This window comes from Cricetulus griseus, chromosome 6, assembly GCF_003668045.3.
Source record: "Cricetulus griseus strain 17A/GY chromosome 6, alternate assembly CriGri-PICRH-1.0, whole genome shotgun sequence".
Lineage (NCBI taxonomy): Eukaryota > Metazoa > Chordata > Mammalia > Rodentia > Cricetidae > Cricetulus > Cricetulus griseus.
The window spans coordinates 87,169,500-87,241,588 of NC_048599.1; the positions used below are offsets into that span (position 1 = coordinate 87,169,500).

At 35.9% G+C, this 72,089-nt stretch overlaps 6 protein-coding genes across 6 annotated transcripts; all 6 read left to right on the forward strand.

The window, feature by feature from the left end:
* Positions 1-194: 194 nt before the first annotated feature.
* LOC100768638 (olfactory receptor 4A5-like) lies at positions 195-1,115 on the forward strand. The gene has a single exon (XM_027421074.1). It carries the CDS (start codon positions 195-197, stop codon positions 1,113-1,115), a length of 921 nt encoding a protein of 306 aa, XP_027276875.1.
* Positions 1,116-13,291: 12,176 nt separating this feature from the next.
* On the forward strand, positions 13,292-14,237 carry LOC100758770 (olfactory receptor 4A16-like). The gene is given in 2 exon segments (XM_027421075.1): positions 13,292-13,588; positions 13,590-14,237. Coding segments are annotated over 2 exon segments (945 nt in total).
* Positions 14,238-28,255: 14,018 nt separating this feature from the next.
* On the forward strand, positions 28,256-29,236 carry LOC100768931 (olfactory receptor 4A5-like). Its single transcript, XM_027420913.1, has one exon. The coding sequence runs from the start codon at positions 28,256-28,258 to the stop codon at positions 29,234-29,236; it is 981 nt and encodes a 326-aa protein (XP_027276714.1).
* Positions 29,237-40,918: 11,682 nt separating this feature from the next.
* On the forward strand, positions 40,919-41,836 carry LOC100759058 (olfactory receptor 4A15-like). The gene has a single exon (XM_027421076.1). It carries the CDS (start codon positions 40,919-40,921, stop codon positions 41,834-41,836), a length of 918 nt encoding a protein of 305 aa, XP_027276877.1.
* A 13,695-nt stretch (positions 41,837-55,531) lies between these two features.
* On the forward strand, positions 55,532-56,479 carry LOC100769209 (olfactory receptor 4A16-like). Its single transcript, XM_027421077.1, has one exon. It carries the CDS (start codon positions 55,532-55,534, stop codon positions 56,477-56,479), a length of 948 nt encoding a protein of 315 aa, XP_027276878.1.
* Positions 56,480-67,671: 11,192 nt separating this feature from the next.
* Positions 67,672-68,619, forward strand: LOC100759341 (olfactory receptor 4A16). Its single transcript, XM_027421078.1, has one exon. The coding sequence runs from the start codon at positions 67,672-67,674 to the stop codon at positions 68,617-68,619; it is 948 nt and encodes a 315-aa protein (XP_027276879.1).
* Positions 68,620-72,089: the final 3,470 nt, after the last annotated feature.

A 72,089-nucleotide genomic window follows, 5' to 3' on the forward strand; every position in this document is an offset into this window, starting at 1 on the left:
TCAACAGGAGGATGACTGTGATTTTTGGAAGAGGAACTCAGAACTACTCACTCACTAAATTTCTACTCAAGTTCCCCATTGTAAAACATAAGGAGATAGTGTTTTCATGTTGAAAAGATTCATGGGCACACTTGTACTTCAGGGCAGATGTTGTTTGGCTTCTCCTCTCTGAAACAAACCTCCTAAAAAGGTCAATGGGACAGAACAACAATGTCACAGAGTTTATTTTCCTGGGCCTCACTCAAGATCCTGCTGGGCAAAAAGCATTGTTTGTATTGTTTTCACTCATCTACATTGTGACAATGCTGGGAAACCTGGTCATTGCAGTGACAGTGATTGCCAGTCCTTCTTTAAACTCCCCAATGTACTTCTTTCTTTCCTGTCTGTCACTCCTGGATGCTTTTTATTGCAATACCATCTCACCAAATTTGATTATAGATTTATTATATAATAAGAAGTCTATTTCCTTCAATGCTTGCATGGTCCAGCTCTTTGTAGAGCACTTATTTGGTGGTGTTGAGGTCTTCCTTCTGGTATTTATGGCCTATGATCGCTATGTGGCTATCTGTAAGCCTCTACACTATTTGACTATTATGAATCAACAAGTTTGCATTCGCTTGTTGCTGGTAGCTGGGGTTGGGGGCATGGTACACTCTCTTATTCAAGTTCTGTCTGTGTATAAACTTCCTTTTTGTGGTCCTAATGTCATTGATCACTTTATGTGTGACATGAATCCATTATTGGGACTTGCATGCACAGACACCTACTTCCTGGGATTCACTGTCATTGCCAATGGTGGAGTAATCTGTGTGGGAATTTTCACCTTTCTCTTGGTCTCCTATGGAATCATTCTAAACTCCCTTAAGACCCATAGCCAGGAAGGGAGGCGCAAGGCCCTGTCCACCTGCAGCTCCCACATCATGGTGGTTGTCTGCTTCTTTGCTCCTTGTATTTTCATGTATGCCAGGCCTGTTTCTAACTTTCCTATTGATAAATACATTGCTGTGTTTTATACAGTTGTAAGTCCCATGCTGAATCCATTGATATACACCTTGAGAAATTCAGAGATGAAAAATTCTATAAAAAAGCTCTGTTGTAAAACACAAAAAACATAAAACAAGGCTGCTTCCTTGCTGAATGTGTTATTAGCTGTCAATTGAAAACCAGGGATGCATTCTAACAAGTGATGCTGTCCTCTACTCACGTAGGCAAGTTTTGAATTATACAAAACCATTGAAATGAAGAACAAATTTTCAACTGAAAGTGTGATCAAGGTCAGAGTGACCTTTAGCCCTTAATGGTCAAGCCAAGAGAATGTTTAGAAGGTGAAAATGGTTACGGCACTCTTCCATATTGTAAGTAGCAATATAACAAAGTCCACTTGAAATTTATTTTTGTCAGATAGTTTTGAAGTAAGGCTAGATAAAAGTCAATATGGGGAAGTTTGAATCACCTCCACTCATCAGAAAATAACAAGAATGATACTCAAATTACAGGGACTAAAAGAAAGTTTTTAAGATAGCAATTTTTCACTAGTCTACCAGTATAGTGGACTTTCTGGCCATATTATATGCATTGCTTTAAGATTGTCCCCCTTCCTTATTTCCTTAAAGAAATATTATTATTATGTTCAAATTCTAAAAAAATGTGATGTTATGAAAAACATTTCCATAATAAAGAGATCACTCCAGTTAAGATATCACTTTCTTTAACATCTCACTTACAGGTTTTCTCACTGTTTACTTCTTTAGAGCCTAGCCAAAATCCACTTAGTATCACTCCAAGCACACATTCTTATTGCCTACAGTTTTATCTGCATCTGCTAGAGGATACATATAGTACACTCAAGTATGTAAAAAGAACAAGTATGAATCTACTAATGAAAGTATGCTTGCAACTTTCATCACTTAAAAATACTTTATTAATTACAATATACTAAAGTATATGTAGCTTAGTTTTAAATTTCATAAAATCTTACCTATTATGAGAATTACTGAAAGTAGTTTTCTATACCTTCCTGATGTCATTCCCAGGCCCCCCAAATTAGTCAGTATAATATACATTTGTGTATCCTTAAAGTATATTTTGGATTTTTTATTAATTCTTTATAATAAATGACATTCATGACACACAAATCATTTTGTAGTAAATGATATAGCTCCAGAGTCCATGTATTTATCATTGCCTTAGGCTTTCTCAAAGTATGTGCTGAGTCCTCTCTAGGCATTTATTATTTAATAGAAAAACTGATGCCACTATTTGGCCATCATAATTACTATACTTTATTTACACTAGTTAGTACTTACATGAAATAGTAAAAGCCTGATGATGTTTGTATGGATCAGAAAATACAAAAAGGGAAAGAAATTTTTGATAAACAGAAAGAAGTAGGGCTGCTAAGATGGTTGTGTACATAGTTTCCATAGACTACATTCTGGAAACACATTGTTTAATCTCAGGGATTTTTGATGTATTTATGAAGCATATTTATAATTTTATTTAGAAACTGATCCAGACCCATGCAGTTTTTTGTGAATATGGACTATTCCCTTTAGTATCCTGATATTGGGTACCAGGGCAAAAAATTCATAGTTTAGCCTACTGAGAAAGAACTGTATTACCCAGTGAGATCAATGGATCTCTACTGTCATTTTCAGTGCCTATTTTCTTATATTTCTCAACCTATCTCCTTCTCAGAGATAACATACCTTTGGATAAATATTTGTTTAAATGAGTATGTTAGAATGAGCTTAATGTTTGCTAAATATAGGACTTTGGAGGAGGCCTCATCAGTTAAGCATGTGTTAACATCTTTTTTTCAGAAGAATCAGATTTATTTCCTGGCACCCACAGCAGGTGCCTTTCAACTGTCTAAATGTAGTTCTAGGGGATCTGATGCCCTCTTATTTCTGTCAGCACCTGAATGCACATGGCACACATAAACTTAGGCAGGCCTACACACATACACATAAATTAAAAAATAAACCTTAGAAAGACACAATGCCAATTTATAATAAATTTAGTAATAGACAGATTTTCAGCTGTTTGACAATCCTCAAAGTGAGAGTCTGGTAACTGAGATATATATAAAGATGTTAACTACCTTTATAGTAACTCAATACAGTTTAAATTCAGTAGTTTTCAGAGTCATTAAGAGTCGCTTTTTTATTATTTTATTTTATTAGTTCTAGTTAGGGAACAAGCTTATTTCAAGTCTCTTCTCCCTCTCCCTCCCCTCACCCCCATTCCTTCTCCCCCACCCCCAGCCCACCCCCACCCCATCCACCCACCACTCCCCAGGCAGGGTAGGGCCCTCAACGGGGGCTCTGCAAAGTCCACCAAGTCTTCCTATGCTGGTCCTGGGCCCTTCCCCATGTGTCCAGGGCCAGAGTGTAACCCTTTACGTGCGATGGGCTCTCAAAGTCACTTCTTGCACCAGGGAAAAATACTAATCCACCACCAGAGGCTCCCTGGAGTGCAGAGGCCTCCTTATTGACATCCATGTTCAGGGGTCTGGATCAGTCTTGTACTGACCTCCCTGACAGCATATGGGGTCGATGTGCTCTCCCTTGTTCAGGTCAACTGTTCCTGTGGGTTTCTCCAACCTGTACAGACCCCTTCATTCTTCATTCCTCCCTCTCTTCAACTAAATTCCCGATTTCGGATCAGTGTATATCTGTGGATGTCTGTCTCTACTTCCTTCAGCCACTGGGTGAGGGCTCTAGGATGGCATAAAGAGAAGTCATCAATCTCATTTTAGGGGAAGGGCTTTTGGGTTATCCTCTCCATCATTGCCTGGATTGTCAGATTGTGTCATCCTCGTAGGTCTCTAGAGATCTCCCTGGTTCCAGATCTCTTCTCGGACCTATAGTGGCTCCCTCTGACATGGTATCTCTCATCCTGCTCTCTTTCCTCTATTCTTCCCCCAACTCAATGTTTCTGCCCCTCCATTTCCTCTCCTCTTCTCCTCTTCTCTTGCTCTTATTGTAGCAGCTCCTTCCCCTCCCCACCCTCATGCCCCCAATTAGTTCGGGAGTTCATGCCACTTCCATTCCTGGGGACCATTTATCCCTTAGAGTCCTTCATGTTTCCTAGTTTCTTTGGTGAAGAGCATTATAGACTGGTAGTCTTTTGTTCTATGTATAAAATTCATATATCAGTGAGTACATACCTTGTTTGTCTTTTTGTGACTGGGTTACCTCACTCAGGATGGTTTCCTCTAGTTCCATCCATTTGCCTGCGAATTTCAAGATTCCATTGCTTTTTTCTGCTGAGTAGTACTCCATTGTATAGATGTACCACATTTTCTCAATCCATTCTTCAGTTGAGGGGCATCTAGGTTGCTTCCAGGTTCTGGCTATTACAAACAATGCTGCTATGAACATGGTTGAACATATGTCCTTGTTGTAAGTACATGCCCTATTTGGGTATATACCCAAGAGAGGAATGGCTGGATCTTGAGGTAGACTGATTCCCATTTTTCTGAGCAACCGCCATACTGATTTCCAGAGTGGTCTTACAAGTTCGCACTCCCACCAGCAATGGAGGAGTGTTCCTTTTTCTCCACATCCTCTCCAGCATAGATTGTCATTGGTATTTTTATTTTAGCCATTCTGACAGGCATGAGGTGGTATCTCAGAGTTGTTTTGAGTTGCATTTCTCTGATGGCCAATGATTTTGAGCACTTTCTTAAGTGTCTTTCAGCCATTTCAGATTCCTCTGTTGAGAATTCCCTATTTAGTTCTGCACCCCACTTTTTAATTTCGTTGTTTGGTGTTTTGGTGGCTAGCTTCTTGAGCTCCTTATATATTTTGGAAATCAGTCCTCTGTCAGATGTGGGATCGGTGAAGATCTTTTCCCATTCTGTGGGTGGTCGTTTTATCCTACTGACTGTTTCCTTTGCCTTGCAGAAGCTTCTCAGTTTCAGGAGGTCCCATTTATTAATTGCAGACCTCAATGTCTGTGCTTCTGGCGTAATGTTCAGGAAGTGGTCTCCTGTGCCAATTTGTTCAAGGGTAATTCCCACTTTCTCTTCTAGAAGATTCAGTGTGGCTGGATTTATGCTGAGATCTTTGATCCATTTGCACTTAAGTTTTGTGCATGGTGACAGGTATGGATTTATCTGCAATTTTCTGCATGTCCGAATCCAATTGTACCAGCACCATTTGTTGAAGATGCTATCTTTTTTCCATTGTATAGATTTAGCTCCTTTTTCAAAAATAAGGTATATTGTACTTGAAGTTCTGGCTATAGCAATAAGACAAGAAAAGGGGATCAAAGGGATCCAAATTGGAAAGCATGAAGTCAAACTTTCACTATTTGCAGACGACATGATAGTCTACATTAGTGACCCGAAAAACTCTACCAGGGAACTCCTATGGCTGATAAACACCTTTAGCAAGGTAGCAGGATACAAAATTAACTCAAAAAAATCAGTAGCCCTACTATATACAGATGATAAATCCAATGAGAAAGAAATCAGGGAAACATCACTTTCACAATATCCACAAGCAACATAAAATATCTTGGGGTAACACTAACCAAAAAAGTGAAAGATCTGTACAATAAGAACTTTGAGACTTTAAAGAAAGAAATTAAAGAAGATACCAGAAAATGGAAAGGTCTCCCATGCTCTTGGATAGGTAGAATTAACATAGTAAAAATGGCAATCCTGCCAAAAGCAGTCTACAGATTCAATGCAATCCCCATCAAAATCCCAACACAGTTTTTCACAGACATTGAAAGAACAATACTCAACACTATATGGAAAAATAAAAAGCCCAGGATATCCAAAACAACTCTTTACAATAAAGGATCTTCTGGAGGCATCACCATCTCAGACTTCAAGCTCTACTATAGAGCCATAGTTCTGAAAACAGCTTGGTATTGGCACAAAAATAGATTGATAGAACAATGGAATTGAATTGAAAACCCTGATATTGACCCACGCACCCATGGATACCTTATTTTTGACAAAGTTGCTAAATCTATACAATGGAAAAAAGAGTCTCTCATGAAGACTGAAGTCATATGAAACACACAATTTCACATTGAATACTACAAATTAGAACAATGAGTGGGCTGCTCCTAAAGATTAAGGTTATATTTCAAAAAAAAAATCATTCTAAGTACAATCACTTCAAGCACAAGATTGATGCTGTATTAACTGACATGTGGAGGGTTTCTTGACTTTCCAGAGAATAGATTTCTGGAAAGGAATACTCTTCACTGAATTTCATTCTCAAAAAATCTAATAAAATGTAACACATTTTAAAAAGAAGTTTAAGTGTATTAGTGACTGTAATACATTTAGAGTTTGCTTTAAAGTTATATAATTAAGGTTTAGGATGCCATCAACTGTAAAGGGTTTCATCATGCATCCCTATATACATGTGCCTTTATGTTTTGTTTCTATTGTTCCTTCCTCAAACTTGTGTCCTATACTGCTCCAAATGGTTCCCTTTTTCCCTCCATTATTCATCTCTTCTTTGCTTTTCTTAAACACAGTCCACTGCACTCTCTGTTTACCACCTCCCTTAAGAATTATTCTAATGAAACATCTCAAGCTCTTCATAAAATAAGTACTATCCAAACCCTAAATCAGCATATGGTAATATACAAGGAAGAACTGGTCAGAAATTAACAAAACTGAAACTGAAGGAAAATACATTAAGCTTATCACCCAGTGATACAATTCCTTGTGTGTATGCATTTGTGGTTGTTTATTTTGTTTTTGAGATTATAATCATAACATCTCTCCCTTCCCCTTCCTTCCTTCAAATAGCCCAATAAACCCCTCCCCACTCTCCTTCAAATTTATGTCATCTTAATTCATTAATTGTTACTGAATTAATATTTATATGTATATACATGTATATTCCTAAGAATAGCCTGTTCATTCTATATAATGTAACTTGTATTTATATGTTTTTAGGGCTGACCATATGGTAAAAGACAACCAATGGGTGTGCTCTTTTTTGTGGAAGAAAACCTCTCTAGTTACCAGCTTTCCTCTGTTGCCTGTAATTCTTTGTGTAGAGGTGAGGCCTCAGAGACTTTTTTCCTCTCCACTTTTGCATAACCACGGATGTTTTCCTTGTTTGGCTCAAATTTGGACAGTCACATTGGTGAGCTTCACAGTGAACTCCTCTGAATCTTAGAGTATTTCCAATCCATCTTCAGCAGTGTGCCATGAACTTTAAGTGTAGAGGTGTTTTTTGTAGATGAATCTACTGGAACCGGTTTCCACACCTCTGTATTATGATTGGTTGTGGTTTTCTGTAGTGGTCTATGGCAGAGATACAAGTTTTTTTTTAATAATGCCCAAACATAGAATTAAGAATGTCTTCTCCAATGTAACCATAAGCTCTCCAATCAACAATGGTGTCTGCCTGCAAGATATGCTAGTTCAATGATGGCACATATCAATATCTGATTTGATTTAAAGCCCACTCCACATGATAGAGCCCATAACTAATGCTGTTTGGGTAACTAAGATCCTGAGACTAGTTAGCCCAGGATTACTGGGTAAAACTAAATACTACTATTATCCTTAAAGAACACAGCAATAAAATGACATTATGCACTATATTTATAAATTAGTACTACATTTCTCATCTGTCATCACAGAAGTTTCCTCCTACCCAGTTGGGAACAAAAGCAGAAACCTGCAACCAGGCAATGTGCAGAAATTGAGAGACCTTGGAACGCTTAGCCCTAAAGGAGGTATCTCTATCAAATCTATACTTCCAACAGGGCTCAGGGAATGTTGGGCTACACAGTTCTGCACCAGAAGGTGTCTTAAAGCTGAAAGGAGAAGTGGACACATGCTCCCATCTCTAACCCAAAGTAATCTCCTATTGGTAGCCATTTGCAAACGTGAAATTAATTTTTTCCCAGGTAGTATTACTGGGGAAATAAACTACTCTTAAGGGTAGTTCCCATGCCTTGCAATATATAGTAAACAGACTCAATGGCATCTTTGGAGGCTCCTCGTCTCATATTGTCATATAAGGGATTTCCTCTTTTAATTATAAGTTTTACTTTTACATGTAGAATGTATCTGCATGGATGGTTTTCTTGATACAAATCTATCAAAAAATAAATGTAGCATAAATCACTGAGATTAGAATAAATTTAACAGAGAATTTTGGGGAGATCAATAAACAACATAGTTTTGTTCTATTACAAGTAAAGATAAATAATACCAAAGCAGAAATGTGAAGCCTCAAATAAGACTGACTGTTTGCAATGAACTCTTGCAAGTTAAGGTGTATGAACTGAAGGGTAGACTGTGTGAATCACTGTATCACACTGTAGGTTCCACTATGAGATTTTTTGTTTTCTTTTAATCCTCCTTTTCTTTTATCTTAAATTTTATTTTGCTTTATTTTGGGGTTTGCAAGAGCAGAGGGTGTATAGGAAGGGCTGGGGAGATCAATGTGATTGGGATACATGATGTGAAACTCACACACAAAAAAATGAGAGAATATTTTAAAAAGTGAAGAAAAATTTAGTCCTTAAATTTAACTTATAGAATTGAGTTTGAAATATACCTTAAAGTAACATAATTCATTCTTTTTTCATTCTTTTTCCTTATCTTTTCATGATTTTATTTTTTAAGATTATAATAGAATTACATAATTCCTTTCCTTTTTTAATTGCATATATATATATATTCCTAAATACTCTTAAGTACAACATTTTCAGTCTGTGTACTGTTACTTGTATGTATTTTCAGGCTTGATCATTTGTTATAACCAGTTGGTGTTCTCTTTCCTGGATAAGACTATTTATCCTCTCACAACATTAACAACTACTTTTTGTTTTAGCAAATTTTCATTGGAGACTCAAAGCTTCTTGGGATGTGTCTCTCTCAGTGTCAGAGAGTGATATACATTGTGCTGTGTGGTTTCAGGAGCAGACTAGGAGCATTTACTTCTTTGGGATGTGTTACATACTATCATGACATATAATGTTAAAATTTTAATTATTTGGTTTTTGAAATTTCTCTTTTCATTATAGAGTTTTCACATTAGTTGTCAGTTATCTATTATTTTATAATGTCCAAGTATATCTTTTTCATATGGATTATTTAGGGAAAAAATCTATCCTGGAAATATTTAACTTGAATGTGTTCATGCAGTCTAATAATATCACCTATAATGATGCAACAGTCTAGTCCATTGGAAATAGAGATGATGTGAAGAGTTGATTATTCCTGTAAAATTATGTACACAAATAAATGGAGAATTATTTTACTGTTCTGACAGGAAATGACCCAGGGGATTTATGAAAACTGTTATAGCCATGATGGAGGCTGCCTTAGTATTTAGTCTTTGCTATGTCCTGTTGTCTTGTATCCTTTACTGCTTATAGAGTCCTGGATGATACCTGCAACTTATGTGAGGATGAGGAGAGATAGGGAACATCCTTTTAAGTCAGAAAGAAAGACTTTAGGAACATTGTAAATGGACAAAAAGCTGTAAAATTCTGACCTGAAATTTTACAGCTGAAAAATGCTATTACTGACTTCTATGACCACACTTTTCTCTTGCTATATGAAAACTTTAGTACATAGGCAAACAGATGCTGTCTTTGTCAGTCTTTAAAACAAAGCACTTTTGTTTTTGCTTCACTATAATTGCCCAAAAGGAAATGCTATGCCTATCTAATTTTGTCATTTAGACTTACTTTATTTGTACCATCAAAACTGGGCTTGGACAAGATAATGTTCATGGATTAGGTAATTTTATACTAATATGGTTTCCTTATTTTCCATTGTAAGTATTTTCAGTAGACAAGGATGGTCAATTACCTTTGTATTGTAAATAATGATATAATATAAAACTTTCTTCAAAAGTTATTTATATCTCATATCCAGCACTCACCCTCAGTAAAAGAGGAGATGGATTCCCTACTAAAGGCAAATGCAAATGTAAATTACTGAAGCTAACTATCTGTGGATAGCAGGTAAATATTATTGTGATGTGCTAAAATGTAACCAGTGTCTTAAAGACAATATTGTGGTGGTGTCTGGATTGGGAAAATTACAGTTGAAAGACACAAAAGTTAGTTGGAATATGCACAGCTTACAGTTATAAGTCTGATTGATATTTATTTTTTACTGTACTCAATGTGTATTTCAATTTACAAGTGTAATACTGATAATCTAATTTATTCAGGACTTTGTTTTAGTAAAATTTTACTTGTCATTAACAAAGAAACGTGATTGTCTCAAATATTTGTATTAGATCATTTGAAATTGTGTAATCAAATGTGATAGAACACAAAGAAAATGTGCATAATATATAGGCTTTTATTAGTAGCTGTTAAAGTGATTGAAAACATATGTTAGTGGTTCTAGACAGAAAAAAAAAACATGATCAGAGAACATATTACCTACTGTCATAGAAAATTTTAAAAATCTTAATGTAATACTGTGTTTGTAAAAATTGTAGTAAGTTTTTTCTAGAAATGTATTTAATTGACAGTTTAAATTAAAAACATAGTCTTACTTTGGAATAGTCTTTTCAAATCTTTGAAAATGTGTCCTATGTAGTATAGAGACTCCATTTTTCAGTCTTCTCTTGTAATGATTAGACTAGTCAATAGAGACTTTTCCTGGTAAATTACTGTAATAATAGTCAATTATTTAAGAATGATGAGAAATAAATTGTTGCATATAGAGTACTTTCATGTGTATGCCATTCAACAGGCACATAGATTGAACATTGTTTATATCCCGAGTCAGATGTTGGCCATAATTATTAGGAAGCACAAACAGGATGCATTAGAGAAAACTTTGAAATAAACTTCAGACTTTCTTCACATGTTTTTTTATACTATTAAATGCACATGAACAGAATCCCTCTGCTTCTTGATGAAATATGTTACTCCAGAGGTAAATATATTACTCCTGTACTTACCTATGATAAGATATATAATTCTTAATACAACTTAATCCCATGTCTCAAAACGTGTTCAATAAATTTATGGTTTTTCTATTACTTATATTTTGACAATAATGTATTAACAGAAACAGTGATGGATTTTATTCTTCCTCATATTGACAAGCCAGCAGCATCAATAACAGCTATCATTTATTTAGATTTTTGAAGGTGCTAAACAGGGCTTTAGGAACTTTATAAGACACAGCAGCACCAGCAAAATCAATGATGCTACCACAGGGAGTAGATATTAACTGTATTTCTGCAGAGTATATGATGAGTTAGAGGTATAGGGATGCTTGCTATAGAGCTCAAAGTTGTTCTTACAAGTGAATGAACCCTGAATTTGCAAAACTTGTCATATGGCTACAATGTTTGCTTAATTATCAATTGCCCTATTCTCTGACTTATATCTCTGTCTGAGTTTTCTAGACTCCATTCTGAAGAGTCTAGAAAATTACAAGTCACTATTTAGTCACATTAATTAGCAAAACCCACTTTCTACTGGTTGACACCCCCCTAAACAGTAGTAAACATGGGAAATTTTCATGACAGTAAACATGAATAAATGAAAGACATTTTCAGCAGAATAGAGTTAGATCTGCACTACCGCTCTTTAAAATAAAAAATAGATTTACTTATTTTATGTGTATAAATGTTTATTCTGCATGAATGTATGTGTGCCATGTGTATGACTGGTGCCCATGGACAAAGCATCAGATAATCTGGAACTGGAGTCACAAATTTTATAAGCCACTATATGGGTACTTGAACAGAACATGTACCTTCTGTATAGTAACAAGTACTATTATTCACTGGCTATCTTTCAGCATCTGCACTAATAGTCTTAAGTCACTGACTGGAAAGGATTCTGAAATCCTTGTATTTAATTCCTCTTAATTTCTGCATGAAATTTGAGACACATTTGTAATTACATTTAGAAAAAGACTGAGACAATGGCCTTCCCATATCTACTATAGGATATTCTCTTTAACATGCTCATCTTGGAAATATTTACCCACAAGTTTCACTTGAGCATTCCCTACTCAGGATCAACAAGGTCCATTGCCTTTTTATCTGATTTCAGTTTCTATTATCTTGTGTTTCATTACACAGCTCATTCCAAGTGGTCTGAAAACATAAAAATCTAATGGATGTGGTACTTGCTTGCATTTACTAGTTTAAACTGCTCAGTTAAACCATACATGATCAAAACTGGGACAGTGACTATAGAGTTATGAATTCCCAGTGAAGGCAATGGTGCACTGAACAGAATTTTGACTACTTGGAACACCCAAGGAGTCATATGAAGTAACTGATAGAGATATAAATGGGCTAAATAATTTATTAATTATAGATGATGTTTAAATTCATTCCTCTTAAAATTCAATGAAAGAACTTTGAAGATTGGAAGTCCTTTAAGATGTGGCGGTCAATATTTAGTACCAAAATCTGATAGCAATGATCTGGATGGCTTTTGAGATCATGATTATATTTTAAAGATAAACTCAGAAAATATATCCATCCATACAAAGACTATATTAATCAATACATTGATAGCCTATTCACATTCTAGAGAGAAGATTCCCCAAAAGCAAGAGCCTTATCACTGCTTTTTATTGCTGGTAATTTCCTAAAAGGTGATGTTTTAAACAAGAAGAATGTGGTATAAAATGTCCCTGATATCTTTTTTAATGTTTTCCTTATAATTAAATATTATATTACATTTTTTAAATAGAAGAAGTGACAGATTTCATTATGGCATCTTCACACATATGAACCTTTATAATTTTTTTTGCATGGTTATTATTTTTGGCCTTTCCCACTCCATCTGCTTCTTTTGCTTTCTCCCATTTGTTCCTACTTGTTCTGTTTCCTTACCATACACATTAATCTTTCTATTTGTCACTTTAAATAAGATTTCCTTTAGTAATGTACCTTATGGTTTAATAAAATAAGAACAATCCAACCCCAAAGCAGTAGATGACAAAAAGATAATTAATGGTAAGAATGAATGAAATGGAGAGAACAATACATAGAATTGATCAAGTGGGGGGGTTCTTGGAAAATAAGAATGATGAGACAGATGAAACCCAAACTAAACTGCCCGCTGCACCTTGACATATGACATTATATTTCTAGGCTCAACAAAATCCTCTTAATGGAAGGAGTTAACATTGGAAAAGAACCAGAAACGATTATTAAATTTATACTGCAGGGCCACCTGTGGAACAGAAAATGATGTGGTATATGCCATAGTGAACTGATGGTCATGCTCATAACACCATGGCAGGATCTACTCAATGCCTTTAATCAACAGAACAGCACTTCTAAAAGGGTTAATGGGACAGAGAACCAATATCACAGAGTTTGTTCTTCTGGGCCTCACTCAGGACCCTGCTGGGCAAAAAGCATTATTTGTTATGTTTTTACTCATCTACATTGTGACAATAGTAGGTAACCTGGTCATTGTGGGGACAATCATTGCTAGCCCTTCCTTGGGAACCCCAATGTATTTCTTCCTTGCCTATCTGTCACTTCTGGATGCTGTTTATTCCACCACTATTACACCCAAGTTGATGGCAGACTTGCTGTGCGATAGAAAGACTATTTCCTTTCCAACTTGCATGACTCAACTCTTTTTTAGAACACCTACTTGGTGGTGCTGAGGTCTTTCTTCTGGTGGTGATGGCCTATGATCGTTATGTGGCCATCTGCAAACCACTGCATTATTTGATCATCATGAGTCGGAGGGCTTGCTTCCTCCTGTTGATGGTGTCCTGGGCTGGAGGCCTTGCACATTCTGTGGCTCAACTTCTCTTTGTATACAACCTGCCCTTTTGTGGTCCCAATGTCATTGACCATTTTATCTGTGACATGTACCCATTATTAGGACTTGCATGCACTGATACATACTTCATTGGCCTCACTGTAGTTGCCAATGGTGGAGCAATATGTATTTTAGTCTTTATCATTCTCATAATCTCCTATGGAATCATCCTACGGTCTCTTAAGACTCACAGTCAGGAAGGGAGACGCAAAGCCCTATCCACCTGCAGCTCCCACATCATGGTGGTGGTCCTCTTTTTTGTTCCCTGTATTTTCATGTATGTTAGACCTGTTTACAATTTTTCTATTGATAAATCCATTACTGTTTTTTATACAATCATTACTCCTATTTTGAACCCTTTAATATATGCCTTAAGAAATTCAGAGATGAAAAAGTCTATGGAAAACCTATTCTGCAAAGTTTTATATACAGATAGAATAAGAATATCTTCTCACTGAATGTGCTAGTAATTGTAAGGTAACTAACAGGTGATTTTCTTTAAAGAAATCAAAAAGAAAGAAAATATCACAAATAATCACTTGAGATTAGAATCAATTCTATGGCTATACCACCATGAATATGATTGATATCATCTCAGATTAAAAATAATTTAATGGATAATTCCTGGAATAAAAAAGGATATAAGGCTTAGTCTATTAAAGAAAAAATAGGCTCAGTAAATTTTATTTTAGTTAAGATAAAAGTATTTGTTAGAATAAAATGATTCTTTTCTTTTGTGAAGTGAAGAAAAGACATTTTTGTCTACATATCACCATTCATACTGTTGGTAATAGATACATTTCTGGAATCAATGAGATACTTAGGAATTGAATGGCAGATTACTCTGTCCGTAAAGTTGATTACATAGCTACATGTTTGTTGTTTTAGGCTTACTATTGCTGCTTACTTCAGTGTCTTTTTATTTCTAATTCATGGCACTTGGTCATTAGATGTAATTTGTTTAATGCCACAAATAATGGACAGTTTTGTTAGCTGGTCTATTGATCTTGATAATAACATATGCTAGTTGGTAACCACAGAAAAACTCACGAAGACAAATTGTAAATATATTTATAATTATACTTAATAGTTGATAATGCATTTAATCTTTCCCTTTAAAGAATATTTTATTGTTTTAGTCATGATACTGAAGAAATATTAAAGAGATGTTTTCTGTAAACATAATATTTCCTAAAAGATGTAATAAATTTCTACATCTTTCTGACAAATATTTAAAGTTTTTATTTTGGTATAGCCAATATTTTTCTTATCAATTTATAAAAAACAAGTGTCTCAGTCTGAAGTTATCTTGGAGAGTCAGAAGAAAAATTACAAACAAATCCCCTTTTTGTTGTGCTATGGAAATTTATGTTTTGCATGAGTTTTACTTGTACTGGTATCTTATTTTGACATAAATGTTGATGCTATAAATAAACACAGATAATTAAAAGAATCATTGAGTGAATTAATTCTCATCATCTCATATAACTACCCATATCTTCTGCTTTTGTATAACAGCATCTGAAACTGCAGCATCAGTCTGACAGACAGGTAATATATAAATATATTATATACATATTATATTTTATATGTATAATAAATATTATACTTAAATGTATTACATACATATATGCATATCTATCATCTATGTATCTATGTGTATATCTATGTTGATATCCCTTATATGACAAAAATAGCAGGTACAGATTTATAAGATGAAGAAGAGAACAGATGTAATATATAATGTTATACATGCTTCCTTAATCATAATGTATCTTAGAACTGTGACTATTTTAAAAAGTTATAATTTTTTAATTTATTCTTCCCTCATACAATACCTCCCAGCTGCATTTTCGCCCCCACCCCAGTTACTCCCCTCACCCCCCTCTCCATCAGGTTTACTTCTCCTTCATTTCCCTTCAGAAAACAGCTATCCCAGGGATATCAACTGTAGACTGAATAACAAGTTATAATAAATTAGGCACAAACCCTCACATCAAGGCTGAGAAAGGCAACCCAGTTAGAAGAAAAGGGTCCTAAGAGCAATTAAAAGAGTAAGAGATACCTCTACTCTTATTGTTAAGATTCTCACAAGAACACCAAGCTACACAACTGTAATATGCATGTAGAGAAACCAACTGAGACCCATACAGGCTACATGATTGTTGCTTTAGTCTCTGTGAGTCCCAATGAGCCCTGCTTAGTTGATCCTGTTGATTGTGTTTTCTGGTTGCTTTCTCTCCTCTAGGTTCCTCCCACTCTTCTACAGGGTTCCTGAACTCTGACTAATGTTTGGCTGTGGTTTTGTGGAATAAATTCCCATTAGTTGCTGGATAAAGCTTCTCTGGTGATAACTGGTTTATGTACCTATCTATGAGGATAGCACAATGTCATTAGGAATCATTTCATTTATTTTTTTTTGCCAGTTCTGTTTAGTTCTATCCTAGGTCCCTGGGCTATTCAGCCTCTGGTTCCTGGCCATCCGGACAGTGTTGGACATGGGCTCTCTCTCAATAAGTGGGTCTCAATTACACCAGTCATTGGTTGGCCACTTCCACTATTCTGTGCCATGTTTACCACAGCACATCTTTCAGACAGGACAAATTGTAGGATGCACTGGAAGTCTCGATGGTTATAGAAGATAATCAATTCAGTATCCATTTACCCAATTATTAGGAGATTTTTGTAGATTCCAAAGAGTTTCAACTGTACTATATTCTACATCATCCCACAAATGCCCCCAATTACAGTCTTCCTCCTAATGTTCACTGCCTTTATTTACACTCCCATCACCTGATACTTTCTGTTGTCATACTCAAGTGCCCAGTCTTGTTTACATAATATCAGTTAATTTTTTAGACTCTTAACTGGACTGTTACTAAAATCATTGAAAGTGCTTTCTTTTACTTTCTTAATCTAACTTTTGCATTTTTACTCAAGCTTAATCCTGATACCAAACTTTCTGTAAAATATACTTTAAAATAATTTAAAATATACTTAAAATAATTAACATGTATTCTTAAAACACACCCTTACCCTTATAGTGGTTTTACTGAAAATAGGTTTTTCTTTCTTTTTTTTTTTGGTTTTTTTCGAGACAGGGTTTCTCTGTGTAGCTTTGGAGCCTATCCTGGCACTCACTCTGGAGACCAGGATGGCCTCGAACTCACAGAGATCCACCTGCCTCTGCCTTCCGAGTGCTGGGATTAAAGGCGTATGCCACTAACATCCGGCGAAAATAGATTTTTCATATAATATATTCTGATTATCATTGCTCCTCTCCCAATTTCTCCAATATCCTTCTCAGCTTCTCATGCATCCAAATTCTCATTTTCTCCACTCCCCATTAGAAAACAAACGGGCGTTTAAGAACAAATACGAGAAAAATGTAATAAAATAAGATGAAATGAAATTACACAAACTTGAATAGGAAAATAAAAAACAAACAAATGAGCAAATAGAAAAACACAGAGCCAAAGATAAAGCACAAGAAATACATACAGACACAGATACACACACAATGACAGGCACAGAATTTCCCTAAAAGCATAAAATAGAAGAGCATAATATGTAAATAAAAACCTGTATGGTAAGATAAAAAGTAAGAAAGGAAGAAAGAAAACAGAAAAAGAACTAAAGAATGAAAGTTATGCCTGGACAAAAAAATTATGAGACAAAGCAAAAACAAAACAAAAACTCACTCAGGATGTTTTTTCCTGGTTCCATCCATTTGTCTAAAATTACAAGATTCCAGACTTTGATGATTCTCCTGGAAGGCTTTACCTTTACTAAGGAGTGGATGGGGGGGTTGTATGGGGGACCAGGATGAGGGGAGGGAGGGGAACTGTGGTTGGTATGTAAAACAAAACAAAACAAAACAAAACAAAAAAACCTTTTAAATAAAGAACTAAAAAAACAAAATAAAAACAAATACTATTGAGTTAGTTTTGTGGAGACCTTCTAACTGCTAGGTATGAGGCTTGACCTTAATAGTGGTATGTATACCAGTGAGACTTCCTTGGAGAATATTATTTTTTATTTACAAATGGTTATCAATTGGAGATAGTTTCTGGTCAGTGATGTGTCCCCTTCCATTTTCAGTGCTGGAACCCCATCTGGCACAGAACTGTGCAGGCCCTTTTGTATGCTGCCATATTCTCTGTCAGTTCATATGCATACATCAGTCCTGCTGTGTTTAGAAGGCCTTGTTTGCTTGAAGTTCTCTAACCCCTCAGGTTTTTACAATGTTTGCCACTCCTCTTCAGCAGGATACCCTCAATTCTCAGGGAAAGGATTTGATGGAGACATCTGTTTTAGAACTGAGTGTTCCACTGTCTCTCACATAAACTGAACCTTGTCCACCTGTGTATCTCTGATTTATTCCCAGCTATTAACAGAAGCTTCTCTGACAATGGAAGAATAAGACACTGATCTATGAGTATAGTAGAATGTCCTTAAAAGTCGATTTGTTGCTATATTCCTTTTGGAACAGTAGAATTTGGTTTTGCCCTAGGTCCCTAGTCCACCTAGTATAAGGCTCTTTGCTACTTTAGTAGTGTTGGTGATGGGCTCCATCTCATGGAGTAGGCCACAAACCCAATCAAATATTGGTTGTTAAGTTCTATAAGCTTTCTGTCACTATTGTACTAGCTCATTTTGTGTGCAGGTCACCGTTGTAGATGGAAAGTTTTGAAGCTCGATTGGGGTTTACCTTACTCCTTTGGTAACATGGAGAGTGCTTTGAGTACCATGAACACTGGTTCACAAGAGTATGACTCTAGGAAGGCACCAGATCCACATCAAAGTGTTCAATGAGTTGTGTAAGTGTTGTCTTAAGAAACAGAGCCTTACATCAGTCTGCAGAGAGCTACAAATAGTCTTGGCAATAGCCTGTTTTGGGGGGGGGGTTCTATAGGACACCTTTGGCCAACAACTCAAATAGATGTCATTCATGCCTAGTACTGGGATCTTTGTTTGGTGAAAGGAGTGGAGCATCTGGGGCTCTGTCTTCTCCATTATTTGGTGATTTCATGTATTTCACCTTCCTGAATGTATATATTACTGGGTGTTTTTACTGTATTAGGTTTTCATACAACCCTTTCACATGGACCTTAGTTTTAGCTGTCCCTCCCCAAATTCCTTTTCCAAATTCCTTATTCCCTCCCTCTCCTTATTTGACTCCTCTGTTTCCACTCACTGCCTTCCTCATCAATCCATAACTATCTACTCTGTATTGTCTTCCTAGGAAAATCCTATTCTACTCCTAGTCCCTTAATCTATACCTAACATATGTGGTCATATGGATTATAGCCAGTTTATAGAAGATTTAACAGTTAACCTATCTATATAAGTGAACACATACCATATTTATCTTTTATTGCTGAGATGACTCACTCAGGATGATTTTTTTTTCTAACTCCATCCATTTACCTGCAAATTTCGTTTTGTAAAGTAGCAGAATAACATTCCATTGTATGAATTTACCACATTTTTATTGATAGACGTCTAGTTTGTTTCAAATTTCTGGGTATTTTGAATAGAGCCATCATGAATAAGATTGAGCAAGTATCTCTGTAGTAAGATGTAGAGCTCTTTGGGTACATGTCCAAGAGTGATACAGCTGGATCTGGATGTAGATTGATTACCAGCTTTCCAAGGAACCACCACACTGATTTCCATAGCGGATGTACAGTTTTGTACTCCAACCAGGATTGGATGTTTTCCCGTTACTCTACATTTTCAATAGTATCAGCTGTCATTTGTTTTATTGATCTTGACAATTCTGCTTAGTGTAAAATGAAATCTTACAGTGATTTTTGACTTGTATTTCCCTGATGACTAAGGATTTTGAATAATTCTTTAAGGGTTTCTTTGTCATTTGTATTTCCTCTTTTGAGAATGCACTGTTCAGACCTATAACCCACTTTTTTCATTTTTATTTTTAAAACAATCTTATTTTACATGCCAATCCCAGTTCCCTCTCCCTCCAATCCTCTTGCTCCCCCCAACTTTTCCCCACACCATCCCCATTTTTTTAATTGGGCAGTTTGCTCTTGATGTTCAGTTCTTTTGAGTATGTTATATATTTTAGATATTACTTCTCTATCAGATGTGTAGTTGGTAAAAATCTTTCCCATTTTGCACCTGCTGCTTTGCCCAAATGATAGTGTCCTTTTGGGTTTCATGAGGTCCCATTTATTAGCTGTTGTTCTTCCTGACTATGCTATCAGAGTTCTGTTAAGAAAGTCTTTTCCTGTGCCAATGAGCCCTGACTTTCTTTTCTATCAGCTTTAAGGTATCTGATTTTATGTTGGAGTTTTTTTATCTATTCCAAGTTCAGCTGTTTAGAGGGGGGTAAGTATGTATCTATTTTGACAAGCACCATTATTGAAAATGATGTGCTGTTTCCAGTATGTATTTCTAGCTTCTTTAAAAAAAATTCTGGTGTTCACATGTGTATGGATTTATGTCTGAATCTCCAGTTCAATTCAATGTGTATACTTTCTGCCAATTCCACATTGTTTCTATCACTATAGCTTTGTAGCACAATTTGAGGTTGGCAATGGTGATAATTTCAGCAATTTTTTATTATTTAGAATTCTGTGTTTTTGTTTGTTTGTTTGGGGCATGTGTGTGTATGAGGTGTGTGTGTTTCCATATGAAGCTGAATTTTTTCCTTTGAAGTTCTATGAAAATTGTGATGGAAATTTGATGGTGATTGCATTGAATCTGTACATTGCTTATGATAGGATGGCCTTTTTACCAAATTAATTCAACTGATCTATGAGAATGGCATATTTTTCCATTTCTGGTATCATACTCAGTTTCTTTCTTCAATGTCTTGAAATTTTAACACACAGGTGTTTCACTTGCTTGGTTAGAGTTACCTCAAGAATTCTTAATGTTTTATGAGGTAACTGTGAAAGGTAACGTTTCCATGATTTCCTTCTCAGTCTGTTTCTTATATGTATACAGACGGGCTACTGATTCTTGTGTATTAATTTTGTATAGAGTAGGTTGAAAGTATTTATCAGGTTTAGGAGTTCCCTGGTAAAATTTTTAGGGTTACATATGTACACGATAATTTGACTGTTTCCCTTCCTATTGGTATCTCTTTGATCTCCTTCAGTTGTCTTATTACTCTAGATAACACTTCAAGTATTATACTGAATAAGTGTGAAAAGATTAGACATCTTGTCTTGTTTTAAATTTTAGTGTAAATACTTTTTTTTTCTGTCCATGTAGGTTGATATTTGCTCTGGGCTTTCGGTTGATCACCTTTATTGTGCTGAAGTGTGTTCCTTGTATCTTTTTTCTTAGAGAACATTTGATTGGGAATGTTCTTCTGTGTATATGTTTGTTTAATTGGTTGATAATAAAGTACTGTTGGCCAAAAGGAAAGCAAGATAAGTGGCATTGGGAGTCAAGAAGGATTCTGGGAAATGTAGTAGAGATCTAGGCAGGAAGTGACATAGACTCAGGTAGACTCATATATAAGCAGGGAAGGAAATTATCGCCTTTCTCTTGTTCTTCCTGCTCCTCTCTGTGGAGTTGCCATGTAATCCTCCAGCAAGAGAGGGTGTTTACTCCTAGCATCCTCCAAAAGATAAGTCTTATGATTATGGTTAATAATTAAGACTTAGCTAGCATATAAGAAATCCTAGTCAACTGGCCAAGCAGCATTGTAAACTAATATAAGACTCTGTGTGTTATTTTGGGTGCCCACATGGCGGTGTGACTCAGGCAGCTGTGGAAAGACTTATCATTACAATCATTTTTTTATTACTTAAAACCATTTTTAAATTTAGTCTTTCTAGATCCTCCCTCCCTACCCACTCAACTTTTAAGTTATTTCTGGTAAACAAACAAAAATCCAATATAACTACAAAAGCCCCCAAAACCAAAAAAACAAAATAAAATCATACCCTCAAACAAATAAACAAAAACACCAAAGTATAACTAAATAAAAACACATAAACTAAAACCTGTGGGGTGCATTATGTTGAACATGCATCTCTTGAACATGAGGTCTTTCCAAGAGTGATTGATGTACCCAGTGTCACTTTACTGGAAAACACTGATTTTCCTCTCCTGGCAAGTACAAATGAGAGCTCAATTGTTATTAAATTATGAAGTATTCATGTCCCTCTCCATTCAGGAGTCTAGACTAGGGTTTAGAGAACATTCACACACAAACTTTCACTGTGTGAAAGGATAACACTAATTATGGCCTCTAGATTTTTCCGGAACCTCTGGCCAGGAACAAACTGCCTTTAGAGTAAAAGACAATTACGGCTTCTGGCCAAGGATGAGATTGTTAAGGACAATAGGAAAAAGGGCTAAATATTAAAGTTCTCTCTAAAAATCGTGTGGCTGCTTTCTCCTGTTTTCATCACTATGGTGTTGCACACTTTAGACCTCCTCCTCCTCCTCCTCCTCCTCCTCCTCCTCCTCCTCCTCTTCCTCTTCTTCTTCCTCTTATCCTCCTCCTCCTGCTCCTCCTCTTCCTTCTGTTTCAAGACAAGATTTCTTTGTCCTTAAACTTGTTCTATAGACCAGGATTCTATAGACCTTGAGCTCTGAGATCTCCCTGCCTCTGCCTCCATAGTGCTGGGAGTAAAGGTGTGCACCACAATGTCCAGCAGTTTATGTGATCTTGGTTTAAGTTTGGTTGGTAGTGTATACAAAACAATGAAACAAAACAAAACTCCATTCTTTTAGTTGTTCCATTTTGTTGTAATATTCTTAAAGCATATGAATATGATTTTCTGTTTATCCTTGGTTTCTGGTATTATGTTCCTCTTTCATCTCTAATGCTGTTAATTTGAATCATATCCTTCAACTTTTTGGTTAATTTAGTTAAGGGATTGTCAATCTTATTTATTTCCTTAAATATCAATTATTTGTTTCATTTATTATCTGTATCTCTTTTATCTTTTATTGATTTTAATCCAGGATTTATTTCTTGCTGTCTACTAAATAAGTCATTATTTCTTCTTTTTCTTCTTTTGTTCTATAGCTTTCAAGTGTGCTGTTAAGTTACTAATATGAGATTTTTCCTGGTTTTTAATGTAGGCACATAGTGCTATGAACTTGCCTCCTGGAACAACCTTCAGTTGCCCAGAACTTTCGGGATGTTGTGTTTAAATTTTCATTTGATTCTAAAAGAATTTTAATTTCTTAATTACTCTCCTGATGCATTTTATTCAGTAGTGAATTGTTCAGTTTCCATGGGTTTGTAAGCTTTCTCTTATTTATGTTGTTGATATCCATATTTAATCTGTGGTGGACAGATAAGATACAGAGTGTTATTTCAATTTTCTTGTATTTTTTAAGACTTGCTTCCCACTCCAGTATATGGTCAGTTATATAGAAAGTTCCAGGAGGTGATTAGAAGAAGGTATATACATTTTGGAGGAGCTATGTTATGTAAGTATTTGTTTATGACTTCATTGAGCTCCAACATATTTCTGTTTATGTTTCATCTGGCAAGAGTGTGTGTGGTATTTAAGTCACCCACTATCACTGTGTGATTGCTAGTATGTGAATTTAGTGGCTGCAGTGTTTCTTTCTTTTATGAGCTTGCATTATCTTACTTTTGGTGCACAGAGATTTAGATTTTCAATATTCTCTTGGTAGGCAAAATTTTAAAACATAAATTTTTGCTTCTAATACAGTTATTTGTATTTCATGAGAATGTAGTATTATCAAAATTATTATTATATATTTGATGGTCTTAGTTTTTATTAATATTATAGACAAAGTATGAAATTATAGATGTCATTGTGGTATTTTCAAACAATATATCATTGTATTTGTTTATAGCCACACACATATTACTCATCATTTCTCTTCTTTTGCCCTTTCTGATTCTCTCCTTCATCCCTCCAATGAAAGTTTCCATATAACAGCTGTGTTCAAGCACAAATTCATCTCATATCCCATAGATCTAGGAGATACTATGACCTTTCTAAGGAAATCCATGAGAGTTTTAATCTGGTCTTCCAGAGAAAGTTTTTAATTGATTGTGGAGTGTAAGGAAGAAAAGTAAAAGCAGGAAGCAATATAACCTGATTTTATGGCCTTGATATCATTGGTGCTGCAGATCTGAAATTGGGGGACAAGAAGATAGAAAATAAAGATGGGAAAATAAAAGTAAAAAGAAGTAGAATATTGGTCATTGCACTCGTCTCTATTTCATAGGCAATACACTGCAGTGATGTAGGGGAAAACGGGGGTGGGGGTAGGGGGTTGACTCCTTTAGAGTAATGGAAGTTTCCCACCTCTGGGGAGTATGACTTGGAGGTTTGTGGTCCCAACAGTCAAAGGCCACCAAAGCTACTCCAGGCCAAAGGCTTCTTTGGTATCAAAGACAAGGGGAAAATATTTTAAAAAGGGGGTTATTGTAGGTTCTAAATGAGTGCTTCAGAGAAAGGAAGCAAGTAAGCCACTGTAAAGCAGCAGTAAGTTCTATTAAAAGGATGTTACTCTAGGTGGTTGTTGAGAGGTGGGGATGATCTGGTAAGTCCTGATGTCCCACCTATCAGGTGTTCATGTGTCTCTCCATTCAGGAGTCTGGAATGGGAATTGTATAATATTCACACACATAATTTTAGGGGCACCAATATACATTGCTGTGTAAAAGGATAGCATTAGTTAGTGCCTCCAGACTTTTCTGGCACTTTTGGCCAAGAGCAAACTGCCTCTAAGAGAAAGGGCATTTATGGCTTCTGGCCAAGAACAGAATTGATTAGGGACAAAAGAAACAATCAATAAAATTTAAAGTTCTATCTAAAAACTGCTCTACTGCTTTCTGTCTCCTATTCTCATCATTATTATGTTACACACTACATATTTCATTCATTCATTCATTCATTCATTCATTCATTCTTTTCCTCCTCCTCTTCTTCCTCTACTTCTCTACTTCTTCTTTTATCCTCCTCCTCATCTTTCATCTTCTTCATTTAATTTTGATACAGGTTTGCAAAGTTTCTCTGTGTAGCCCTGGCTGTCCTAGAACTTGCTCCATAGACCTTGCAGGCCTCAAACTTAGAGATACTCCTTCTGAATCCAAAGTGCTGATATTAAAGGAATATGCAACAACCACCAGGCTTCATCATTCTTTATAGAATGTTGTGACATCATTTGAGATGATGTGGACTAGGAGAACATTATGCTAGGTCACAACTTCTTAAATTGACACCTCCTGAGCAATATCTTTAACATTCACAATTTTCTAATTCAAGAGTGAAAGTCATTGGATGGCTCATAAGCTATCACCAATTTTGTTTTCAACATTGTATATCTCAAAATATTTTTTCCATTTTTATATATTTTCTATATATTGTTGAAAATATATGGTTTCTTTTGAGTGTGTTTCTTTTTTATTCATATTTTATACAATATATTATGATCACTGTTTCTTTTCCCCTAACTTTTTCCAGATCCTTTCTTCCTCCCTATATACCTACTTCCATGCCATTTTTTTCTCTCTATAAGGCAAAGACACAAGCTAGATTTTGAGAAAAAGAAAGGAAAAACTACAAGAAATACACACCATAAAAACATAAGATCAGAAAACATACAGACAGAAGACCAGTAGAACAAAAAAATGCAAACAAATCCATGAGACAAAAGTTCACAATGACACCACCATTTTGTGTTGGCCACCTACTTCTGGCACAGTGCCTACCCTGAAATATGGTTACTATATACAGTAATACTCCACTGGAGAAAACTAATTTCCCTTTGCAAGTGGATGTCAGTTTGCAGATAACTTCTTGATGATAGGAATGGGAGTTTGCGTTGGGACCCTCCTCTTAGTGCATAGACCCCATTTGGCTTGAACATGTGCAGGCTGTGTGTATTGCCACAGACTCTTTTGAGTTCATATATGCAGCAGTCCTGTTGTTTTAGAGAAAATAAAAAAATACTGTTGTACTAAAGGAACTGATTCCTAAAGACATTCTGTTATACTCATAGATCAGTACCTTGCTCAGCCATCATCAGAGAAATTTCTTCCTGCAGCAGATGGGAACTAATGAGTTAGAGATTTTTGGAACACGCAGTCCTTATAGAGTATTCTCATCAAACCCTGCCTCTCAGGGCTCAGATAGCTATGTGGAAGAGGAGGCAGGAAGATAGTAAGAGGCAAAGGGGATGAATGATTCCAAGAAAATATATTATTTCATTCTTAGGTATGTAGAAATTTTTTCAACATTATATATGTTAATATTTAATGTAATTCTATTTTTAAAAAATACTTTTGTTAAATCTTTGAGAATTCTGTTTTTAGTACTATGATCATAGTTACCCTCTTCTCTTATTCCCCTCCCAAATCCAACCTCATTACATATCCGCACAAAAGTGTGTCCTCATTCATTTATTTCTAACCCACTGAGTGCAATTAAAGCTGCCTATATACTCTTGGGTGTGTGGTCATCCACTGGAGCTGGTTAGACCTACTGGGGACATATCTTTATAAAACAACTAACTCTCACTGTCCCAGCAGATACCAATCATATAGATTTGTTCCTCAGTTTGATGAAATATTTTGTTCCTATTAAAGTTTAGAATTATTTGGAGTATGTTACAAGAATTAGAACACAGACTAGAACACACTGAAGTTGAAAGCTCTTAGCCTTCATACCTTGGAGATTCATGGGGAGAGAACACCTGGCCATCACAGTAAGACTAAACTTTGCAAGGGTGATGTTGGGTAAAGTATTTGTGACATCTTCCTTATTTGGACTATTTTAATTGCAGTTAGAACACATGGATGAAATTCAAATTAGGAAATCACCCCTCAGCAGCTTTCTTCCTTTGAAAAATGTCTAGAGTAGCTAACTATTTCACAGAATATAAAAATTATGAAGTGAACAGATAAATTTCCAATATAATATTTACAAATCTGTGAGTTATACATGATGAGATAGAGATGTATGATAGGGATTTAAATTTAAATCAGTTAACTGTTTAATTTGGTTGATTTTTTACACATTTATACAAACATACCATCATTGTTTCTTTATGAAAATATTTTTACATAGGGTAAGAATATTTAGCTAATTTATAGAGTATTTGAATTTTAGTCAAAAGTATTTGAATTTTAGTCAGTTCTTGATATCCACAAGTATATGAATTTTAGTCAAATTGCAGTCACCCTTTCTATAGATAAGAATGATTTTTTGGATCAAAGAAAAACTCAGTATATCAATTTCTGAGACAAAGGCCTAGGGATACTAAAGTATTCTTATAATATATTGAACAGAACCAATAGCTAGTTAGTCACTTTGGTGATTTCTAAATAAAAATATTAGGGTGTCACAAAAAGTTAACTGGAATGTGAATCTTATATAGTACCCAGTGCTAGAATATTATTATTGTCTAATTTCTACAAGATCAAATAGTAATTATTATATGTTTGTTATTTCATATGTTACAACAGATAATACCTCATCATCTCATTTATGGGTGTTATATATTATATGATTTTAAGAAAGAAACATAATTATTTTGGGTTCATTAGTAAATGTATTTTATTATGAAATGTGCCAAATGGAAGGAAATAAATATATATTGTGTTCCAGAAACTTGATATGGACTTATATTTGTGAACCTTAAAATAATCTAAGCAAAGTTGTTGGAATATACATGTAGCGTTATTACCTGCTATGCCCCAGATTCATAAAATGACTATTTTAAATTACAAGTATATTTTACAAACTATATGAAATTATTTTTTAAATAAGTTTTCAGGAGGAATGTTAATCCTTTAAGTAAAAAACAGAGTAAGACAGTTTTATAGCAGTCACATCTTTAATGAATCAGATGATATGGTCTCTAATATAAGTATTCTATCATAACTTTCTGATACAGTTTAAAGTCAAGATCCTTGAAATTTCATATGAAATCTCAAAAGAATAAAGTCATTTGAGATAATTAGGACAGAATGTGAAGATACAGTATCATGGCTTTGAGATGGCGGTGCCTGGAGCAGAGCTGTCTTGGGGTTACAAAGATAGTGTTATAAAGATATTCTCCTTACAATAACACCCAACTCAAATGATAGATTTATTTTCAACGAAGTGTATGGATTTCTTAAAATTAACACCCTTCCCTTGTCATTGCTGACATTTGTGAACAAAATACTATTTTAAATAAGAAGTCTGGGTGTGTTAATGACCGTGCAACTTTCATTTGGTCTTAGATACAAAGATCCACTTAAGTCTTGACCACAAACCTGTTTGTTGGAGGCTCAACAAAATGGTGGAAAGAGAAATAGTGTTATCAGCACATCAATGGTACACCCTGTAAAAGGCATCTGTTAGATGCTTATTAAAAAATCAGTTGGGATTTACATCTAAATACTGAGGATGCTGTCTCTGGATGATAAAATAATTCTTGGCCATATTTACAATTTCCTGGCAAATGTTATCCTGAGTTACTATCTCTGAATCTACTCTTGTGAGACTAAATGGGGCAGAGCAACAATGTGACAGAATTTATCCTGCTGGGACTCACTCTGGATCCTGTTGGGAGAAAAGCATTGTTTGTCATGTTTTTACTCATCTACATTGTGACAATGTTGGGAAACCTGCTCATTGTGGGGACAGTGGTTGCCAGCCCCTCCTTAGATTCCCCAATGTACTTCTTTCTTGCCTGTTTGTCACTCATGGATGCTGTTTACTCCACTGCCTTCTCACCCAAGTTGATTTTGGACTTAATCTACAACAGAAGAACAATTTCAGTTTCAGCTTGCATGTTCCAGCTCTTTGTAGAGCATTTATTTGGTGGTGCTGAGGTCTTCCTTCTGGTCTTCATGGCCTTTGATCGCTATGTGGCCATCTGTAAACCCCTGCATTATATGACCATCATGAATCGTCGGATTTGCATTCTCCTATTAGTGACAGCCTGTGTTGGAGGTTTTGCCCACTCTTTTGTTCAAGTTATCTTTGTTTACAACCTCCCTTTTTGTGGCCCCAATGTCATCGATCACTTTATCTGTGACATGTACCCATTACTGGGATTAGCGTGTACTGATACTTACTTAATTGGCCTCACTGTAGTCGCCAATGGTGGGGCAATTTGTATGACTGTCTTTATCCTTCTCCTAGTTTCCTATGGGATTATTCTAAACTCGCTTAAGACCCATAGTGAGGAAGGGAGGCGCAAAGCCCTGTCCACCTGCAGCTCCCATATCATGGTGGTTGTCCTCTTTTTTGTTCCCTGTATTTTCATGTATGTTAGACCTGTTTCCAACTTTCCTATTGATAAATCCTTGACTGTAGTTTATACAATTATCACCCCCATGTTGAATCCTTTAATATACACTCTGAGAAATTCAGAGATTAAAAACCGTATGGAAAAACTTTGGATTGAAAGATTAACTATGGAAAGATTAAGATTGTTTCCTTGCTGGATGCATACTAATTCTAAAGCTAAAAATAGGCAATAAATTCTAATAAAGGATGATGCACTTTGTTCAGGGAATTCTTTAGGTATGCTTTTCTTCATACAAAGCCGTTGAGGAGCAAAATCAGTTTTCTATTGAGATTAAAGGTAATCTAACAGTTTTTTGCATATTACATATAATGAGAGAACTGATCTTATAATTACTGTTTAATTAATTTTAACTAGGGCTTAGAAAACAGGGATTTATTATTTTCTAAGCAGTCAACTAATCAATATTTTGAAATTATGATCATCAACTTTCATGAGAAATCAATGAGAACAATCCCGGGATAAATTTTGAAAAAAAAAAAAAAAACAAAAAAAAAACCACAGAGGTTTTCTAACGTAATTATTTGTTATACCACCTCCCTGACAGATTTTAATACCTGTGCACTGTTTCAGGATTTCTTCTTTTTCCTGAGTTAATGTTAACACATTTTCCATTTCATGTACTTTAATGTTTGAAGATGTTGTGATTAGCTACAGATATGAGTAGTTTCATTATATGAGATTCAGGTAAAGATATTCAGAATAGCTAATATTTGAAAGCCACGTTAAGCCAAGCTATGAATCTATTTTTGTTTTTCTACCAGTTACCTATATTTATTTTTTCAATATTTCAAAACATAGTATCAATAAAACAAAAATGTTGTTTATTATAAATTGTTTTTACTAAATGTTGTATTTCACTTAGGTGTTCTAATTATAGGTTTAAACTTATTTATTTTTTCTATTTCAGCTTTTTTTCAGTATACAGTGTGTTGGATTATCCATACTATCAACACAATATAGTTTTATTATTTGTAGTCTTAATGTTTGTTATTGTGAGGATATTTAGTAGTAGATGTAGCTGTGTAGAATGAATTAGGCTAGACATTCAGGTATAATAATTTAAAAATTGAAAATATATCTTAAAACATTCATCCTTTAAAAACATAAGCTTATCCATATTTGTAATATAGGCAGATTACTTATAAATTTTGTATCTTATATATGTATTATTATTGAAACCACTGAAAGTAGTTTGTGTAAGTGACTGGTGTGATTCCTTTCTTATTTCCAGATGTAATCTCATTGCTAAGTTTTGTATATATTTGCATATATATGTATATATTTTGTACAATATTACTTTATTTGATGAATGTAGTTTTTACATTGTTATTTATCATTTCACATAATTATTAAAATAAATTATAATTATTTTAATTAAACGTTTTTATAATGTGTTGCTTTACCTGGCACTTTTTGTTTTTTCTCATAAATTCAAATCTAATTTTAAAATTTCAAAAATTCTAATGCAAGTTCTTAACTAGTATCCCTATGTTGTACAATAGAAATCTTAAATTGAGTCCTCTAGTCTAACTGGAAAATTTGCATCATTATGTAATTGAGTTCTTAATTGGACTAAGTAATAAAAACTTGGAGCCAAATATGGAGGAAAATGCTGAGAGATCAGAGAGAAGAAAGAGCAAGCCACTACCATACCTTATTATCCTTAGAGTCTCCACAGATAAAAGTGTGAGTTTTTGTTTTTCCCTTCTTAATCCCATTTCTGCTCAGGTAGCTAGCTCACTTCCTGTGTGTCTGTGCAGGCCTTCAGACCTCTATGTTTAGCTAGTTGCAAGCTCCATTCTCTAACCTACATATAGGCTTTATTTGTACAAAGAAGATTTCACCACATATCCCTCTTTTTTGTCTAAAATTTAAAAGGTTATAACTAATATAAGAAAACTATCACCACATCATTAGATCAACAATTTTTTTCATGTCCTCATTCTAGACACTGGTTCCTATCATTTAGCCCTTGATATCTTTTAGATTTTATAAATACTTATTTCAGTGCCTAGCTTATTTAACTTAATATTCTCCAGTTTCATTCATTTTTGCTATAATTAACATTGTTCCTATTTTAAAAGGCTCAGTCATAGTCTCAAAATGTGTTTTACTAAATGTTCCTTTGTTCTTTATTTACAAACTTATTTATTAACACTTAGGTTTATTCCATACTAAGTTCAATACAGCTGCCATGAACATAGGAAGGAAATAGCAATTAGTCATACAGGTATTCATATATTCCTATTCCTGGAAGTGGCATGGATTGCATAGTAGTGTTTTCTAAAATAGCTGTGCAATTCTGTGGTCTCACAAACAGAATCTAAGGGGTGAATTTAATGAAAAACCCTTTTGACATATTAATTCTTTTTTTTTTTTAAACAGGGTTTCTCTGTGTAGCTTTGTAGACCAGACTGGCCTCAAATTCACAAAGATCCACTTGTCTCTGCCTCCCAATTGCTGGAATAAAGGCATGTAATACCACTAGCCAGTGAAATATTAATTTCTTAATTTTGCTTATTTCATTTTCTACTCTATTTTGAAAATGGTATTGTATTTACTCAGACTGAAGAAATTGCTCAGTGGTTATTGAAAGGTTCGGGCTTTAATGCTGATCAGCTCTACCTCTTTAAGAGACAGACCCTACCTCCTGACAACAGTCAGGGCACACACAGGGACATGCCATCACAACATCACCCACCATGAGTTACAGCCTGCTTGAGGACTCTGGGCATGTGCGGAACCTCAGTACTCATGCGTAGTCTTCCCTTTAAAAGTTCCAACTTCCCGGCCTTGCTCTCTCTCTGCTTCTTCTTTGCTCTGTTCTACTCTTCTCCTCTTCTCTGTTTGCTTCTGCTCCTCTTCTCTCTCTCTCTATGGCTACCGGCCATGGTGGTCAGCCATTAACTCTGTTTCTCTTCTCTCTTAGTCTCCCTACTCTGTTGGGCTTATAAGAAACTGGTTAACATCTCTCATTTTGAGCCTCCTCTTTTTCTTTATATCTAATTTAAACAAAAACATAACAGTTAATAGCACTTGCTAATTTTTATTTATTCATTTATTTACTTATTTATTTTATAGAGAATATTTTTATTTCTTTAACTTTATTTTAACTGCATTGGTATGAAGGTATCAGATCCCATGGAATGGTAGTTATAGATAGTTTTGAGCTACCATGTGGGTCCTGGAAGTTGAACCCAGGTCCTCTGGAAAAACAGTCAGTCCTCTTAACTGCTGAGCCATTGCTTCAGCACTATTTTTATTTCTTAATACATACAGATTATCCTCCTTCTCCTCCAACTTTCCTCCCCAACTCCCTCTGCCACCCTGTCCAACAATCCCCAGCCTCTCTCCAGAAGAAAGAAGGCTTCCCATGGATATCAACCAAACATGGCACAGTAAGGGTCAGAAAGACTAGTTAACCTCCCATCTTACCAAGGTTGAGTGAGGCTACCCAGTACAAGGAAAGGAATTCCCAAAGCAGGTAACTTTATTTAATTGCTTATTTATTTATTTATTGTTTTCACTACATTCTGACCACAACTTCTCCTTCCTAGATTCCTCCTAGTCTTCCATACCACCACCTCTCTTTTTATTCAGATTCATGAACCTTCATATCAAGGCTGAGTGAGGCAACTGACCTCCAAGGGGTGAGATCAAATAGAGATCTCCAATTTGGGGTCTCTCTCCACCTTTTGAGTTAACCTTGGGTGAGTGAGAATGGAACAGGAGGGATCAGAGACAATGAATGGAGAAAGAAACTTCTGAAATTAGAAGGTATTTGTGGGGTATTATGAGAGCAAAGACGATCTGTAGTTCATAAGGTTTAGATATCTTTATTCAGACAAACACCAGCCAAATGCAAGCCAGAGTGTGCCAGGAGCAGCAAAGCAGGGAAGCCAGAGAGAAGGGGTCTCCCATGTGCTTATAGCCCCTTAAAAACCAATTCCGAGTCAACCTGACCTTACATTGACCACGCTCTGACAGGCATGGTCAGGCACACCTGCAGCCAGCCTCTAACAGGCATGGTTTACTGTCCCCTACAGTGGGGAGTGATGTAGAAATTTAGTGCAATAGATACTCCCAAGGATTCTACGAAGGTGATCCCTATGAAGACTCCCAGAAATGGAAGGTAAAGAGCCTGAACTGGTCATCCTCTGTAACCAGGTAAGGTATCCAGGTATGGGACTGGGACACTTACTACTTGTGCAGAAGACCTTGGTTCAGTTCCCAACACACACATAGTGGCTTGGAAGTATTTGCAACTCTACTTTCAGGGATTCAGACACCTTCTTTTGACATTAGGAATACTATTAATGTTTATATACATGCAGGGAAAACACTCATACATATAACATGATAGGAAACAGGGTATAAGTCTCACTCCACATGATGGAAACCATAACTTGTACCATTAATGGACCAAGAACCTATGACTAGAAGAAGTCATAGACACTAGGGGAGAACCAACTAGTTTAATTCTGCTAAATGGACATAATAGTTTATTTCAAGAATTCCATACATGAGCACTGCATATATACATCTCCCACTCCTCCTTTTCTGTTCTAGCTCCTCCTGTTTCTGCCCACTCCAAAATTTCTATGACATACATATTAGCATACATTATACATAATATATATGATCTTATACAGGTGTTTTATTTGACTTTCTGTGAGTCCTAGAAATGTTTATGTTTTAAAAATACATCTTATGTAAATATGATAATTTGAATGTTATTTGCCCCCATAAACTCATAACAAGTGGCACTATAGGAGGTGTGGCTTTGTTGGAGGAAGTGTGTCATTGAATGGTTGGGATATGAGTTCTCCTATACTCAAGCTACACCCAGTGTGACAATTCACTTCCTATATCCTAGGGATCAAGATGTATTTTCTTTTCCATTCTCAGATACTTCTCTAAATGTCTGCCTAAATGCTGCCTTGTCCTGCTATGATTATAATGGACTAAGCCTCTGAAACTGTAAGCCAACCAATTGAATGTTATTCTTTATAAGAGCTGCAGTGGTCATGGTGGTATCTCTTCATAGCAATAGAAAGCCTTATAATGTCTCATATATATATATATATATATATATATATATATATAATTTAGAAATGGAAAATCTCAATTAATAATTCTGAGTGGCCCTGCACTCTTATTTGAATGCATGGGAATATATTTGGCGTTTTCCTATAAAATATGTTCATTAAAAATGTTGGGTCAGGGGAAGAATAGATGATAACAAAAATGGAGACACCATAATAGAGGGAGACATTCTAGGTTTACAGAGAAATCAGGCACTAGGGAAATGTTTGAAGATGTACAAAGATGACAGCAGCTAACAATCTAAGCAACAGAGGAGAGACTATGTTAAATGCCCTCCCCTGATAATGAGATTGATGACTAATTCATATGACATCCTATAGCCTTCATCCAATAGCCACATGATAGCCCTCATCCAGGAGCTGGTGGAAGTAGAAGCAGATACCCACAACTAATCACTGAACTGAACTGGAATCCAGATGCATAGAAGGACCAGTGAAGAGCAAAGGGGTCCAGACCAGGCTGGTGAAACCCACAGAAACAACTGGTCTGAACATCGGGGAACTCTTGCTCCCCAGACTGATAGCTGGGATACCAGCATGTGACTGATTCAGACCCCAGGAACATGGGTTTCAGTGAGGAAACTTCGGAAATCTATGGGACCTCCTGTTGTAGTTCAGTAAGTATCCCTAGCATAAATGTGGACTTTGGGAGCCCATTCCACATAGAGGAATACTCCCTGAGCCAAGACACACGGGGTTGGGCCTAGGCCCTATCCCAAAGGATATGATAGACTCGGTTGACACCTTATGGAAGGTCTCACCATCCAGGGGGAGCAGAAGGGATATGTGATAGGTAGGGTTTTAGTTGGGGGAGGTGGTCATAGGGGAAGATGGGAGGGAGAGGGAACTAGGATTGTCATGTAAAACAATCTTGTTTCTAATTCAAAGAAAAATCTGAAAAAAAATGGACATTCCAACTAGTTGTGGTAGTACATGCTAGTAGGATTTGCTGAAGGAGGCTGAAGTAGGAGGATCAAGAGTTTGAGGCCAGCTTGGGCTAAAAATGGCCCATTCCTGTCTGTACATTGATGTCATGTACATGTAATATTTCAGAATAGGCCTCAGTTCAATCCCAGAAACTCGAATCTCCTATTGTCTTTTAGATGTCAGCTGGTTACCTCCAGATGGCCTCCAGAAGAGCTCCTAGTTTGAGTAACAATAGACATAGGCCCTGGGTCATTTCACACCCATCCTGAGGGCTATTGAATTGTGATTGGAGACTACTGGGATGTGCCCTTGTGGAATGTCTGGAGGCTTGAGTATGTGCATGCCCTCTAGGACTATCTCTAAGATCAAAGGAAATGTTTCCTAGTCAGTGCTTTATACTGATAATAGATGTCTTCTCCCAGCACCCCCCACTTTTGGAGAGTGTATAGGATGATGCAGGAATAAACTGTGTTCTTCAGTACTGACTGAGAGCCCTCCTGAGATGACAAGATGTCTCTGTCTCATTAATGCTGCTGGGTATCTAAGACTTCTCTGATTCACACTCCACCACTCAGGGTCAGACCCAGGGCCATTCGACTGGTTCCAATAGCACCCCCAAAGACATCCATCCAGAATAGATGGCCCCTGTATCATGGGACTGATACAGGCCAGACCCTAGCTGTCATGATAAAAGCAAATAGAACCTTTCAAAGCAGTAATAAAAGCTATACACTTTGTGTTAGATATCAGTGGTCCTCATGCTAGTCACATTCATCTACTATTTAAGAAACTCAATGATGGATAATAGGAAAGAGAAGCTGGATCAAAGAAAAGTCATATCATTATAAGGTGAGCCATCACTTGACCATTTCCCAGTTTGTAGACACACATCTTCTTGACAGAAAAACCTTCTCAGATATATGCTGTTATTTTCATTTCTTTCCAGAACAGGTATGATTAATTCAATTAATGTACAAACTATGTGTTTATAGTATTATCATTATTCTTTTTCAGTTAATTCACTATAGTTTAGTGGTTATGTATGCTGGGGTTTCATACATTGTCTTAAAATGACATGACTACATTTTTTTATTTGAGGCAAATAAAACTTATGTGGACATAGTGCCATGGTAGAGAGTTCTGTCATAGCATGTGTGTAGCCCTAGTTCAATCTTTTGAAATTTTGTTGTTCAAACAAAACAAAACAAACCTATATGGAAATGGTTGCATATTCCTGCAATCCAGGTACCCGGAAAGTGGAAGCAGGGGAAACATAAATTCAAGGTCATCTACATGAGATCCAGTATCAAAGCTGAAAACAATTGCTGAAAAAAGTCATGAATTTGAAAGAAAGCAAAGAAGGATATATGTGCTGCGTTGAATGGAGAAAAGGGAAAGGAGAAATCATATAGTTTGTTATAATATCAAAATAACAGAAAAAAAGCCAAACCCAACAATAACAAAACCCAATACACTACAAAATGACAGTGCATCCATTCTCAGAAGACATTACTAGCAGACTAGCAAATGGCCCAAATATCCACTAAGTGTTTCACTGGGTTACTAACCATTAGGGAAATGAAAAAAAAAAAAAAAAGAGCTAAAAGTAGATGTCATCTCACATTTGTTAGAACAGTTGCTGTCAAAAGGCAGAAGGTCTGGACTTGGTGATACAAGCCTGTTACTCTAGCATTTGGAAGACTAAAACACAACCAGATTTCCATGGTAGACACCTTTTAAACATAACGAAACACCAAAATAATACATAAATTTTAAAGACCTGGGCATGTCCATATTCAGTGTTGTTTTATGTTTGAAGATCAACATACAAAACACTGAAATTTCTTGCCCTGGGGGAATGGATAAGGACAATGTGATATATAATGACACACTATTCAGTCTTAAGGAGGAAAGATACATAGCCAGTTGTTATAATGTATATCATTATGCTAAAGCATATCTCATTATCTCAAGCACAAAAAAATAAACAATGCATTATTTAGTTTTGTGGGATGTTTAGTAGACTTATAAAAGCAAAGGATAATTCTTTTCAGAGCCTGGAGGATAAAGGATAATGTGAAAGTTTTCAGTTTTAATATATAGGGACAATGGTTGTACATTGTAGCTATTATAGCTATCTTGGTTATCATCTTGATTATATTTGGCACACCTATGAAGGATTTTCTTGATTGAATCACATAGGTGAAAAGACTCACACTAAATCTCAGACACCTGAAGTGATAAGTGTATTATTGACTTACTTACAGTGACCATTTCACAGAATATACATTTAATCAAATATCAGTAATATACTTGAAATACATTTAATTACTACATTTTTTTAATTTTACAGCAATAAAAAACTAGAATACTTGAAAGAAAGCAAATGATACTGTTCATACTTCTAAAATATGAGTATATACAATGTCACTATATGAAATTTACATGTCTTTGTAGAAATTTTATCCATAGACTATATTCCAGTAGAGATGTACAGATGAGGTTGCCAGATTTGCAAACAATTGGTTAAAATTAGTCATATTTTTGTTTTCTATTTATACCTGAATTCCTACAGATATTTATTTTAGTTGAGCGAAATTCTTTGAAATATGTATCAGTATGTGTTATAGACTAGTGAGTGACTGCAGCATTCATTTTAGTGGCTATTCTCTGAAGTATCTCAAAAACAGAAAAATCTTCCCCTTGCATTCTCTTTCTCTACCCCTGTACTCAAAAACAGTCTACCAACTGGCCTCTAAAACTGAATAAAATTGAACTTTTCCCTGTAAGGAAAATCTACATTCAAAGTAAGCCTTTGGAAACTAGTTCAAAATTAATATTCCTCATGTTTTTGGTGTGAGAACAATTGCCAACTGGGAAAGTATAGGTTCAACTATATACTCGCTGTGATTTTTATAAATGAGATTTTGTACATATTATTTTGGCCCAGATTTTAGTTTATTATTTGGTAATTTTTCCTCAAGTTGTTCACTCATGATTCTTTTCCTCAAAGTTTATGTTTCTATAAATCTATAGTGATTGTCCTTGGGGACATCTCTGGAGATGCAAAGCCTAACTTCAGAATTACAAATAAAGTCCCAATGAATCTAATTAAAGGAAAGTCACCATTGGAGATACAATGATATGATAGTTTGTCATTGTGGGCTGTATAAATATTCACAGGCTTTGTTCTTCCCTTAGAAGATTTGTCTATATTAGTATTCATGTCTCTGGGTTTTCAATATATGAAATGATAAACCCAAATAAGAATGATGAAATACAGATTCAGACTATTTCCATCCTTTAGGCATCTTGAGGTCAACTGTAACTACAGATTAGTATACCTGAGATTCCAGTGTTTTAAAGGGTATTTCATTATTTTACATTTTTGTGTAAAACATAAATTAAAATTATTTTTATTAAGTATTCATGGTCTCCAACAAAATTCACCCATGTATCCTCAGCGTGCATACTTAACATTTATTTACTATTTCAAGAAATTTTTCAAATGAAAGATTTCAGATTTCTATGTTGCAAATCAATACTGAAACTTTTGTAATTATAGCATATTCCAAGTATTCAATTGAAAAATTCCAATAAGGTTAAAAAGTTTCATGTTTTTTTTTTCCTGAAAGACTGATAATTCAGAATTCCTGCAAGCATGAAAGTGAAAACAGTTCAAAATCCAGATCAACACCTGTGTCATTTTGCTCTCTCTTAAGAAGTGGAATCAATGTGTGAAGTTGTCATCATTCAGGACCAGTAATCAGGAACCATACTCCTGAATTTGGGCTCAATGAATATGTCCTCACATAGGTAACTAAGGATATAGACTTATTTGTAAGGGTTTTTTAAAATTTTGTCAGTAAGGTTGTGATTACCATTCCTGTTACAGGTTTATTGTGACCATCAAAATGTATGTAGATCCACATAAAACTGCAATGCTTTTGGATGTCTTAATGTTATAAAAATCTGGAATATACTTTCCTGATTACTATTTTAACAATAAATTTCCAGTGTAACTATTTGAGGGACCTACCCACTGAACAGGAAGTTGATAGTGTCAACTCAGATTTTCTCTTAGCGTTGTTTAATATGTTAAATATTAGAGGATAATGTAGTACTGCAGTAGTTAAATGATGGGATTTAAAGAAACTAGCATAACCCTTAAGTCTGTTGCTACTTCAGTTGATATAAATAGCAGGAGAAATAAGATGTAGGACAAAATAGCCATCAGACTTATTGAAGTGAGGAATATACAAAGAACATAGAACAGAGATAGGTGCTTTGTTTTAAGTAATGTAGGGCAAGAGAATACATTTTTTTAAGTGGACACATATAAGTGTGATGAAAGGATAATGTAATATAGGGGGAAAATTGATGATGTAGTAAATGTAGGGGAGAATACAAAATAGTGTTCTTGAGAGTGTTAAAGTGGTGGGTTGGTGAGTTAAAATAGCTGGTAAGAGTGCCTGCCATGGAACCTGATGATTTGAGTTTCATCCTCCTCCAGGATCCATTTGGTGGCAAAAGAGATCTGACTCCTGAAAATTGTCCTCTGACCTTCTCCTGTGTGCCTCATGTAAATGTGTATGGTATGGTAGCTTGATATATGAAATCAATTCTGTACCCTCTCTCTCTCTCTCTCTCTCTCTCTCTCTCTCTCTCTCTCTCTCTCTTCCTTTCACTCTCTGTATCTCTCTCTTGATCATTTCCTCCTGACAGTTTCATCCTTTCACATAACACTCCTTGTTTCTTCCTGAATAAATACTATAAATATAAATGCAACAAAATATATTCTTTCATATTTTCTCATATAATGCATTTATAATAAATGTTTATCATATCATTTTATGCTTAATTCTGTTTTGGTAAACAGTCTCTTTGGAGTAATTGTTATCCTTTTAAATTGACATTTTATACTTAATAGATTTTGTGTTCTATAAAATTATTTATTAGTATTTATTTTAGCATTTTAGATTTTTTTGCTTCCTCTTATCATAAATGAAACAGCAAAGTGTTTCCTTGTGTTCCATGACTTCAGTTTCTTTGCAACAGATTTAAAGGATACAACTGGTAAGATGCTCAATACTTGTAATTTCTCATTCAATATCGATTGTCAAATTATGTCCAAAATATACAATTTACATTGTACTGCAGAGTATGAAAATGTTCTTTTCAACTACACAAGTAATTTTTTGTTGATTTGAGAGTTATAGATTCATGTATTAATTTTATTTTTCTACTTATATTTGAATTTCAGCATCCTATAGTGTTTTTTATTTTCTACTAATGTATGAATTTCAGCATCCTATCATGTTTTTCATATATTTCTAATAATTGCTTTTTAAACATTAAATTTGTTATTTAAAAGCTTTTTATATATTTTGATTATTTGAGATCACAATATTTCCTATGTTGTTGTCTCATTATTTTTTCATGCTTTGTTTCATTTGTATATTAGTGTGTTTTAATTTTACAGTATATCTTTAATCCATATTATTTTTTCTTATTGTGCTAGCTTTATGTCTGGTTTTTCAGCTACTAGTTAGTTTTAAAAGCTAGCTGTGACAACTCATTTATTTCACAATCTTTTCTTTTTACACATATGTCCTTAATTTCTTGTATCTCTTTCAAGTAGCCTGTAACATCACTGAATTTGGAGACTCCTGTTTGTGTTCTACAAGTTCTGGAATAAAATAAGTCATGGTCTCTATATTCTTATTTCCAGAATGAATAAACAAATTTTAAAATTTTCATGAATTCACTGACATGACTTCAAATAACTTATTTGACTACTGACACAATATGCAGGAGAATCTATGGAACAAAGAAACAATGTGACTGAATTTGTCCTCTTGGGCCTCACTCAGAGTCCTGAAGGCCAGAAAATATTATTTGTTGTGTTCTTGGTCATCTATATTGTAACTATGGCAGGCAACCTACTCATTGTTGTGACTGTTGTGGTTAGCCCAAGTTTAGATGCCCCCATGTACTTCTTTCTTGGCTACTTATCATTTATGGATGCTGTTTATTCAACTACAGTTACACCAAATATGTTTATAGACTTACTCTATGAGAAAAAAACTATTTCCTTCCAAGCTTGTATGACCCAGCTTTTCATAGGACACTTATTTGGTGGTGCTGAGATTTTACTCTTGGTTGTCATGGCCTATGACCGGTATGTGGCTATCTGCAAACCCTTGCATTATCTGACCATCATGAACCAACGAGTGTGTGTTCTGCTATTGTTGTTGGCCTGGGTTGGGGGTTTTGTGCATGCTGTAGTCCAACTTCTTTTTGTATATAACCTTCCTTTCTGTGGTCCTAATGTCATTGACCACTTCATCTGTGACATGTACCCCTTATTAAAACTGGCCTGCACAGACACCTATGTTATTGGCCTCACAGTTGTTGCCAATGATGGGGCAATCTGTGTGGTCATCTTTATGCTGTTGCTCATTTCTTATGGGGTCATTCTTCATTCCCTGAAGAATCTCAGTCAGGAGGGGAGGCGCAAAGCCTTATCTACCTGTGGCTCCCACATCACTGTGGTAGTCCTCTTCTTTGTTCCCTGTATTTTTATGTATGTGAGACCTCCTTCTACTTTACCCATTGATAAATCATTGACTGTATTTTACACTGTTATCACCCCAATGTTGAATCCCCTCATATATACTCTGAGAAATGCAGAAATGAAAAATGCCATGAAGAAAATTTGGACAAGAAAAAGGAAATGAAGTGACCAAAATAAGCCATAAAGTGATGGCTGCTAAGAAAGGAAATTAATCTTCTCTAGGGACTGTTACCCTGATAGAATATTCAATCTCAAGTCATCTCTTCTAGATGACATAAACAAGCAACACTTAATGGACTCAGAAAGTTGTATTTATAGATAAACAAATATGTAAATATATATGAAACAGTAATAATTAATAAAAGAGGCCATTATTTTTTGAAAGAGTGGGGTGATGTGGGTGGTGTTTGATGGAGGAAAGGAGAGGGGGTATTATATAAATCAATACTCACAAAAGAAATTCTCAAAAACGTATAAATAATAAAATTTTAATATAAGTAAATATAAATGGCATAAATTACTCATATGAACAATGTGGAAATCCAGAAGATTATTTTAGAACACTTTCTCCTCAATGTTAGTAACTATGCATAGGGAAAGCAATTATTAAGAGTATTCTTCCCATGAACATGTATTTTTACGTTTTTCTGAATTTGTAGAATGTACATTAGGTTTGGGTAACAAAATAGTTTACACAGACTGAAGAATTATGTGGCATAATTAGTACTGCAAATTTATTTTACTTAATGGAAATGCCTTTTGTATTTCCTAAATATATTTAATTGATTTTGAGAGCTGAGAAAGCTTATTACCAATTTTGAGGAATAAAGAAATACTATGCAGCAACTCTGCTCATTCTTTACCTCACACAGTATTAACAGCATATTCATATGGCTCAGAGGTTAAGGACACTGGCTGCTCTTCCAGAGGTTCTGAGTTCAATTCCCAGCAACCACATGGTATCTCACAACCATCTGGGATGATATCTGGTGCCCTCTTCTGGCATGCAGGCAGACATGCAGGCAGTAAGCTGTATACATAATAAATTAATCTTTAAAAGTGTGGGAAAATACTTAAAAATATAAATTTTAGTTTTGAATTTGAAAGAGACCTTATTCATATAAATATGTTGAAATTTATAGCATGCTGGAATGAAATAGAAATAATATAGCAGTTTTAATGTTAATGTAAAGAACCATATACAAAGGTTTATATAAAAATCAAAACAAATAATGGAAGTACATAGAAAAATAACCAAATCTGACTTTCACAATTGAACAATCATACAAGCTCATCTGGTGGCTGCTATGTTTGCTCCTATTATTTCATAATAATAAAAACAATCCATTAATGTTCTTGTCTGAGAATGTCTGATACTATACTATTTTTCAATATCTGTCTCCTTAGAAGCTCATGGCACTTTGAAAGAGAATAGTTCTTGCCTCATGGGAAAAAATGTCATATCCCATAGTCTAGGAGTTAGAACAATACAGTACATAATTTAACAGCAGTGTTTTTGGAAAATACCAAAGTTAAGAAAGCTGTTAGGAAAATATAGTTGAGAGAAAGAAAGCAGTGGTATTTTTCAGTTTCTTCCAGGTACCATGCTCTACCTCTGAAGATCAATCAGCACCTAGGGAGATGCTGTTTCTACAGAACTCTAACTAATCCTCCTTCCCTGAGTGATAAACTGTTAAATACTGCAACTATTATCATCACAGCTCATTATTACTAAGTCCAGTCCTACTGTCTATGGCAATGAATAAAAGAAGTTGCCCATCCCCCAATTATCATGTGCTTTTCCTTATTATTAACCAAATATAAAATATTGACTATTCAAGAGTAGGTCACTTGTACAGTGGGCCTTAAATCCAATCAAAGACTGGTTAGTTAATCAAACAACATTTGTGGCACCATTGTACCTGCCTATCATGCTGGCAGGTCATTGTTGTAGATAATAGGATTTGCTACTAAGTTGCTGATTATCTTTCTCCTCTGGTGGCATGTGACGTACCTTCCAGTACTATGAACACTGGTCAGTAATGGGAAAGCCTCTAGTTAGGCACCAGCGTGATGTCTCCATGTGCAATGAGATATGTAATTGCTGTTTTCAGCAATAGGACCTTACCCTCAGTTTGTGGAGAGCAACTAAATAGTTTGAATTGTGTGGGTGTTTTCTTGGGACTGTTTTGCCAATGACTCTACAAGATATACTCTATTTCTGGCACTAGAGATTTTGCTTTATGGAGTGTTATCTCCCCTGTGCTTGAGGAGATTCCATTTAGATTTTTTTGAATATGTGTATATTTTTAGAAGTTTTACTGCAGTAGATTTCCATATGACCCCTCAAATGGCCCTTTGTGGTGGTATATTATTTGTGATTTACTAAAGCTTGCTTTTGGATTCAGAAAGCAAAGCCAACTTACAGATGTAGAGATCAGGCAGTTGTGATACACACCTTTAATCCCAGTATCCATAGAGCTAAGAAGTGGTGGTACACAACTTTAATCCCAGGACTCAGTATTAAGAGGTAGATGGATTTCTATTAGTCCAAGGTCACATTGACTACATGAATTTGATCTAGTCTTAAAAGAAACAGCTCACACAAAGGTGATCTCAGCACCTGGGATCACATGCTTTTAATCCTAGCAGTAGACAGGTATAAATGATAGGAACAGGGTCTTCAGTAGTCTGTCTCAGGATTATTCTATAGCCAGGTTGGGGAGAGCATAGAAACTTGAATGAATCTAAGGAGCAGTGAAGTCATGAGGGATTTGAGGATCACCCCTTTTGTCTGAGCTGAGGTAGAGGTAACAGTTAGTGGCTGGCTGCTTTTCTTTGATTTTCCGATCTTCAGCTTGAAGCTTGAACCTCAATATCAGTCTCTGGTCTTTCATTTATTGTGTTACAGCCCTTAGTGTTTGTTGTCCCTCTCTGTATTCCCTCCCTTATATCTCTTTACCATCCTTCTCCCCATTTAATCTTCTAGTTCTTATCTTGCCCTTGTCTATCCAAAACTGTGTTTTCTATTTCCCTTTCCTTGAAGAACATCCTCTCCCATCTAACCCCTTATTCTGTACCTAACCTTTGTACATGGAATATATTGAAGGCTTAAAAGCTGGTATTTACATATTAGAGAACACATACAATATTTTATTGGGGTTTTGGGTACCTCCTGCAGGATGATTTGTTTTCTGTATTCATCCATTTAACTGCAAATTTCATTTTTAACAGCTCAGTAATATTCCTTTGTGCAAATTTACCAAAATTTCATTATACATTCTTCCATTGATGGATGTATATGCTGTTTTCAATATCTGACTATTTTGAATAGAAGACTCAGTCCAAAGTGGGATGCTTTCATTAAGCCCCTTCTCTCTGGGATTAGAGAGCTGTACAGAAGAGGAGACTGAAAGATTGTATGGGCTGGATGTCTTTAAGTAAACCATCTTTAAGTTATAACAGAACTGATGCAAATATGAATTTACAGAAACTGTGGTAGTCATAGTGGACCAAGCATTGAGAGGTGCAAGTAGATATGACTCCCACACCTAACCCAGATGCTATTTTCAATTCACAACAGCTTGCTAAGTAAAAAAAAAAATCACTTTTATCCATTAGAGTCTCATTTCATATATTAACCACACTTAAGGGTGGTGTTAGTTTCCACCATGGGAGCAGTCTGCCTCTACCACCAAAGCAGTTGCCAGGTTCCACTCCACCTTCAGCTATGTGACATGTGCACTGTACATCATTTGAGACATCTACCAGACCTTACACATAGACTTCAAAGCTTTGCTTCATTTCTTAGAGTCCCTTTTTGACCCTACACATCTTCAAACTTGTATTTTACAGGTCCACTCCTCCAGCCAGACATATGCTAAGACCAATCCATAGGGGGTCCTCCAGATAGGTCAGTCTGTGTACTTCAAGGAAACCAACCTGGCAAGGATTGGACGGTGGACTTCACCCACCTCCCCACTCATAAGAAAATGCTTTTACCTCCTAACTCTTGTTGACACTTTTACAGGATGAATAGAAGCATTTCCTATCTCCAGACAGATGTGGCAGCCCAGGTACTCCTGGACCACATCATTCCTCAGCTTGGCATGCCACAGACATAGGAACAGAAAATGGGCCAGCCTTCCTTTTCAAGGTCATGGAGTTCATGTCGGAAGATCTCAACATTTCCTGGATGCTCTGCATCCCCCTACCATACACAATACTTGGGAAAGTTTGTTTATTTTTTCATGTGTCAGTAGGTGACCACTTGGAATTGGAGAATTTACATGAGAGGTAATCCCTGAAAGAAATTGAATTTCCCAATCTTAAGTCCAACAAATCCTTAACACAAAATATCCAGGAAATATGGGACACCTTGAAAAGACCAAATGTAAGGATAATAGATATAGAAGAAGGTGAAGAATCCCAACTTAAAGGTACAGAAAACATATTCAACAAAATCATAGAGGAAAACTTTCCCAACCTAAAGAAAGACAAGCCAGTGAAAATATAAGATGCCTAAAGAACACCAAATAGAGTGGACTACAGTAGAAAGTCTCCTTGTCACATGATAATTAAAACACCAAACAAACAGAATAAAGAAAGAATATTATAAGCAGCAAAGGAAAAAGGCCAAGTAACATATAAAGGCAAACCTATCAGAATTACATCTGAATTCTCCATGGAAACTCTGAAAGCCAGAAAGACCTGGATAGATATTCTACCAACTCTAAGAGAACATGGACGTCAGCCAGATTACTATACCCAGCAAAGCTTTCAATCACTATAAATGGAGAAAACAAGATATTCTACAACAAAACCAGTTTTAAACAATACATAGCCACAAATCCATCCCTACAGAAAGTACTGGAAGGAAAACTCCAACCTAAGGAAATCAACTACAGTAAAATACTGGCAAACAGGATCCAAGAACATATCAGAAAAATCATCCACCATGATCAAGTAGGCTTCCTCCCCAGGATGCAGGGTTGGTTCAACATTTGGTTCAAAATCTATCAATGTAATCCACCATATAAACCAACTGAAGAAGATAAACCACATGATCATCTCCCTAGATGCTGAAAAAGCCTTTTACAATATCCTTCCCCTTCCTCCCCCCCCCCCTGACATGATAAAGGTCCTGGGGAGATCAGAAATAACAGGAACATACCTGAACATAATAAAAACAGTATATAGTAAAACAACAGCCAACATCAAACTAAGTGGAGATGAAAACTAAGAGAGAAACAAAAAGCTATTCCTCTAAAATCAGGAACAAGACAAGGCTGTCCACTCTCTCCATATCTCTTCAATATTGCACTTGAAGTTCTAGCTAGAGCAATAAGACAACAACAGGAGATCAAAGGTATACAAATTGGAAAGGAAGAAGTCAAACTTTCACTATTTGCAGATGATATGATAGTCTACATAAGTGACCTGAAAAACTCTACTAGGGAACTCCTACAGCTGATAAACACATCAGCAAAGTAGCAGGATACAAAATTAACTCAAAAAAAAAAATCAATAGCCCTACTTTATACAGATGATAAATGCAATGAGAAAGAAATCAGAGAAACATCACCTTTCACAATATCCACAAGCCACATAAAATATCTTGGGGTAACACTAACCAAAAAAGTGAAAGACATGTACAGTGAGAACTTTGAGTCTTTAAAGAAAGAAATTAAGGAAGATACCAGAAAAATGGAAGGATCTCCTATGTTCTTGGATGGGTAGAATCAACATAGTAAAAATGGCAATCTTGCCAAAAGCAGTCTACAGATTCAAGGCAATCCCCATCAAAATCCCAGCACAATTCTTCATAGATCTTGTAAAAACAATTCTCAACTTTATATTGAAAGACCTTCAGATCGTGGAGCCTCCACAAATCGGACGGTTTCCCCAAAAAAGACTCAATGTCCAGTCCAGCTGATGTAAAAAAAAAAAGAGGTAAGTTTATTGCCGGGCATTTGCGCAAACAGGCCTCCCAGTGCGGCAGACAAAGGAAGCCCCTTTTCTCAAATGCAGGCTTCTATTATAGGAAGAAACCACAAGATTTTAGGGAGGGGAGGGGATTCGGGTACATAGCCAGAGTCATAGGTCCTTTGAAGGTCTCTTATCGTTGGGGCCACATGGTCTCCTGACTCACCAGTTGGGTCAACAGCCCACAGAATGTGCTGATCACTCTTGTCTGAGCAACTGGTAATTGCAGCTATCTCTGTTTTCTCAGGGGCTCTCTTTTATCAATTATTGCTACATTAACTGGTGGGATAGTCTGTTCTTATCTTCATGACCCCTTGGGAGGGTGGCCCTTTGGAAATTCTTGGTATTTAGTTAGGCTATCTTTTTGGCCTTTGTAAGGGAGTTATTGTGGCTAGCTAGGAAATTCCAGGGACTCGAGTCATTGTGGCCTTGGTTAGATTTTTAAGTCAGGCCACCCTGCTTTTAGTGTGGGAGGTTTTTCTAAACCTCCTTATTTTATTTCTTTGTTAATTTTTAAGTCCTTCAATATGGACAAAGAAAAGAGCCAGGATAGCCAAAACAACCCTGCACAATAAGGGAACTTATGGAGGCATCATCATCCCTGATTTCAAGCTCTATTATAGGGCTATAGTGATGGCAAAACTTGATGCTGGCAAGTAGAAGACTGCAGACAGATCCATGTCTATCTCCATGCATAAAACTTAAGTCCAAATGGATCAAAGACCTCAACATAAATCTAGCCACACTGAACTTATTAGAAGAGAAAGTAGGAAATACCCTTGAAAGAAATGGTACAGGAGACCGATTCCTGAGCATTAATTACACCAGTAGCAAAGACACTGACTGAGATCAACAATTAATAAATGGGATCTCCTGAAATGGAGACGCTTCTGTAAGGCAAAGGACACAGTCAACAGATTGGGAAAAGATATTTACCAACCCCCACATCTGACAGAGAGGTCTGTTCTCCAAAATTTACAAAGAACTCAAGTAGCTAGTATCCAAAACACCAAATAATCCAATTAAAAAGTAGGGTACAGAACTAAATAGACAATTCTCAATAGAGGAATCTAAAATGGCTGAAAGACACATAAGAAAGTGTTCAACATCCTTAGCCATCAGGGAAATGCAAATCAAAACAACTCTGAGATACCATCTTACTCTTGTCATAGTGGCCACTTATACAGCCACTTTGGAAATAAGTATGGTGACTCCTCAAGAAAATGGGAATCAGTCTACCACAAGATCCAGCAATTCCACTCCTAGGCATATACCCAAAAGAAACACGTTCATACAACAAGGACTGTGGGGGACCAAATAATTCTGTTATGAAATATTTTGGGGCCGAGCCTCCAGCTTCAGTAAACATGGAGCACCAGAAAGCTCTGGCTCACTATTGTATTGTTAATGCCAGTAGGGCTACTATTGTTTACAATGGCCTCAGGGTAATATGCCTCCTAATTTGCATCTCTGTGGGCCTAAGCATCTGAATAGGCCTACACAGGGGCAGAAGAGGTGCAAGGGATATCAGTAACTAAAGAGGAGAGGAGTGAAGGGCAATCAAGTAGAGAGGAGAAGAATGAGGAAAATGGTTCCCTTGTGGTAATGGCAGGATGGTTAAGAAACAGTCGTAAAGATGGAAAATAAAGAAAAGACTCTAGTTTTACAACATGGAACTGAGAGCTCTTTAAAGAAAACAAGATGCCTGTATTTGGTCTTTATTGCCACTGGGTTGCCAGGAGTTTCCAGGTCCACACACCCCCACTCAGGTAGAACCTTATGGCTGTCATGGGTTAAAGCTGAGTCATGCAGGGGATCACAACAAAATGGAGCCTGAACGTGGGGCCTGAGAACGGGGAAAGAAGTCATGGACACCACAAAGAAATGGACAAGGCAGAGGCTTGGACACTTCGAAGAGATAGTCGTCATGGGTGAATGGTTGGAGAAGAAGCACACGCAGGAAAAAGAAGTGGCCGAATGTGGTGAGTGAACAGCGTTAAGTCAGGAATAAAACTGTATATAACTGTAGAAATAGGAAACAGATATATGTAATATAAAATAGGAAGACATCAGCCAGTAGCTGACGAAAAAAGATAAATCGGGTTATTTAACCCTTAAAGCAGGAATGTGCACAAAAGTATATATAAGACGAAAATGTCAACCTGCAGCTGACAAGAAAGGTAAAGCGGGTTATTTAACCCTTAAAGTAATACAAGGTGCACAAGTAGGAAAACATCAGCCAGCAGCTGACGAAATAGGTACAGTGGGTTATTTAACCCTTAAAGTAAGAGAAAAGGCTCAAAGTAGATGTGAGACTGAAATGTCAGTCAGGTGTTAAAGTAGTAAAATGTAATGTGTTAAACTCCGGAATGAAAAATGCAGGTAATTGTAAATATGAAACAGGAATATTAGCCAGATGGTAAAGAAAAGTAAGTTAGCCTTGAAAGTAAAATGTATATAGTTAGAGAAATCAGGCAGGTAATTGTTAGTCAGATGATTGTATATTATTTACTTGGGTATAGTTAAATAGCCAGGGGAGCTAAAACAAAGTGAAAGCAAGTACAGGAGATTTTAGAGTTTTAAAAGGATACTTCCCACTTGCAAAAGCCACCTTCATGATGCAGCGTTTCGAGTTTCGCAGGGGCTTGGGAAGACATAGGTGCGGCCTTGAATACATGCAGGCCCTCGGGAGATATCTAGAGATGTAATGGAGAACAGAAAACTCCGTGCCTGCTAAGTGGCAGCTGGATGGTAAAGAATATACAGGACACATGATTGGAATGAGCAGGGAGAGAGAGTTAATAAGTACCAAGATGGAGGGAGTCTTCACCTCCTTTATTTTAAACTAGGAATACAGAAAGGCAAATAATGGTAAAATTAAGCAAGAGCTAAGAGAATTGGAAATTTTAGCTAAATTGCTTACAGGAGACAAGAAATTTACAGGTTTCCTCGGATCAGAGAAAGAAAGGCTCAGGGGAACAAAGCAGGATGACATCAACTAACAATCTAAGCAACAGAGGAGAGGCTACCTTAAATACCCTCTCCTGATAATGAGATTGATGACTAATTCATATGCCATTGTATAGCCATCATCCAGCAGCTGGTGGAAGTAGAAGCAGACACCCACAGCTAAAACTTGAACTGAATTGAAATAAAGTTGCAGAGAAGGAGGACTGATGAGCAAAGTGTCCATACAAGGCTGGTGAAACCAACAGAGACAGCTGACCTGAATAAGGGAGAGCTCTTGGTTCCCAGACTGGGAAACCAGCATGGGACTGATCCAGACCGCCTGAATGTGAGGAGACCTCAGAAGTCTATGGGGCTCCTTGTAGAGGATCAGTACTATTCCCTAGCTATGGACTTTGGGAGTCCATCCCACATGGAGGGATACTCCCTGAGCCTAGAAAGAAGGGAGTGGGCCTAGTCCCTATCCCAAAGGATATGACCAAATTTTAACACCCCCTACAGAAGGCCTCAACCTTCCTGGGAAGCAGAAAGGGTATGGGATAGGTAGGGTGTTAGGGAGGCAAGGGAGGAGGGATGGGGGAAGGACCTAGGATTGACATGCAAAATAATCTTCTTTCTAATTAAAATAAAAAAATTAAAAAAAAGAAATTGAATTTCCCTTTCTTATTTGCCATTGACCGCTTGTAGATCTTCATGGGGGGGGGTGGTTGTGGAATGTTACTTTTTATTTCTTCCAGCTATATTTCTCCTTATCAATATTTTACCTCATCAATCTGTAATGATGCAATGATCATTATGACTTTATGCCTTGTGAATTTTTACAGAATTAAATGTGTTTCAGGCATATTTCATCATTTACTCAATTGACTGTCAATATTGCCTAGTGTTTATCTTAGAAGAAATTTATATTATATATATATATATATATATATATATATATATATATATATAATACACATGTAATATTTGGGATTTCTGGTGTGATTTCATTTGTTTGTTAGTTAAAAACAGACAACTTGAAATGAAGCTTGTTTATATGGGCTTTTATGATATCAAAAATCCAGTGACTCTCTATGAACACTATAACTTTTCACTGGAGCTGATGGAAAACTGATGGAAAAGAATTGCAATGGTAGCCTTTCAGGCACTGTTCATGTATTGAAAAATAATTATTTTTTCTGTATTCACTTCAATATATAATTCAATTGATAGTATACTGAAATGAAATGAAACAATTGGCACCATGAATTTCCTTACAACATCCTCTGATACAGATTCATATCTTAATTTCAGCCTACAGTCTAACAGTGCAGAACTTATACTAAAGTTGTTTTGGCGAACTAGATTACCACTACTGAAATCTCAAGTTCTGTGTTCTCTGACTTTGTACACAGAGCTCCTGGGTTGGAATGAGTGTTACAGAAGAATGCCATGCTGTGCTTGGGTGTTGGAGAGAATGGGCATGCTCTCTCCTTCTAAATCTTCTAATTATTATTGCCTTCCTAAATATTTGATGATTTAAACCTCATGTTTTATCAATCATTCCACATCAGAATTTTTCTTTTCATATTATATGTTCTTTGTGTTAGTAAGAAATCATATCCTATCACTTAGCCAAGTCTCTATCCTGTAGGGACTTGTCTAGGGAAGAAACCTCTTTGGAAGAGATTGCTGAATTTGAATTTGTTCCAAATATTCTAATAAATAGCTTTATTATGACCTGTTAGTCTCTTAACTTTAAATAAGTGATGATGTAAAAACCATAGGCTGTATCTGCACATATAAATGGAGGAATTGTTCTCCAGGGCATTGTGATTACTCCAGGCCATCCAAGTTAGAAGATGCTCTAATTGGACTCCAGTCCTCTGACTAGCACGCTATCTTGTTATAACTATGACTTCTCTCAGAAATTTGTGTAAGAGATGTACAAGTAGGTTTTTAATTGGGAAGGAAAAGAAATATTTCCTAGGAAGATGATACTTGAGAAGAAATTAGAATTCTGCTTATGCTAGGGGAAACTTTTCCTTTATCTTCTTATCTAAGACATTAAATTGAAACCTGGCTTGGTAAACAGAAGATCTAAAATTGAGACAGTTAGGTGTAAACATGTCATTTGTGAGTCCTCATAGCAGAGTCATATTTGGATGTTTCACAGGAAATGATTTAGGGAAAAATTGTGTTTTATTTTAATCTTGCTAAATTTTGTGTTTGTATATTTGATCTAACAAATAGTGGTCCAGGTAAGGTTGATTTCTACCAAGAGACTGAGTTTTACACAGCAAGTACATATATATATTTTTTTTTCCCAGGAAGTTATGTTTCCTGTTAGGTAAGAATTTTTATCTCTAGCTATACAGTATATGTTGATTTAAATGATTTTACATTATAAGCATTCACTGTGCAATTTTCTTCCCCTATGGAAAGACTTAGTGAGAAGCAGGTGTAAAAATATTGAACCAGTCATTAATTGTGATTATTTTTAGAACTAGACATAAATTATTCATGTCTTTTTATCATACCTGATAAAATAATCATAACTTATATGAACCCATAACAAGACTCAAAATATACATTTACAAAAAAACTAAGAATGAATGCTAGGTGCAGATCAGTGTGATATCTTGAAATAATACTAGCATCTAAAAAGCACATATTGTTCAAGGTGGCAACCGAGTTGAATAACAAATCTACCAAAACACCAATATTAATTGGAAAATATCAGAGTCTGTTCTAGTATTATACTTGACTGGTATTTATTTTCTGTATTTGATTTATTGCAATAAATCAAACTGTTTAGTACCTAATATTTTTCTTAATGTGATATTGCATTTTGCCCAATATATTTACATATAATTTGTTTTAGATGTCATGAATTGGAAAACTTAGACATCTTCACTACCATGTTACAATGTAAAAGATCCAGTGTCTACCATGACCTTGAAGGTTATGTGAAATTTTATGAATGATAGAAGCAAGTAAGTTAGTATGGACTTGGAAAAAACTCAGGCTCAAAACAGTAACTGCTGCTAATTAGACAGACATTTAAAGTTATTTTCATTAAATATTAGTGTGGTATTTTTGTGATTACATACTTTATTTTGAGAAAATCATTCTTTTTTATATTTCATAGTATAAAATAATTGCAATATTTCTGCTTTCTGTTTTCTCTCCCTAAGCCTTCCTAATACCCTTCCTTGCTGTTTGATAGAAACATATTTTTAAGAACCTATGTTAACTTTTTTAAAGAATTCTTAGGCTTTAATTTGGAATCATGTTGAAACTAGTCTTCATTTCTTATGGCAAAAAAATTGACATTTAAAACAATAAGCTGTAGTGAAAATACTAATTTTTACCATGCTCTGTAAATCAATACACAATTAAATAATAATCATGAATGTCCATCTTTCCAAAACTAGAACTGAAGTCTGAGAAGAAATAAACACATACTAAATAAATTACAGCTCAAGGACTGGAGATCATAATTGCATTTCTTAGGTCCTTCAAAAGGTGTTCCTTCCTCAGTCTGTTTCTTCAAGGGCGGATCTGCTGAATAAGATGAAGCAGGAATATGAATGAGACATTGCAAGGTACAACATGGCTACCATCTTGTGATATACATGATTCTCTTTTCTCCCTGTTTTATGTTTATTTTACACTAGGAATTACTTTTCTTCTTTTGTTTTCAGTCTTTCTTAGGTTAGGCTTGTTTTACTAGGCTACAACTTATGGGAGTGTGTGTGTGTGGGGGGGGCACGTGCGTCTGAGTCTGTTTTTGTGTGTGTGAGACTTTATGACTGCATAGTTTGCACATTTCTTTTTTTTTTACATCTCTAAAGTCCACTTATTTGCTTAAATTAAAAAGGTAAATATTATTCTTTCTTATAAATGTATATCAAATTAAATTGTCTAATAGATGTAATACTAACCTTAAGCTAAAAATTGGTTCATGGGTAATAGGCATAAATTTTATATCCTGGTTTCTATTTATAATTATTAAATTAATAGAGATTTTATTATGTATTCTAATTCACATTTCACACTATAGCAGGAACACCAAAAACACATTTTATTAATTTAGATTTTGCTAGAGTTCACTAGTGCTCAGGGTACTTTATGTTTGGTTAAACAGAAGTTGGTGATGCCATATATCCTTTGGGAAAAATCATAAAATAAATGCACAGAGGAGATAAGGTACTTGTTGATGTCCACACAGGTAGTGAGTGAACCTGGAAGGATAGCAGGCAACTGCAGTTCCAGAGTCCATGTTATCCACCACTGTACTCATTTTCCTAGGGTCTTTGTACACAATGACTGAGAAATTCAAGAGTTGTGATTTGATCACTGCACTCATCATATCCCTGTGACTACTGGATAACATTTTTTCAGGTAATATCTAATTTGAAAATTTTTATTTGATGATAACATATAAGAAAGAATACTAATTCAATAAGAAAAAAACTCAGTGAATCACTATGAGCAGTGTAGAGTCTTCGGAAAGAAAGTATTCAGATATCATGTAGTTCAATCTTTTTATTTCTAATTGTGCAAATAGGAATCTATTAATATTTACACATTGATAATGACTCAAGTCCATGACTTTTCACACTGAGGTTAAACTTTTTTCTTGATCATGCTGGTTTTTGGAATCTATAAACACTTTTCATTTTCCATATTCTCCTAAATGTAAATATTACAAAGAAGAAAATCTTAAGTGCAAAATACTATTTCCATTTATGTTAAAACCACATTCCTCTGTTAATTATTTATCTGTTCAATTTCTATTTTTATCAGTTTGTTTCATTGAAGATGTGCTTAAAGATAAAATAAATACCTGTTCTTTCTCTAATGTCTTTGCAGATCTTATTCTTCTGAGATTCCCATTGAAACACAATCCACGTATATTTAAATGGGACAGAGAAACAATGTCACAGAATTTATCCTTCTAGGTCTCACTCAGGATCCAACTGGACAAAAAGTATTGTTTGCCATGTTCTTAATCATCTACATTGTGACCATGGTGGGCAACCTGCTCATTGTGGGGACCGTGGTTGCCAGCCCCTCCTTGAACTCCCCAATGTACTTCTTCCTTGCCTTTCTGTCAATCATGGATGCTGTTTATTCTACTTCCACAACACTCAAGTTGGTTATGGACTTACTCTCTGAGAAAAAGACTATCTCATTCACAGCGTGCATGGGCCAACTCTTTACTGCACACTTAACTGGTGGTGCTGAGGTCTTCCTCCTGGTGGTGATGGCCTATGATCGCTATGTAGCCATCTGTAAGCCCCTTCACTATTTGACCATCATGAATCGGAAGATTTGCATCCTTCTGTTAGTGATAGCCTGGGTTGGCGGGTTTGCCCACTCTGTGGTTCAAGTTATTTTTGTGTCCAATCTCCCATTCTGTGGACCGAATGTCATTGACCACTTCATCTGTGACATGTACCCACTACTGACACTGGCATGCAGTGACACTTACTTCATTGGTCTCACTGTGGTTGCCAATGGTGGAGCCATCTGTATGATCATTTTTATTCTTCTCTTAATCTCTTATGCATTCATTCTAAACTCTCTTAAAAGCTATAGTCAGGAAGGGAGAAGAAAAGCCCTGTCCACATGTGGCTCCCATATCACTGTGGTTGTACTGTTTTTTGTTCCCTGCATTTTCATTTATGTTAGACCAGTGTCTAACTTTCCCATTGATAAATCAATAAGTGTGGTATTTACAGCTTTTACTCCCATGTTGAATCCTTTAATATATACCATGAGAAATTCAGAGATGAAAAATGCTATGCAAAAACTCTGGTGTAAAAAATTAACTACATATAGAATAAGAGTGCATTCCCTACACTGAGCACTTCTGTTACAAATCTTAATAAACAGACAGTAGACTTTAACAAATGATTCTGGTGTCCACTTATTCCCTATTTTATTCATATCTATATTTTTTCTAGCACTTTAAATATAACAAATTATTTTTTATTTTAAAATGACTCAGAAAACTTGGAAGAGTATAAAAATGGTTGTACTCATGTAAGTGAAGATATAAAATTATTCTGTGTTTGAAAATATTTTAATTGCCTTCAATTTATATCAAAATTAAACTCACAAGAAATTTTGCTCTCTGATTTAAGTTTGAAAAACAACATCCATAGGAATGATGCCAACAAGCAGGACAAAGTGGATGGGGAATAGCCCATGAGACTTCAATCCTACACAAAGAACTACAGGCAACTGAGTAAACGTAACCATTGGAGAATTGGTGAGCCCCAGGAAAGTTTGCCTCAATCAGTTGTCTAGGGCCAGAAGGACAGCCCTGGAAACATACATACAAGTAATGTTATGTGGACTGGGCAGGCTGTATTTAGGGATATAGATTTATTAACATGATGATGTTTTATAAATATATTTTTTCAAAATATAATACAATTTATATTTATAATTTAATGAAAAAAGAGGACATCTTTGTAGGCATATGGGGAGGAGCATATGGGAGAATAATATGAAAGTAATAAACTAAAATTCACATTAAGTTTCCTAAGTAGACAGAAAGCAGAAGGATTTGGCAGAGAGAAAATAATATGGTCAAAACATATAGTATGAAAAATTATTTTTTCAAATCAATTTAAAGAATAATTTTGGAAGTGATCAGGCATGTTTAGGGTGCTGGAAAGAATAATGTGGTGATATATTATTTACTATTTATTAAAACTTGTCTGAGGGTACAGATAGCAAAGATAACCACATGCCACAGAGCCAGTAAGGGGGTATAGACACCTTTAATCCCAGCACCCAGGAGATGGTGGCAGGTGAATCTCTGTGAGGTCCAGGCCAGCCTGGTCTCTGTGAGTTCCAGGACAACCTCCAAGACAATACCGAGAAACCCTGTCTTGAAAAACCAAAAAGTAAAACAAAACAAAGATAAGTCTAGCAGCCATATTAATAAACCATAGAGTGGTGGCATATACTTTTAATCTCAGGGTTCAGCAGACAGGCTGATAGATCTCTGTTAGTTCAAGGCCACACTGACTTACAAGAAATTCCTCCTGTCTTAAAGAGCAACAGCTCAAATAGGGGTGATCTCAGTCCTTGGGATCATATGCCTTAAATCTCAGAATTAGAGAGTTATAAAAAGAGAATTAGCTCTAGCCATTTGGAGGAGGGGCAGCAGTTACGGATGGCATTCTGTGGCTTCATGGAGACAGGATTGCCATTTCAGTCTGAGGTAGAGATAAGATCTTGTGACTTGACTCTTTTGCTTCTCTAATCTTCATCTTGAATCCCAGCATCTATCTGTCTCTGGGTTTGTATTAATTAGTGTTACAGAATGCCTAAATCAAAGTGTTCAGCCTTGAACATGTACTTTTGAGCAACACTAATTTTACTTGGTAGGTATCTATATTTATATATCCCTAAAAATTAAAATAGATATCATGAATTAGGGATGAGGTATGGAAGGAGTTTGAGAAAGGAGAGAAGTGTGGGAATGAGAAGATATAGTCTCCACTCATGACTTTTTCAAAATATAATACAATTTTTAAAAGGATAATTTAAAAATGAATGTTTATGCTATTTGATTTATCAAATATATGCATCAGTCATGTGAATATTGTTCCATTTTTGTGGTCTCCATGTCCGCATTTTCAGATCAGAACTTTTAAATAGCACACATAACATTGTATTTCACGATACACATGAGAAGTATCACTCGTCTTTGTGTTGGACTCAAGGCTAATAATATGTGTGAGGCTTAGGCAAAATAGAAGTACTGGAAGCCTTTAGGCACTGTTCATCTGTTGAAAATAGTTACTTTTCTTAGTAACTATTCAGTTAACACTGGGCTGAGTTAAGTACAATTCCTCCAGACATAGAGTCAAGACTTGATCAAACACAAAACAAAACACAACAACAAAAAATTCTGTTCATTTAAGGTAGTCCTCAATCACATTATAGGGGAAGGGAATTTAAGGTAGCCTCTCAACTATTGCTTAGATTCTTAGTTGGCATCATCTTTCTGGATTACTGGGAATTTCCCTAGTGCCAGGTTTCTTGTTAAGCCCCAAATGGCTCACTCTATCAAAGTGTCTTTCCTTGCTGTCTTTCTCTGTTCTTCCCCCAACTCTATCTACCTTCCTGATCCCTTATGTTCTCCCCCCCCCCCGCCCCACCCCAGATCTTCATCCAGTAGCTGGTAGAAATAGAAGCAGAGATTCACAGATAAGCACTGTGAATTCCAAACATCTGGAATCTAGTTGTAGAGAGAGAGAAGTGATGAGCAAAGGGGTCAAGACCATCCTGGTGAAACCCACAGGAACAGTTGACCTGAGCAAGTGGGAATTCACAGACACCAGACTGACAGCTAGGGAACCTGCATAAGACCAAACTAGGCATCCTGAACATGGATGTTAGTTGAGGGCCTTAGACAGTCTATGGGGACTGCTGGCAGTGGAAACAGTATTTATCCCTAGTGAATGAATGGGCTTTTGGAGCCCATTACCCACAGAAGGACACTCTCTTTGCCTAGATACAGGGGGAAGGACCTTGGCGGTCGTGTCCCAAATGATGAGACAAACTTCCAGTGATCCCCCAATGGGAGACCTTACCCTCTCTGAGGAAAAGATGGGAGGTGGGGTGGGAAGATTGTGGGGAGAGTGGGAGGATGGAGGGATAGGAAACTGGGATTGGTATGTAAAATAAGATTATTTTTAATTTAAATAACACATTAATAAAAATAAAAGTAAATTTTTTTTAAAGGTCAAATAACCTATGTTCAAATAAATTTAAAGAACTGTGATTGCTTGTCTTTTTAAGAATTAAAATGGAAATCATAACAGATTTACAATTCTAATCTGTGGCTCAGAAATCCTTTGTTTTTCATTGATTTTGTGGGGGCATGGGTTGAAAAACATGCTTCAAGGGTAATGAGAGCATATGGAGGGACTGGAATGTGAGCAAGACTGAGGCACATGATGTGAATTTCCAAAAGAATCAGTAAATAATTATGTTTTTATAATAATTTTAAAAAGGAAGCTAATTGTAAATTAATAAATGGAATCTAACACATCATGAAGCCCTTAAAACAAGGAATTACATAGTTCAGATGGCCTTTGCTCCTTCTGATTCTTTGTCAAGTTCCTCACAGCGACTTTTTTTTCTCATTTTTACTTTTTTAATTCTTTAATTACTACTCATATTTATATGTCCATCCCCCCATTCCCTTGCCCTCCCATCATCCTATGTTTCCCACCAGCCCCCCTAACCCACCCCCCAACTCCTCCCCAGGGATAGTGAGGCCCTACACGGGGGACCTTCAAAGTCTGTCATATCATTTGGGGGAGGGCCTAGGCCCTCCTTGCTGTACCTGGGCTGCAATAGCATCCCTCCATAGGAAATGGGTTCCCAAAGTCCATTTGTGCTCTCGGGATAAAGACTGGGTCCACTGAGTTCGAGACCACCTGGTCTACAAGAGCTAGTTCTAGTTCTAGGACAGCCTCTAAAGCCACAGAGAAATCTTGTCTTGGAAAACCAATAATAATAATAATAATAATAATAATAATAATAATAATAATAATAATAAAATATAAACATATTTGAACTTTAAAAGTGCCTTGGGTATGTCTTATTTTTGGCGACACAGTGACTTCTTATGGTCAGGCTTAGAAGGTCAGCTTGGTACTAACAAGATGCTTTAGAATAGCCCTGAAGTGAGAAGAAAGTAATGTACAGCGCTCCCATTGGAAGAATTGGCAAACGGAATGCATTTGAGCAACTACATCTTTTGTCTCTTGATGGAAATCTGAGGGACAGTGTTCTAGAACTGAGCTCTGCAGACACAAAGGCAAGACCAACTCCCCAGAAGAGAACTGGTGTTCTCACCTGCTAGAAGAGGGAGCTGCTTCCTCTGGTGTCCACCCTGAAAGGGCTCCACAGAATGGTTTTGCATTATCAACAGGTGTCAGGTGCAGAATTCAGCCAAAGTGAAGGAGACAGAGTAAAGGCAAATGCATGGTCCCATATGTGTCCATATTTAAGATATCGATACTCGGTTCACAATAGACTCTTTTGTTTACATGAATTTTTATTTTTACAAAGTAAGAAAAATGTCTGTTTCACAAAGGAAGGAAGACTTTACTGGTGTACTTGGTCAGAGGAAGGGGAATGCTTCCTCAACAAGGATGGAATGAGATTCTCTGAGATATATTGAAATACAATTTAAGCCTGAGAAAGCACATAGTCTCACTTGGGGGTGGGATCCAAATTAGACAAATGAAGCAAGAAAGAAAATTAAGTAATTCCAATGTATAGACTTTTTCATAATTCATATAATAAAATATAGGTTAAATGCTCAAATTTTACTGAGCTATATACAAAATCTCATAGCCCTTACATCCTGTGTCCTGATCAAACCAAGAATGGATACAAGTACCTAAACAAGGTTATAAAAAAACGAGACCGGGCAGAATCTATCTTCTAGTTTTATGATTTTCAACTTTAAATGTTTCATGTATATTTCACTATTTACTCAATTGACTGACAACATTGATTAGTGTTTATCTTAGAAGAAATACATATAACCTTTGGGATTGTTGGTTTTATTTCATTTGTTTGTTAGTTACAAAAAGACAATTTGAAATGAAGCTAGTTTATATGGGCATTTATGATATCAAAAATCCAGTGTCTCCCTACCCACACTATAACTTTTGACAGAAGCTGATGGAGAGCAGAGGTAAAAGAATCAGAGTAGAAGCTTTTCAGGCACTGTTCATGTATTGAAAAATAATTATTTTTTCTGTATTTCTTTGTTGTTCAATTCATAATTTAATTCATAGTATACTAAAATGAAATGAAACATCGACACCATGAATGTCCTTATAACTTCCTCTGATACAGATTTAGATCTTAATTACAGCCTACAGTCTAACAGTACAGATCTTATACTACCTGTATTTTGAGGAGCTAGAGTTCCAGCTGCAGAAATATGAAGTTTTGTGTTCTCTAACTTTGTGCACAGAGCTCCTGGGTTGGAGTGAGTGTCACAGAGGAATGCCATGCTGTGCTTGGGTGTTGGAGAGAATGGGCATGCTCTCTCCTTCTAAATCTTCTAATTATTATTGCCTTCCTAAATATTTGATGATTTAAACCTCATGTTTTATCAATCATTCCACATCAGAATTTTTCTTTTCATATTATATGTTCTTTGTGTTAGTAAGAAATCATATCCTATCACTTGGCTGAGTCTCTATCCTGTAGGGACTTGGAACCTCTTTGGAAGAGATTGCTGAATTTGAATTTGTTCCAAATATTCTAATAAATAGCTTTATTATGACCTGCAAGTTTCTTAATTTAAATAAGTGATGATGTAAAAACCATAGGCTGTATCTGCACATATAAATGGAGGAATTGTTCTCCAGGTAGAATGGCCCAAGGGCATTGTGATTACTCCAGTCCATCCAAGTTAGAAGCTGCCTTAATTGGACTCAAGTCCTCAGACTAACATGCTCTATTGTTATATCTGTGACTTCTCCCAGAAATTTGTGTAAGAGATGTACAAGTAGGTTTTTAATTGGGAAGGAAACTTAATATTTCCTAGGAAGATGATACTTGAGAAGAAATTAGAATTCTGCTTATGCTAGTGGAAGCTTTTCCTTTATCTTCTTATTTAAGACATTAAATTGAAACCTGGCTTGGTAAACAGAGGGCCTAAAATGTAAGCAGTTAAGAGTAAACATGTCAGTTGTGAGTCCTCATAGCCGAGTCATATTTGACTGTTTCACAGGAAATGATTTAGGGAAAAATTGTGTTTTATTTTAGTCTTGCTAAATTTTGTGTTGGTATATTTGATCTAACAAATAGTGGTCCAGGTAAGATTGATTCCCACCAATAGAGTGAGTTTTACACAGCAAATATATCTATTTCTCTATGAAGCTATGATTCCTCTCAGGTAAGAATTTTTATCTAGGTCTATACAGTATATGTTGATTTAAGTGATTTTACATTATAAGCATTCACCTTGCACTCTTCTACCTCTCTGGAAGAATGACAATGGGAAGCGGGTGTAAAAATATTGAACCAGCCATCTATTGTTATTACTTCTAGAACTAGACATAAATTATTTATGTATTTTCTTATTATACATAACTACAGGTGAGATTGAACTACCTGAGTAGAAGAATTATAGCTTATATTGACCCAGGACAAGACTCAATATGTACTTTTTCAAAACAACTAAGAATGAATGTTAGATGCAAATTGCTGTGATATCTTGAAATAAAACTAACATTTAAAGACCATATATTGTTACATGGGGCAACAGAATTGAATAACAAATCTGCCAAAACACAAATAATATTCAGAAAATATCAGTGTCTGTTTTTGCATTATATTTGACTGGTATTTATTTTATGTATTTGCAATACAATATGTGTATCAAACAAAGAGTTTAGTACATAATATTTTTCTTTATGAGATTTTGTATTTTGCACAATATATTCCATATAATTTGTTTTAGATATGTGAATTGGAAAAACTGGACATCTTCACAACCATGCTACAATGTAAATGCCCAATGTCTACCCTGACTTTGAAGGTTATGTGCAGGTTTATTAATGACATGAGCAAGCAAGTTAGTATGGATTCAGAAACAAACTCAGACTCAAAACATTATCTAACTGCTGCTTATTAGACAGATACATAAAATTATTATCATAACATACTAGTGTGGCCAGGTGGTGGTGGCACAATGCCTTTTATCCCAGCACTCAGGAGGCAGAGGCAGACAGATATCTGTGAGTTCAAGATCAGCTTGGTCTACAAGAGCTAGTTCCAGGATAGGCTCCAAAGCCACAGAGAAACTGTCTTGAACTACACAACTCCCGACCCCCCATCCCCTACACCCCCCCCAAAAAAAAAACTAGTGTGGTATTTTTGTGACTATATAGTTTATTTTGAGAAAACAATCTTCTTTTATATTTCATAGTATAATATAATTGCAACATTTCTGCCTTTGTTTTCTCCCCCTAAAGATTCCCAAAACCCCACCTTTCTCTTTGAGAGATACATATTCTTAAGAACCTGTGTTAATTTTTTAAAGAAATATTAAGGCTTTAATTTGGAATCATGTTGAAACTAGTCTTCATTTCTTGTGGCAAAAATATTTGACATTTGAAACAAAAAGTTGTAGTTCAAATACTAATTTTTACTATGCCATGTAAATAACTACACAATTAAATAATAAACATGAATGTTCATCTTTCCAAAACTAGAACTAAAGTCTGAGAAGAAATAAACACATACAAAATAAATTATAGCTCAAGGAGGACTGGAGATCATAATTGCACTTCTTAGGCCCTGCAAAAGGAGTGCCTTCCTCAGTCTGTTTCTTCAAGGGTGGATTTGCTGAATGAGATGAAGCAGGAATATGAATGAGACATGTACAAGGTACAACATGGCTACCATCTTGTGAAATACCAGATTCTCTTTGCCCTCTGTTTTATGTTTATCTTACTTTAGGAATTACTTTTCTTATTTTGTTTACAGTTTTAGTGATAAATTATTTGTGGTTAACTAAAGCTTGCCTGAGGATTCTGATAAGAAAATGACCAGAAGCTAGAGAATCCAGTCACACACCTTTAATCCTAGGACTAAGGATTAAGAGATAGACTGATCTCTGTGTGTCCAATGTCACCCAAATGTACACAAGAGTGAATCTATCTAAAACAGAATTATATATAGCTCATACCTTTAATCCCAGCCTTAGAGGGTAGAAAAAACAGGAGCACAGATTCAGTAGGTGGTATTCATTCTCTACCCACACTGAAAGTAGGAGGCATTCATTCTCCACTCACACTGAAGACAGACAGCAGTCTGAGGCTTGGTGAAGAGCTCCTGGATCAGCCCTTTCAGCCTGAGCTAGAGGTGAGAGCTAGTGACTGACTGCTTTGCTTTCCTAATCTTCAGGTTGAACCCAAATGTCTGTCTCTAGGTCTTTTATTTATTTATTTATTTATTTATTTATTTATTTATTTATTTATAGTGTTACATGAAGTCTTTGTTGTCACTCTAGGCTTCAATTTCTGTGTGTGTGTGTGTGTGTGTGTGTGTGTGTGTCTGTGTGTCTGTGTGTCTGTGTGTCTGTGTGTGACTCTATGTTTTTTTTGTGTATATATAATGTGCATGTCTCTTTTTCCACATCCCTGTCCTAGTAAGTGTGTGTGAAGTCTACTTACTTGCTTCCATTTTAAACAGGTAAATATTATGCTTACTCATAAATGTATTTAAAGCAAAACAAATATATCTCATACATGTAAAACTAATTTTAATCTAAAAATTAGATCATGGATAGTAGGCATAGTATTTTATATCCTGGTTTATTGTATAAATATGAAGTTAATAGAGATTATATTATATATTCAAGTTTTGCAATAAAACTATCAAGAACATCATGGTCACATTTTTTATTTTTTTAATTTTAATTAGAAAGAGGATTATTTTACATGTCAATCCCAGGTTCCTCTCCCTCCCCTTCTCCCCTGCCCCCACCAACTAACACCCTACCTATCCCATACCCTTTCTGCTCCCCAGGGAAGGTGAGACCTTTCATAGGGGGTTTTCAAAGTCTTTCATATCCTTTGGGATAGGGCCTAGGCCAACCACCTTGTGGATCCTCCATGTGGGATGGCCTCCCAAAGTCCATTCCTATGCAAGGGATAAGTATTGATATATTTACAAGGGGCCCCATAGATTTCCTAGGTCTCCTCACTGACACCCACATTCAAGTGGTCTGGATCAGTTCCATGCTGGTTTCCCAGCTATCAGTCTGGGGACCAAGAGATCTTGCTTGTTCAGGTCAGCTGTTGCTGTGGGTTTCACCAGCCTGGTATGGACCCCTATGCTCATTAGTCCTCCTTCTCTGCAACTGGATTTCAGTTCAGTTCAATGTGGGTGTCTGCTTCTACTTTCACCAGCTGCTGGATGAAGGCTATATGATGGTATATGAATTACTAATCAATCTCATTATCAGGAGAGGTCATTTAATGTAGCCTCTCCTCTGTTGCTTAGATTGTTAGTTGGTGTCATCTTTGTAGCTCTCCAGACATTTCCCTAGTGCCCGATTTTTCTTTAAACCTATAATGTCTCCCTCTATTATAGTATCTCTTATCTTTATTCTTATATTCTGGAACTACCATGATTTTAGGGAACTAAGCCTGCAAAGCTGAGGGTAAAATGAGATTCGCTGCTGAGGAGCTGTAGAGCTGAGCCCCCTTTGGTTAGAGACAGAGAAGAGGACCACAAACTGGAATAAGAGATGGCTGCTTTGTTGTTTGTTTCCTCACACGTTGAACAGTTGAACAGTTGAATAGTTCATTGTGCTGTGCTTAATGACATTAGTGCCAGAGTGAATGGAGAAGTGTCTGTGGTATTTCCAGAAAATATGAATAATTTAAAAATTACACAATAATTTGAGAAACCTCTCAGCCAATTTTGTTGTCATATTTACACTATAAAACATAGTAAGTATTGTAGCTAAGAGAAAGAAAATGGTAAAGATAACTGCTTAGCATTGAAGAGGTTAGTTTTATTCATTCATAGGTTGATTGCTGGAAGAAACCGAACACTATAGTTTTCTACATTGGTTGTTATATATGTAACAGTCTATTGATATACATAGGGAAACCACTAATAACTTAAGTGAAATTATCACATGTCCCCAGACTTTTAAGTAAGTCAGGCATATTCTGAGGATAGATTGGCCTCTTGAGAGGGCAAGATATGTATGTAAATGCCTGCTCAAGGGGTTTGGATGACTTCTACACTTCCTGAAAAAATCTAACTCCATTACCTGCCTACACATACCTGATCATCAGAATGAAGGCAGAGTGTGAAGCTAAGGAATACTAGGGCCTACAAAAATTAGTGTGTCTAGCTGTCTTAGCTGTTTTCAAATGCTTCAAAGAGACACCATGACCAAAGCAACTTATAGAAGGGTTTACTGGTGCTATGTGTCAGAGGGTGAGTCCTCGATTGTAGTTGTTTCTTTGTTTTATCATTTTTTATTTGAATTAGAAACAAGATTGATTTATATGACAATCCCAGTTCCCTTCTCCCTCCCTTCCTCCCCTACCAGCCCCCCAACTAAAACCCTACCTAGCCCAGCTAGTTCAGGTAACAGAACTCATGGTCACATTTTATTAATTTAGATTTTGCTAGAGTTCACCAGTGCTCAGGTTACTTTATGTTTGCTTTAACAGAAGTTGGTGGTGTCATATCTTCCATGGGAAAATCATGAAACAGATGCACAGAGAAGTTAGTGTATTTGCTGATGTCCACACTGGTAGTGAATGAACTTGGAAGTATAGCAGGCACACTGTATTTCCAGAGTCCATGTTATTCACTGCTATACTCTTTTTTCCTGGGATCTTTGTACACAATGCCTGGGTAACTCAGAGTTGTTATTTGGTTACTGCATTCATCACATCCCCATGATCACTAGATAGCATGTTTCAAGTAACATCAATTAATTTGGAAATTTTTATTTGATGATGAGATATAAGAATGTAAACAAAGTCAATGAGAGAAAAACTCAGGGCATCACTATCAGCTGTGTAGACTCTTTAGAAAGGATTCAGATGTCAAGTATTTCAAAATTTTATTTCGAATTGGGCCAATAGAAACATATTAATATTTACACATTGATAATGACTCAAGCCCATGACTTGTCACAATGACCTTAAACTTTTCCCTTGGTTATCCTGGTTTTGGAATATATATATATATATATATATATATATATATATATATATATGTTTTATTTTCCATATTCTTCTAATGTAAATATTACAAAGAAGAAAATCTTACATGTAAATACTATTTCCTATATGTTAAAACTACATTCCTCTATTTGCTATTTATCTCTTAATTTTCTAGTATCAGTTTCAGTTTCAATTAAGATGCACTTAAGAACAGAATAAATTCACATTCTTTCTATAGTATCATTGCAGATCCTGTTCTCCGGAGTTTCCCACTGAGACACAATCCACATATATTTAAATGGGACAGAGAAATAATGTCACAGAATTTATCCTTTTGGGCCTCACTCAGGATCCAACTGGACAAAAAGTATTGTTTGCCATGTTCTTAGTCATCTACATTGTGACCATGGTGGGCAACCTGCTCATTGTGGGGACTGTGGTTGCCAGCCCCTCCTTGAACTCCCCAATGTACTTCTTCCTTGCTTATCTGTCAATCATGGATGCTGTTTATTCTACTTCCACAACACCCAAATTGATTATGGACTTACTGTCTGACAAAAAGACTATCTCATACACAGCATGCATGGGCCAACTCTTTACTGAACACTTGTTTGGTGGTGCTGAGGTCTTCCTCCTGGTGGTGATGGCCTATGATCGCTATGTAGCCATCTGTAAGCCCCTTCACTATTTGACCATCATGAATTGGAAGATTTGCATCCTTCTGTTAGTGATAGCCTGGGTTGGCGGGTTTGCCCACTCTGTGGTTCAAGTTATTTTTGTGTCCAATCTCCCATTCTGTGGACCGAATGTCATTGACCACTTCATCTGTGACATGTACCCACTACTGACACTAGCATGCAGTGACACTTACTTCATTGGTCTCACTGTGGTTGCCAATGGTGGAGCCATCTGTATGATCATTTTTATTCTTCTCCTCATCTCCTATGCATTCATTCTAAACTCTCTTAAAAGTTATAGTCAGGAAGGGAGAAGAAAAGCCCTGTCCACATGTGGCTCCCACATCACTGTGGTTGTACTGTTTTTTGTTCCCTGCATTTTCATTTATGTTAGACCAGTGTCTAACTTTCCCATCGATAAATCGATAAGTGTGGTGTTTACAGTTATTACTCCCATGTTGAATCCTTTAATATATACCCTAAGAAATTCAGAGATGAAAAATGCTATGCAAAAACTCTGGTGTAAAAAATTAACTTCAGGTAGTACAAGAGTGCATTCACCACATTGAGCACTTCTGTTACAAATCTTAAGTAATAAACAGACAGTAGACTTTAATAAATATTTTCTGGCTCTCTCATTCACTACTTGGTTCATACCTATATTGTTGTCTATCATTTTAAAAATAACATATTTTTAAATTTTAGAATGACTCATAGAAAATTCTGGAAGATTATAAAAATAACTATATAAGTAAAGATATAAAAAACTATGAGATTGAAAATATTTTAATTGCATTCACTTTGTAACAAAATTTATCACAAGAAGATATGCTTTCTATTTTAAGTTTGAAAAACAAGTATCAACAAGAATGATACCAGTGAATAATATGCCAAGCTTGGTGAGGAAACGCCTGTGAGTCCTCAATCTTACATAAATTTCTACAGGCAAGTAAGTAAAGCTAAAAGCTGGAGAGATGGTGCTCCCCAGGAAAGTGCACCTTAGTTGGTTTTCAGGGCCAAAGAGACAGCCCTGAAAACATACATACAAGTAACATTATGTGGACTGAACAGGTTCTATTTAGGAATATAGATGCATATGCATATATATGTATGTGTATATTTGATGACAATTAATGATTAAAAGAAACCATCTTTGAAGGAAATAGGGGAGCATATGGGAGAGTTTGGAAGGACAAAAAAGAAGATAGGAATGTAATTAAATTACAATCTCAGAAATAAAAACACAATATAATGTAAAATGTTTAAAAAAGAAAAACCAGCATCATTTTTTAATAGGAAGAAATTTATCTGAAATTCACATTAAATTTCTTAAAGAGAAGCCAGGCTGTGGTGGCACATGCCTTTAATCCCAGCACTCGGGAGGCAGAGGCAGGAGGATCTCTGTGAGTTCAAGACCAGCCTGGTCTACAAGAGCTAGTTCCAGGACAACCTCCAAAGCCACAGAGAAAACCTGTCTTGAAAAACCAAAAAAAAAAAAAAAAAAGAAAAAAAATTCTTAAGAGAGATAGTGGAAGGAGTTGAAGGAGAGAAAAGAATGTAATCAAACCCACTGTATGAAAAGATCATTTAAAAATAAATTTAAAGATTAATTTTTGAAGAGAATGTGCATGTTTAGGAACTGGAAAGATTGTCTAAATTAAAACATTTAGCCTTGGACACATACTTATGAAAAACATAATTTTATACACTATGTGTATATTGGTACACACACACAGACACACACAGACAGCCAGACAGACACACACACACACACACATATGTGTGTGTATTAATTATACATATATACATACATATACATATCCAATTAAATACACATACATACTAAAAATTAAAATACATACCACAAATTTGTGATAAGGCATGGAAGGAGCTTGAGGGGGGAGGGAGGAGTGGGAATGAGAAGGTTTAATATTTATGAATTTCTCAAAATACAATATAATTTTATAAAAAGTAATTTAAAACAAATTATGCTATGCTATGCTTATGCTACATGATTAATTGCCAGAAATGCAATATATACATCTGAAGATTGCTCCATTTTGTGGTCACTATCTGCATTTTCAGATCAGAAATTTTGGATAACACATATAACATTGCATTTCACCATAAGCATGAATAGTATAATGTTTCTTGGTCTTGGACTCAAGGCTAACATGTGTGAGGCTTAGGCAAGAGCGAAGTACTGGAAGTTTTTAATCTCTGTTAATCTGCTGAAAAATAATTGTTTTTACTTAATAACAATTATTCAGTTAACAATTGCTGAAATTAAGAGAAAAAATTATAATTCCTCCAGACACAGATTCAAGACTTGACCACACACAAAACCAAACCAACCAAACAAACCTATGTTTAAATAAATTGAATAACTGTGATTGCTTGTCTTTGTAAGAATTAAAATGGCAATGAGGACATTATAACCTATTTACAATTCTAAGTTCTCTGTCTCTGTGGCTCATAGGTCCTTTCTTTTATAATTGAATTTAGGTGGGGAAGTTGGGAGGAATGAATGCTTCAGGAGTGAGGGGAGGATCTGGAGGGACTGGGAAGTAAGTGGGATTGGGGTGCATGATGTAAAATTCCCAAAGAATCAATAAAGAATTATGTTTTAAAAATAATTTTAAGGAGTAAGTTAATCATAAGTAAATAAACAGAATCTGAGAAACCACAAAGCCCTTAAAAGAAGAAACTTCATAGTTCAGATGTCCTCTGCTCTTTCTGATTCTTGGTCAAGTCCCTCACAATGACTTCATATGGCCAGGCATGGAAAGTCAGTGTGGTACCAACAAGCTGCTTTATAAGAGCCATAGAGTCCCTGACCTGTGTGTTTGCACAGAAAGCAGTGAGCAAAAGGCAACGGACAGCACTGCCATTAGAAGAACTTTGAGTGCCTGTAATGGCAGCATTTGAGCGACTGCACCTTTTGTCTTGTGATGGAAATCTGAGGGACAGTGTTCTAGCACTGAGCTCTGCAGACACAAATGCTAGACCAGCTCTCCAGCAGAGAAACTATGCTTGCACCTGCCAGAAGAGGGACCTGCTTCCTCTGCTGTCCACCCTGAAAGGACACCCCAGAGTGATTTTACAAAGTATCAGATAACAGGTGCAGAATTCAGGTAAAGTGAAGGAGACAGAGTAAAGGCAAATGCAAGGCACTATTTTTAAGATATCAATACTCTGTTCACCATGAATTATTTTGTTGTTTTCATGAATTTAGATTTTTACAAAATAAAAAAATAAACTCTGTTTTACAAAGTAAGGGAGACTGTTCTGGTATTGTTGATCAAAGGAAGTGGAATGCCTACTCAAAAAGATGGTTTGAAATTCTCTGTGCTATATTGAAATACAAATTAAGCCTGAAACAGCACATATTCTCACCTGGTGGGAATCCAACTTAGACAAATGAAGTTAGATATAAAATTAAATGTTACAACATGCAGAGATTGTTCATTTTTCTAGCAGTAAAATATAGGTTAAATAGCCAATTTTTACTGAGCTATATACACAATTCTCATAGCCCTTATAGCCTGTGTCCTGATCAAAACCAGAATTGATACACGTTGCTAAACTAGGTTATAAAACAAGGGGATTGGGCAGAGACTATCTTCTAGCTTCATGTTTTTCAAATCTATGCCTTCGTCTGTCTCCAGCTTCAAGGACATATCTCTCGAATAAAATGGAACAGTAATGTGAAGGAGACATTTAGATGGTGCATCATAGCCTTCTGATGAAATGTCAGTCTTTTTTCGCACATATTCTTTTGTGCTACAAAATTTCTTTGTTGAGACTACAAACTGGTGAAACCACTATGAATATCACTGTAGAGAACTCAGCAAAAGCTAAACTTAAGCATACCACAAGAGTCAGTTGGACCAATCCTTGACTTATGCCCAAATAATTCACAATCTGAATCTACAGATACCTCCTCAGCCAAGTTCTTTGCTGCTTTCTTACGAATAGTAGGATATAGAAATAACCTAAATGTCCTACAACTGATGAATGAACAATAAAATTGTGGAAT

What these genes read in the sequence shown, in the direction of transcription:
- LOC100768638 (XM_027421074.1), top strand. Translation starts at nt 195, where the DNA reads ATGGGACAGAACAACAATGTCACAGAGTTTATTTTCCTGGGCCTCACT.
- LOC100768931 (XM_027420913.1), top strand. Translation starts at nt 28,256, where the DNA reads ATGGGGCAGAGCAACAATGTGACAGAATTTATCCTGCTGGGACTCACT.
- LOC100759058 (XM_027421076.1), top strand. Translation starts at nt 40,919, where the DNA reads ATGGAACAAAGAAACAATGTGACTGAATTTGTCCTCTTGGGCCTCACT.
- LOC100769209 (XM_027421077.1), top strand. Translation starts at nt 55,532, where the DNA reads ATGGGACAGAGAAACAATGTCACAGAATTTATCCTTCTAGGTCTCACT.
- LOC100759341 (XM_027421078.1), top strand. Translation starts at nt 67,672, where the DNA reads ATGGGACAGAGAAATAATGTCACAGAATTTATCCTTTTGGGCCTCACT.